Source organism: Mesocricetus auratus, unplaced genomic scaffold (genome assembly GCF_017639785.1).
Source record: "Mesocricetus auratus isolate SY011 unplaced genomic scaffold, BCM_Maur_2.0 Super-Scaffold_100004, whole genome shotgun sequence".
In the NCBI taxonomy this organism is placed as follows: domain Eukaryota; kingdom Metazoa; phylum Chordata; class Mammalia; order Rodentia; family Cricetidae; genus Mesocricetus; species Mesocricetus auratus.
The window spans coordinates 26,713,453-26,785,541 of NW_024429189.1; the positions used below are offsets into that span (position 1 = coordinate 26,713,453).

General features: G+C 38.0%; 2 long non-coding RNA genes and 1 pseudogene across 2 annotated transcripts; all 3 read right to left on the reverse strand.

Moving 5' to 3' along the window:
• Positions 1 to 5,019: 5,019 nt before the first annotated feature.
• LOC121140351 lies at positions 5,020 to 7,287 on the reverse strand (annotated as a pseudogene).
• Positions 7,288 to 8,126: 839 nt separating this feature from the next.
• Positions 8,127 to 43,742, reverse strand: LOC121140352. Its single transcript, XR_005877141.1, has 3 exons — positions 36,363 to 43,742; positions 35,143 to 35,218; positions 8,127 to 9,317 (listed from the first exon to the last, which is right to left on the reverse strand). It is a non-coding gene; the product is annotated as an uncharacterized LOC121140352 (long non-coding RNA).
• Positions 43,743 to 45,046: 1,304 nt separating this feature from the next.
• LOC121140172 lies at positions 45,047 to 46,191 on the reverse strand. The gene is made up of 3 exons (XR_005876978.1): positions 46,063 to 46,191; positions 45,436 to 45,579; positions 45,047 to 45,115 (listed from the first exon to the last, which is right to left on the reverse strand). It is a non-coding gene; the product is annotated as an uncharacterized LOC121140172 (long non-coding RNA).
• Positions 46,192 to 72,089: the final 25,898 nt, after the last annotated feature.

Consider the following 72,089-nt stretch of genomic DNA (forward strand, 5'->3'; position numbering starts at 1 on the left):
GGTATGTGCTTGGTGTTATTATAGCTCGTTATACCATGTTTGGTTGATGTCCCTAGGAGGCCTGTTCTTTTCAGCAGGGAGGTGGAGGGCATCTGGACTGGGCCAGAGGGGAGGTGGGAGAGGCAGACTGGGGGAAGAGAAGGAGGGAAACCTTTAGTCAGGATGCAATATATGAGAAAAGAATTTAAAAATTTTTATTAAAACTTACTAAGGTATATCCAAATATTCCAAAATATTTATTATGTACACATGAAAACAGGGTTAACTTGTTATGATAGAGTAACCAATGCAAGAACACCTGGCCTCCATGACACATCTTTCAATTGAAAATGGGAAAAAGGCAGAGAGAGGATGTTCTATAGAAGACAGTGGCTTCTGAGGGGGCCAGAGTTTGCAGTGACAAGATGGCTTTTCTCTTATATTCTGAAAGAGTAATTTTGACTGGCATATAGCAAATGAATATTTGGGGTATGCAGTAAGAAGGTTAAGAAGGTGACTAACCAGAAGACTATGACAATCATACAGAAGGACCTGGTATTGGCTGACAAAATCCAACAAAGATTCACACAAATTGTTGATTGGTTGCAAAGATTTCATACAAATTGATGATTGCTTAATTGACCTGTTTCTCTTTCTCTGTCTCTCTCTCTGTCTCACCCCTGCCCCCCCCCATGTGTGTGTGTGTGTGTGTGTGTGTGTGTGTGTGTGTAGGGAGAAAGGAATGAAGAGAGATGGAGAGACAGATGAGAGAGAGATTCAAAGGTTAAAAATGCATTGACTATTACAAGTATATATTTGAAATAATTCATCAGTGATGTCTGAGCATATTTTTTCCAAACCAGATGGCAAAAATAAGTGGGTAAGAAATGCTTGTTTGTAACAGTTGATTAGTAGAACACATTAAGAAAAACAAGTTTAGGAAATTGCTTCATATGGTTTCTTGGAATACAACTGTCCTGAAAAAAGAATCGTAGCAAGATCATTAGAAAATGGGTCCTCGGCAATCAGAACTTTCAGAGTAAGTGGACAGACATACTCTTTTTCAAGAGATACTTATATTACATTCAATTTCAATTCCTGGTTAGCCTTAATAATGTAACAATTTATTATATGATAAAACTCAATTTATTAAAACTGACATCTCATACTATGATTTAATTAATAGCTTTATTTTATATTTATTAATTTATGTGTGTGTGCAATGTATGTGCATGGTAAATATGTCTTTGTATGCAAAAGTGAATTTGCTTATGGAGACAAGAAGTCAAGTTTGGATATCCTCCACAATTGTTCTCCACCTTAACTGAAACCTTAATTATTTTTAGTAGCAAAGATTGTTAGAGCTGGGCATTGGTGTCACAAGCCTTTAATCCCAGCTCACAGAAGGCAGAGGCAGGTGGATCTCTGTGAGTTCGAGGCCAGCCTGGTCTACAGAGAGAGTTCCAGGACAGCTTCCAAAGCAATACAGAGAAACCAAAAACAAAACCAAAACCAAAAAACAAAAAGATTTTAGGTGGAGTGTAAGCATGTACTATTATTGCTATTATTATTTCTTTTTATATTTTACCTTAAATTACTTATATTGTTTTGCACTGATTTATTTTCATGGTTATTTTGACTCATGACAAGTGACACGGGTCACATTGTTTCTGAAGCACGTAAGTCAGATCAAAGAAACATTTTCAGTTAATATTTCTATATATTCTAAAATTAGTCACAAAACTCTTAAGTCACATGGTTGTTTGGGGGTATGCTGTGCTTCAAACGTGCTGATGTCTCCTGTGAGGCCTACTAGGGTACCTCCTGAGCCAGCAGGGCCTAACTGACTGTTTTCATCTGTGGAGTACATATTTTCTGTGCCAGTGTGACATTATTCTAGGTACTTTGCATAGTGGGTTGGGATTATGTTCTTACTTTTGAGAAGTGCTTAACACAGGAACATCTGACTTACTGAAGGGAAAGAAGGTGCAACAAAATGTGATTATCAAGTAAATCAGAAATTACCTTGCAGAGATCCACACTCTGAAATCCATGCAGGTTTCAAACATTGCAAATTTCCCTCCATTGCAAACATGCTTCCTCTCTGCCACCTGTTTGGAGCCCTGTTTTGAGAACATGCCTCCACTGTGCACACTCAAATAGACTGCAGGATTTCATTATCACTTTATTACTATCTAACAATTATGAGAAAAAGTTTTACTCTATTATTTTCTTACCCAATCTCAGAGATGACATTTTATATTGAGATGTAACTAACAGTTCCCATGTTTTCATTGACAAACACCTTTGGGCAAAGCATTAAGCTTATGATATTTGCTAATCTCACGTTATATCTACCACATAACTGTATCTCAGATAAAGCCAATGTCTTGTCTTCATTGTTCTTGTTGACTACATTTTCAGTTCCTTTATTTACTGACCTGTAATACACACAGGGTTTCATTGTGATGTTGGCAATGTGTTTGCTCATCTTCACCTTCTCTATCATTCTTTCTTACCCATGTTCCTTCTCTTCATCCCTCTTCCCCATCCCAAGAAATTCCCTTCTCATAGCTAATTATCACTGAGAACTTCCTAAGTAAGTCATATGCCCAAACCTCTATGGCTTGTTGCTTTCTGGGTTTAGCTCATGATAGCACCAACGGCAGTCTATTACTCACGTGCTGTGCAGAACACAGGAGCAGGGAAAGGACAGGGCATCATAAGGTCAGCATTAATACTGGTCAAAGAGCCCTGCACTAAAGCCTGGTCATGACCTGTGCCAGGAGACCATGCCCAATTAAACACTATTGTCCTATTAAGGAAGGAAATCTTCCTATAAGAAAATGTTAAAAGAACGATGTAAACTTCAAAGCTAGACTCACTTTCGGTTTATGTCAAAAGACATATTTTCCTACAAATATACTTCAAAAAACTAGCCAAGGTCTTGGAAATTTCAAAAGGCATGATGAGTCCCTGGCTCATTTGCCTTTTTCTATACACTTTAACTCTGAACTATTAGCCTCTAATCCTGTTTATCTTCGCCATTGATGTTTTCAGCTTTAATGATTTCCCACTCAGAGAACATGCTCACTAGAGAATCTGACTGAAGTCCCCTCCACTTCTCAGCAACTGGAGAACAACAAATAGCCTAAAAACAAAGGATGCAGCAATTCTCAGAGCCCTCACCATCCCTACAGACGGCCATGTGCCAGCGAATGAGGGCTTGCAAAATTTTACCCTCATAATTCAGGGGAAGGAGATTAAAGCAAAACCATTTTATTAAAAGGGCTTGTGGAAAACCTGCTTTTCATTACAGTTTATCTCCTGAGGTTGTGAGTTGGTTCAATGTCATTTACAGAGAGCAAGTGTTCATGCTCCTGAATAGAATTTTCTGGAGATTTTCTTGTTAATTTTCTATTTCAATTCAATATAAGGCAAGTGTTCACTTTGAGTCTTTTCCTTTAAAGTAGGACAACCTTAAAGTGATTTCGTGAGACAAATTCATGAGCATGAAGTCTTGGGCAGAGAATTCTATGTCCATGGTGAAGGACTGGAGAATATTTAGGCCTCTCAAAATGTAGTGACTGTTAACTCGGAAGGTTTTCTTTTAAAATGCTAAGTTTAGTGAAGACATAGATCAAAACGATGGATCTAGATGTGGGATTTGCTGTCTTAATCAGGACACCTAATTAAAGAAAAGCCTGAGATGAGAATATTGATTGCTGTGATGCAAGTGCATACAAGAATGAATTTTTTACCTCTACAACGACATTAAAAAACATTGGGAAGTACAAACAAGTATCATTTTGTTTACATTTATTTATTAATTTTGTTGGAGAGCATACATGTATCAGTGTATTGTGTGGCAGTCAGAGGACAAATCACAAGAGCCAATTCTCTTCTACCAAGTGGATTTCTGGGATCAAACTCAGGTCATCAGGTTTGGCATCAGTTATTTTTACCCACTAAGTTATATCACTGCTCCTAGAAGTAAGTCCAACAATGCATTTGTGACAAGCTGAGCAAATATGAGTAGCTTGTTTCTATGAGTGTATGCCAAACACTCGTGTCTACCACAGTCATAAAATGCCTTTGGTAGGGAACAAACCATGAACCCTAAAGACTAGGCACCATGACATGTGTCCCAAAATATTCATGGACCATCAAAGAAAAGTAAAGACTAAAGTGAATAAGTGTTTTGATGAATCAACCAGGAAGGAAGGAATAAATTGAATCCTTTTTAATCTACTTTTTTAACTTAATAATTTACAATCTTTTTACATAGCATTCCTCCTGTTTCCTCTCCCTTCCATCCTCCCATGCCCTCTACCTACCCTCCCAACCCACCCCTACCCACTCCCCAAGGACAGTGAGCCCTTCCATGGGGTTGCAGTAAAGTCTGTTACATCATTTGGGGAGGGTGTAGGTCCTCCTCCATGTATCTGGGATGAAATAGTATCACTCCATAGTGAATTGGCTCCCAAAGTCCATTTGTGCACTAGGGATAAATACTGGTTCCAGTGTTAAAGGACCCATAGTCTGCCCAGGCCTCCTAACTGGCTCCCACATTCAGAGGGTTTGGTTTGGTCCAACGCTGGTTCCCAAGCTTTACAACTGGGGTCCATGTACTCTCACTAGTTCGGGTCAGCTGGTTCCGTAGGTTTCTCCAGCATGGTCTTGACTCCTTTGCTCATTACTCCTCCCTGTCTACAACTAGATTCCAGGAGTATGGCTCAGTGTTTAGTTGTGGGTATTTGCTTTTGCTTCCATCAGCTACTGGATGAAGACTCTAGGATGATAATTAAAGTAGTCATCAATCTCATTATAGGGGAAGGGCATCAAAGGCGGCCTCTCCACTACTGCCTAGATTCTTAGTTGGGGTCATCTTTGTGGATCTCTGAACATTTCACTAGTTTCTCTTTAAACCTATACTGGCTCCCTGTATTGAGCTATCTCTTTTCTTGCCCTCCTTTATTCCTCCCCTGACTCAGTCTTTCTGATGCCTCATGTCCTCCTCCCCCCTCCTCTTCTCCCTTCTCTTTTTCCTACTTCCCTCCCCAAAATCTTAACGTTGCTTAGTTTCATAGTGTCTGTGTCTAGTTTTACCTGAATCTTCCTAGCCATGGAAAATACGTGTTATACATGCCAGTGTCTGGCCTTACTCAAAACATAATGCATCAAAATATTCTAGGATTCATGTTCAGACTGGGAATATTTTTAGAAAACACTACATTAATTCTTTGAGAGCTTCATACAATGCACTTTCAACATATTACCCTTTCTCCCCACGTCTTCTCAGATCCAATGTTACCTCACCTTTACTCATCCACCCAGCTTCCAGTTTCCTTTTTTTTTTAAAATCCAGTTCAATTTGTGTTGCCTAACTACTCTGGGGAGTGGGGACTGCACTGGAGTATGGTTGACCTACCAGGGGTCATTTCATTAAAGAAAACCAATTCTTTTTTCCCAGAAGATATCAAATGCCAATGTCTTCTCAGCTAAGTGGTGGGATTTCATGACTGTCCTCTGACTTCATGGTGAGATTTTGTTTAACTTGAGTTTGTACAGGTTTCTGTGTGCTGCAATAACAATTGTGAGTTCCTATGTACAACCCCCCCTAGTGTGCCAATAAACACATTTTCATTGAAGTTATCTACCTCTTTTGGCTCTTACAACCTTTGTATCCCCTCTTCTACAAAGATCCTGGTGTTTTGGAGGAAAGTATGTGATATGTATGTCCTAGTTGAGCACACCATAGTTTCTTATTCTCTATGTGTTTATCACCAGATTGGGGTATCTATTGCAAGAAGAAAGCTTCTATAATGAGGGTTGAGATAAGTACATTTTATGAGTATATTGATATAATATTAGCAATTATTTTAATACTATATCTATTTAAGAGAATAATAGTTTTAGGTTTTCCAAGTAGGTCCCAAGATCTATCCAGCCTCAGGTTTTTGATCCTATTAAAAGGGTTTGGTATGAGTTCCATCTCATGGACAGTGACTTATGTCCAATTAGAAATTAGCTTCCAAAACATCCATGCCACATAACTAGTGGGCATATGAAATCAGGTGTTATTATTCACAGCTGGGTGAGATTAATAATTACTTTTCTCCTCTATTAGCTTGCATAGAACCTTCCAACATTGTGAAAGCTAGCCAATAGGAATGAACCTTCCAGTTCAGAACTATACTGATTTCTTCATATTCTATGATAAAACCGCATGGTATTTTCAGCAATAGGGCATGACCACCAAGTTCTGGAGAGCAAGACTAAGAACATTGGCAATAGCTTGTAATGTTTGTGGGTCTATGGACCACATTGACTAACAACTCAAATACAACCCATTCTAGTACTAGAATTTTATTAGTTAGCATATGGTATCTAGTCAGGTTATTGTTCTCCTCTTACAGTTTAATGCCATTCAAATAATGTGTATATGTGTGTTTTACAAGGGTTCTACAGTACTAAGTTCCCACATGGCTTTAAAAAATATTTAGGATTAGTTATTTTTCCCTACACATGTTCTACCTGTTGTCCCACTTCATTGAATCTTTCCTGTTCTTTCTATCTGTCTGTCTGTCTGTCTGTCTATCCATCTATCTATCATCTATCTTTTTAGAACATGTGAATTTTTAAATCCTTCTTTACAGGTTGCCTAGACCTCTTTTGATTAAGAAAACTGTAGAAAGTCAGTAACCACCACAAGTGGACGTCAGGTGGTGGCACGTGTCAATTTTCCACAGAGTTCTGCTTTGTTGGATATCTGGGTGCAGTGCTCGGGGCTCTGCTCAAACTTGCTGGAATCACTAATGGCAGATTTTAATCCACAGGTTGCTTTTCCCCACATTTATTTGTAAACTCTTCAGCATTCTTACATAATTTTTATGGTCCTTAGAGTATTCTTCAGCTAGGTCAGCTCAGAGTGAGTACTCAGGCTGGGGGTCATTCTCCAGTGCTGTAAGGGACTGGATTACTTGGTCAATCTTGGTGGCTGGCTTCCAGTTTTCAGCACTAATTACCGACAGGCAGATCTGTCACTTCTCATCAATGCTAGGGAGGTAGATCTTTGTTTTAAATGTGATCTTGGGTAGTTTGAACAGACACTCTGCTGGGAAGTTGATTTCAATTCTGAAGGCCCCCTTGTCATATGGAGGGTTGTCGAGAACAATAAGCCCTTGCCAAGTCAATAAATTAGGTTCATCAACCTGGATGTTACAGAAGTTTTTCATTCTACATTTGCAGATCTTTTCAAGCTCCTTCATCACCTCCTGCTTGCTGCCATCTCAGATCTGGTCATCTAATGGTTTTTCAAGACAGGGTTTCTCTGTGTAACAGCCCTGGCTGTCCTGGAACTCACTCTGTAGACCAGGCTGGCCTTGAACTCACCGAGATCTTCCAGCCTCTGCCTCCTAAGCGCTAGGATTAAAGACATGGTATATCACCACTGCCCGACTTCCTGTTCCATATTTTTTACCCTTTCCTCCTTTATTTTAATGGTATTTTATTTTTCCCACCTTGGGATGTACTTTACTAGTATTCCAAGTGAAATACACATATGTAAAGATGCAAAGTTAACATCTGTACATGAGAGAAAAAAAAACATGCTATATTTATCTTTCTGGATCTGAGTAGGATAATTATTTCCAATTCTATTCATTTATCTGAAGATTTCATAATTTAATTTCTTAGGAGTTAAATAACATTCCATTCTGTAAATGTACCACATTTCTATTATCAGTTGACCAGTTGATGGATATCTACATTGTTTTCATTTCCTGTTTAGTATGAATAAAGCAGCAATGAACATAGAAGAGCAAGTATCTCTCTAGTAAAATATAAAGACCTTTGGATCTAGGCCCAAGAAAGTTATAGCTAAATCATATGGTAGATTTCCAGCCTTTTGAGGACTCTCTAACTGATTTACGTAGGGGTAACATTGTGAATATGTAAATGGACTCTCAGATTGTATCAGAAAACAGGATTCATTTTTTTTACTTCCTACAAGAAACAGACTTCACCATCAATAATTGACACCACCTTAAGATAAACAAATAGAAAAAGCTATTCCAAGCAAGTGAAACAAATAAACAAGCAGACACAGCTATTTTAATATCTGACAAAAGAGACCAAACCAAAACTAGCCAGAAGAAATGGGTAAGTTCATTTAAACTCATTAAAGAACAAAAAAATCCACAAAAAGAATATTATAATCCTGAGCATTTATGTACCAAAACACAGGACATTCAATTTCATAAAACAAACACTGTTAGATCTAAAAATCACAGACTGACAGAATGACCCCAACACAGTGATAGTATGTGATTTCCACATCATATTCTCACCGCTGCATCAATCATCCAAACAAAAACTAAATACAACTCTAGTGATAACTGACACCAGAAATCAAACGACTTATGGAGAATATTACATCCAAACACTAAAAAGTACATCATTTCTCAGCAGACTGTAGAATGTTCTATGAAACTGTCCACATATTAGGACACAAAGCAAATTTCAACAAATTTTAGAAAATGGAAATGATACCTCACATTCTGTTTGACCACAAAGAATAAATCTGGATATCAAGAAGAGAAATGGCCTGAGTACAGAAAAGCATGGAAACCAAACATGGAAAATTGGTGAGGTGAGAAATCAAGAAGAAAAATTTAAAATATCTTGAAATGAATGCAAATAAAAACACAATATACCCAGATATATGAATCACAATGAAAAGACAGTCCTGTGATGAAAGTTCATAGCCCCAATTTCCTACATCAAAAAATTAGACAGATATCATATGAGTATTTTACTGCTGTACCAAAGTATAATTTTTACCTGAGTAAAAAGTGTTTTGAGTACACTTTTGGGAAAAAGTATAGAAGCCAGCGATACTAAAAAACAGTAGAATAGAAGAGATAATTAAATTTGGTGCTAAAATTAATGACCCCACCTCACCTCCCTATCCAGCCAACTTCATCTCGTCCCCCTCTCTTTTCATTGAGTCCAGTTTGTGTTGACCAACTACTTCTGGTTGTGGGGCCCACCCAGGAGGGTGTTGGCACAGAAGTGTGTCATACCATTAAAGAAACCAGATTTTCCCTTTCCCAGAGACATACAAATAGTAGTAGCTCCTTAGCTAGGAATGGAATTTCCTGGCTTTCTCCACTCCTGCATCTGTGATCTTGTGTGGCTTGAGGTTGCACAAGCTTGTTCAGGCTCTTACATGATGCCTCATACTTGAAGCACAGAACATGGAAAAATCAAGCTTGTTCTGAACTGCAAATTTCATCCTTACTGGCTGACTCTCATAATGCTGGAGGGTTACATACCTGAAATGGATGAGAAAAGCAATCATCAGTCTTACTCAGATGTGAAACCTCCTAGAATAACTATAATTCCTGGAAAGATATGCCATGGTATAATAGTTGCACAAATGTTATTGGAGTAACCAACCACACTTTGCTTGGATTTAAGGCCCACTACATGAGATAGAACCTATACCTATACCTTACACAGAGTGATGAATATACTGTACATAGCATAGCAAAAAAAAATTGATTTATTTCTTTAAAATGTTATTTGTACTTAAGAGTTAGTTTCCTTATAAATAACTAGTAAAATGAACAAATCTGAAATTTAATAGGACAAATATATAAATATCTCCATAAATAAAAACAGTGAACAATAGGAATCTTCACTCAAATATGCTTGAAACTGAGACATGACAATGATGACTTACCAGCAAATCACAAGTGAATGAAATTAACTGGGTCGTTATCCAAGTTAGTAAATACAAGACAATAGAAAGAACTGTAAGTGTCCCAGATAGCACAGTCTTTACACCGGATTTGAATTTCTTACTGAGTCAGGCATAATAATGGCATGATAGCAAAGTTTTTAAAATTAACTCGATTGATATATTTCTATGTTTATACATGACATTAAATAATATTGAGGGTCTATAAAACATTTTTTGAATATTTGACTTTAGAATTGTTATTAGTCCTTATCAATTATTCATAAGGATGTTTTTAGGCACGTAGGTCGTGTGGTTTGAAGGCATTTTTTTCTCTTAGTTGGCCTGCCTCCTGTCCCCATCCCCTCCCCATACCCCTTTCATTTTCATGTTCTCTTTTATTTTCTTCATCTCTACATGTGAGAGAACCTATTCAGTATGATTCCCCCATTTGCTTATCTCACTTTGTAATAATTGGCAGTTCCAGTCACTTTCCTATAAATGGGACACTTTCAGCGTTCTTTAAGTCTTTGGTGTGTTTTTATGCCAGTTTCCACAGTCTCTCCGTACACTGATGAACACTGGGACGCTGCTATAATCGGATGTTGCTACCAGCACTGTGGTGAGCAGGAGTCAACAGCGGCTATCTTCGGTGCTGCCTCCACTGAGTAGTAAGTAGCACACACTCATCTGTGCCAGAGGAAGCATAGAAAGCCATACAGTAGTCCTGGCTTTTACTTTTATTTAATTTTTTAAATAAATGCCATCCTGATTTCCATTGTGCACTAAATTATCTTCCCATCCCAGGGAAAGCATCCTCTATCCAATTTTCACCAGCAATTGCTGCTTTATTTTCCTGAAGACTGACTTCATTTTCTTCTCAGTAAGTCTAACTGTGAATGCATCGATTCTATTACTGTTGTCAAACAGCCAATTCTAAAATCTTCCTAAAGCTGTCATAATAAATTCACACAAACTGCCTTAAAAGAACCAGAATTGAAAAAAAAAACAAAAAAAACAAAACAAAACAAAAAAAAGAACCAGAATTGACCACTTCAGACTTCTGGTTTCTAAGGGTCAGAATTCAAGGTGCTGAGAGAGCCAGTGCCCCTTGTCTTTGACTATGCTCTTTTCCTGGTGTGGGTCAGCTTAAGGGAAGAAGGTTTATTTTGGCTCATGGTGTCAGGGGACATCAGTCCATCATGGCATATGAGACTGTGGTGGCAACTGATTAAATGCAGTGTATCAGGAAGTGGGCATTTTGAGTCTTAACCAGATGTGGAGGTCTACTAGACCCATTTCTGCTTGCTAGTCTGCATGACCTAAAGATCCCATAACTTCTCTAGACAAACCTATCAGCTAGGGACCAAGCTACCAAACAAATTAGCCCATGGGGACATTTTGCATTCAACCTATAACCAACAAACAAAATGCTTCAATTTTAAATCATGGTCAAAAATTCTGTGTGCTCTATGATTGAACAGTTTTGATGCCTCCCGGCTTTAAAACCTCATCATTCTACAGATGGATTGTTTGACAAATGTTCATTCTTCATGACAGCTGTGGTATACTCCCCTCAGCAGTGAATACACGAAACAAGACAGCAACAGCTTACAAGTCCTGAAGCTGCAGACCTATTTGTGTGCCCAGTCTTTCTTTATATACAGTTTTCTCAGATAATAATCAAACATCCTACTAAAATAATAGTTTATAATCCCAATAATTAAATTAATCAGTAAAAATTATTGTAATAAAACAAACCAGTTTTTTGACAAGCCATTAAAATTTTGATTAAAGACCCACATATACTCAATTTTAAAGGGTCTGTGTCTCCCCCATGCCACCCTCCACCCCACACCCCACCCCACCAGCTCACCCTTTATTTTTACGTAAAAGCTCATTCTGCTACTGTGGGATACATCGTGTATTTACAAGTAGGCTATGTTTGAAGATGTTTAGGTCTTGCTATTGCTCTGTATATTTTTCTGTGCTCTGTCATGTGATATTAGGAGTCATTTGGTAAAATATCATGACGTGATTGCTATATAAGCCCATTTCCCTCTTTTGTTCTGTCAAATTTGCTCTGTATGCTTTGAAACTTAGTGATTGTATAAAAAATTAGGATTGTTTGATCTCATTGGGTGACTGCCACAGTTTTATCAAACTCAGAACCTTGTGATAGATGACAAGTCTTCCAACAATGAGCCATTCCCCCAGCTTTGCATGACTGCTCTTATCACTAAAAAATGACTTAGTTTGTGCTTACATCTGCTTTTATTTTTGCCTTTGCTCCTCATATGTGTAAGTAAATATAAAACTATGTTTTCTTGTTTTAACTTGTTCTGAAGGTTTTTTGCTTTACTATTTCACCATTTTCTCTTCAGCCATTAGTTTGCCAGTCTCATCCATAAGGTACCACACACACACACACACACACACACACACACACACATACACACACACACACACACACACGATTCATCCTTTCATGCATTCATTGAGTTATTTCTAACTTCCCTATGGGACCTAACATGGCCCTTCACCCAGTAAATTTCTTTTTCATTGTGATTTTTGTAGTATTTCTGTTCTTTCTCCTATGATTATATTCCTCAGTATTTGTAAATAGGTAAGATTAATGCTTGTATTTGCTTACAGGCCATAGTTTGATGAAGGGGAGGCCAATTGACTTTTTTCTCATAATAAATATTTACAGTAATATACATTAAGATGTAAATATTATTATAATGAAATTTTAAGTTTTATCACAGTAAAAGTTGAGTAACATAATAAAACTTAATGAAAGGCTTAACCCATTTCACTTATTTGGATGTACACACCACCTCACTGAGGGTGAGGACCAGCTCAAGCCTGACCTGTCCTATTCCAGTAGTGCCCAGCTGTTTTGCCTGCAGTTTCCAGTAACAGTGGGCTTATTCCACAGAACAGGTCACTGAGAGAATTCTATCTTTTGCACACCCACACCGGAGACAAATAGAACTGACCAAATCCTGGTGCATTTCAAATATTTTCCAAATCATTTGATGCAAATTCCTTTCCTACAATATCCCATTGTCATGTTTAAGTGAAAGAGGCAAACAAAACTCAGGCCTCTGACTCATGAATGTTCACTTTCTTCCTGGACTAAGTAGGCAGGGACAGGCAAAAATGTCCAAAGACTCAAAGTTCCTGTGAGTATATTTGAGTTTTTTTTCCCCTTTTAGAAGTGATTCTGCATACAACTGGGAGAAATAATGACCTGAAGTGTGTCCTCCAGTCTTCTTGGTCCAGCACTGAGATCTCCAGGACTTCTGGGTTTCCGGATATTCTGACTTTTCCAGGTTTTCTCATCTATTCATTTATTCTGAGAAAACAGTCCTGTCTTTCCACTCACTTGCTCTTAGAAATTTTTACAGTGAGCAACTGAGATTAAGAAGAATAAATATCATGGAGTCTAGAGGTTTGAACCGTCCTTAGATTGAATTGAACAGGACCATGATTCAGTACGTGTGATTTTCTGCGCATAGCTATACCTTATATCAGCATCGCCTACTCTATCCACTAATACAAAGAACAAATCTTAGTGTATTTTCAGTGCACAAAGGCTTAAAGTCTGTAAGATAAATGTTTAAAAAAGAATTTTAATATCTATCTTCTTAAAAATAAACACCTCTACCCCTTTCTTCCTTGAAAATGATGTTTATCTTTAATTCAAATAACTTCCAGATGGATTCTCCCCCACCCCGTTTTTAACTCACACTATGGGCTGAACGTTGATATTTCCCTAACACTTAGAAGTTGAAACTTAACTCCTACTGTGATAGTGTTAGGAGTGAGGTCTTTAGGAAAGGATTGGTTCCTCAAGTACAGAGTTAATATTCTTAATTTGTAAGAACAGCCAAAGATCTTCACTACTTCTCTGGTACATGCTGAAAATAGCCAGATGTTAAGGGGCACCCTCACAAGACATCTATAGCACTGACAATAACGTTTAGAATGATAGCATTTGACTTTACACACATATATATATGTGTATATATATATGCACATACATATATACACACATATATATTCCCATATAATGACATATGCATATATATCCATAAACACAAAAACAAACCTCATATATAGCAAGTTGAAGAATGATTATATCACAGGTGTTGAACTATCATATTGTCTAGTGATTCTAAATCAGTTTTCATACAAAAACCTGATAAAGGGGACCAGAAACATTAACAGTGGCAATAAAATAACAAACAGATGAGTAGAACAAAAGTCATGAAAAAGAATAATAAATCTCCAAAATAAACTATAAGGTTGATAAATTGCAACATGATTAATCAAGAAAAGAGACAAAGACACAAAGCAGAAGTCATCAATGTCAGGAATCAAGAATGGACTGCTACAGATTTTAGAAACTCTATATTTTCTAAGATAACACTGTGAAATGTTTAGACAAGTTCAGCAAATTCTATGAAATCACCATTATCAGTGAAGTAAGCACTGATAATAAATTCATAGCCAAATTTTTACCAAAAAAATCTCAAGGTCCCAATGCTTTAAGCAGTAAATATTTCTCTTATTTAAGAACTTAAATAAATAGAAAAAGTGTGATTATTTCCAACTTAATTTTCAAGGTCAAAAGCCGTTATAAGAAGAACACAATAAGGACCAATATCTCCAATTCATGTGTGTACAGCATCCTAGTATATTATCTTATTGAAAATGGAAATATGTATTATTCATGACCAAGTATGGATCTTTTGAAATTATAAAATTGTATTAATTTTAAAATTCAAGTCAGAATTTCACAAAATTGGTAAATTAATACAAACCCAATTATCTTTTTAAAATCAATTTACTTTTGGTTACATTTTAAGCATATGACTTATTGTTAGTTTTGCACATTTTTCTACTTTTGTTTATTTTCTGCATATAAATAAACTTTTAAACATATTTTAGATTTATTTATTCTATTATTTTATGTTTATGAGTGCTTTTCCATGCCTTCATGTATGTGCAACACACGTGCGCCTGATGCCTGAGAGCGTCAGATGAGGGCTTCAGATCACCTAGGAGGGAGTTACATATGGCTGTGAGCCACTGCATGGGTGCTTGAAATCAAAGCTGGGCCTTCTTCAAGAACAAGATTTTTTTTTTACCCTGAGCCCACTCCAGCCCTTAAATATGGTTTTAATTGAAATAGAATTACATCACTCTCAGCCGGGCGGTGGTGGCGCACGCCTTTAATCCCAGCACTCGGGAGGCAGAGGCAGGCGGATCTTTGTGCGTTCGAGGCCAGGCTGGACCGATAGCCTCCGAAACAATACAGAGAAACCCTGTCTCGTAAAAACCAAAAAAAAAAAAAAAAAAAGAATTACATCACTTATCTTTTTTTTTCTTTCTCCATCCCCTCCCAATTATCCTATCTTGATCCTCTATGGCTTTCTAGTCCTTTCCTTAGATTATCATCATATGTATATGTATATCTATGCTTATATAAACACATTCACATACTTAACATGATGTATCTGCTTTTGTTGTTTGTGTGTATATAGCTTCAATAATGACCATTCTGTAGTGGACAGTCAATTAGGAGGCTCATCCCCTTCTCCCAGCAGGCATCTGTTGCCTGTAATTCTTGGTATAGTGGTATGACACCATGAAAATTTCCCTCTTCCAAGTTAACATGTGAATTATAATAATAAATGAAGGAACAGAATTTTAGAAATTGAGATGTAATTATGACATTTCTGTAAGTGCATGTATGAAACACCCACAGCTAGCATGCTTCTTAGTGAAAGGTCATTCAGGATTAGGGAGACATAAGGACGTCAGCCTTCACCACTTCTAATTTAACATTTCCCAGCACATGTTGGCCCCAGCATAATTTTAGCCAATTCAAAATTCACAGTGTTCTGCTATCTACATAAAGCTTTGAGTTACTTACTATGACTACAGGGAAATAAACTGGAGTCCTATATACAATAAAAGCTATTTAAATATGACTACAAGAACATGTTATTTTAAAATATTAATTAGTTTGGTATTGCATTTCAGATATTTATGTTCCCAAATATCATAGAATATCTAGGGTTAATTTTAAGAAATTACTAATACAATGAAAAGTATAAAATACAGCAGAAAAAATAGAAGCCAACAAATTGTTTGTGTACTGAAATTTCAGTATTGCCACCATTTCAGATAAGATGGCTCAATGAATAAAGGTGCTTGCCCCACACAGGCCTGGTGACCTGAGTTCTATCTCTGGAACTCACATGGATAAAAGGAAAAATCTAAATTCACATGTTGACCTCTGATCTTCATGTGTGCACTGTGGCATTCACATATATACACACATGCATGGCTTGAGTACACACATGCGCATGCGCACGCACGCACGCACACACACACACACACACACACACAAATAAAATAAGTGTAAGCAGTTTTTAAATTTTTCAATTGGTCACAATTAAAATCTGTAATTTCTTTGTAAAAATTGTCGCGATGACTTAAAAAGTATATGAAAACACAAAGAGCTATTAGAATTGATGTTTAAATTCGAATCGCTTTGTGTTTTCATACAATTTTTCATTGTAGTTCAGAGTGGGCTCGTATACTTACATAGGGACAGAGCACTGTCATTTCCACCCACTATGCCAATAATCATAATGCAAGCTAGGAGTCTGGGTGTTTCCTCCTCTTTTAAAGTAGTTCACACTCAGCAGAAAGGTTTAAACCTGTAGGCTCTTTCCAGATTTGAATGACGAAAATAAAGAAACAATTTTCTATTGAATCAGTTGCTATTTCAGCAACTGAAATTTTGGACAAAAAGGAATTTGATATAGGGAATGAGCATGAGCCCCTGTGCTGGTGTGGGGATGTTCCATAAATGCCACTGCTGGCTTGCAGGAAATTCTCAAAAGGAGGGATGGAGGCATATGCCATTGAGAATCACAAACTGGAGGATATCAAGCAGGGTTTTCGTTAGTTTTCACATCTGCCTGCAGCCACAAGAACAATGGAGGGTCTCTTGGCATCTTGCATTGGTGGAGTTACTGGAGGAGCATGCTGACAGAGGCAGGTAGGTGTTCATAGAACTTGCTCTAAACAGAAACACAGCTCCAAAGCCTCCAGATGCTGTGGTAGAGGAATGCTTAGTCACCCCACCACTGAGATATGCAAACTGTAAGTCATTTTGTTCAACAAATAAATCATTGAGTATATACACTATGCAAGGCATGACCCTGGGTTGTGAGGTGTGAATAAATTAGTATCTGTCATCAAGAAAAGAGCAAAAGATAAAATTTGTACCCAAATGCTACAGTTTAGGGAGTAGAAGGCAAGACTCGAGATTAGAAAGTGAGTAATGTGGAAAGATAATAGAATGAGCATATATGAAACTTTAAAGTTTATGTTGCCTAGTTAGTTGTCTAATATTTTAAATGTGTAATACTTTTTGTACCTGTGTTTGCAACAAACATTTGCCCAGAAGTTAAAAAAAAAGATCAATTCAGAAAAATCCATTGCAAGTTAAATGCTTTCCTTGATAGTTGTGTCATTGCTGGATCTTGAGTTTTCAGACACTAATACAGTGAAGCTCCCAAATGTCAGAGTCTAGGAATCCCTCATGCACATGTACTAGTGTCTTGGACCCAACCGAGCACTAGCTAACATGACATTTCTTTCAGTGAGTCATATGTTTATCAAACAGATAAGAATGCAAGTCTTCATCTTTGAAGGAGTGTGTTATATTGAATAGTGAAAAGTTTTACTTAGAAATACACTTTCTTTGCATGCACATAACACACTATTGGGGTTTGTGATAGTTGTTAAGCCTAGAGTATATAGTGTTTGTTTTTCACTTGCTGTAATAAAACCCCATGACTATGGCAATTTGCATATGGAAGGATTTATTTGGATTTACAGTTACAGAGGAGTAAAATTCCATCATGGCAGCTACCTGCAGGCATGGTGACAAACACAGAAGCTGCAAGTTCACATATTCAACTGCAAGTACAAAGCACAGACAGTGGACAGAATGTTTGGAAAGGCTTTAAGTACTTAGCGCCCACCCACAGTGACATACTTTCTCTCCTAAACATCTCCAAACAATGCCACTAACTGGGAACCTAGTGTTCAAACACCAGACACCTGAGCCTATGGGAAACATTCTCAACAAGGGACTACAGAACAAAGAAAAGGATTTGGATTTTGTACTTTAGCTTTATTTTTTTTGACTGACACCTATCTGGTGATGTTTGTTGACACCATGATTTGTATATGAATAATCTTGTATTGTATATTAGCTTTGTAGATGCCTTACTGTATTAATTCTGGGGAGTCTCCCTAGCTACTGGAATCCAGATGTTAGAAGTATGCCTCCTTAGTCATTTAGAGAAACTGATAAATTAAGTGCTTAAGTGCAGTTAAAACCAGCCGTCAGTAGTAATAATGAGAACTATAAGAGGATTTTGTATACTTTGGGATTATTTGTAGTAAGGATTAGGAAATGTTTCAAAGCTACTTTATATTATCTTACAGATAGGACACACATTATTTTGTGTTAGTCATACAGATGTGGAAATTCACACTCATTACTCAGAAGTGACACCATATTGTAAAATGTTATTTTTATCTCAGCAAAGGCTTAAAAACAGCTTCATCCTAATACCAAGCCTCTTATTCTACTTAGACTCTTCTTTCATATGTAATGATGTAGATTGCTATTTTAAGTTACTAACAGTTTGTGATTTTTGTCCTGTTCTCTATTTGCAATGATAATTGGCTAATTAGTGAGCTGATCATTCACAAAAACACAGCCCTGTAGAGAAGCAGGCTTTGGATATGCAAATGTTCTCATATATCAAAAGAAATTATTTTGAATATTTTCCCCAAACTCAAGTGGTACTGCATGTCTTCACTGCTTGTCTTCAATACCAAAAGGTCATCAATGACATTTTTAAAAACAAACCACACAATAAACTGTGATTAATCTGTTTTATGAACCTTGTGCTTCAATGGTTATACACAGATTCGCATTGTGCTACTATCACTTATGCACAAAATCTTGTCTCAACTAACTTTATAGCATGGAGATTTAGTTTTGTCTTTATGTGTGGTCATTACCACATTAATTTTAAGAAGATTATATAAGATATCCTTTAGAAACAGTTATGGTAAAGGTAACTACTCAAGGAACACTGATTAAAATTAAGTAGGATTCTGTGTTCCTCACCATTCTACTCCTAGAATGAAATAATTGAAATCATTAACTTACAAAAAAAAGGTTTATTTCAGCCCTATGTTTTGCAGGTTTTTGCCTATGACTGATTTTTATTTTGTTGATCAGTGGTGAGGTGACCTATCCTGGTTGGAGCCTTTGAAGAAGAAATCCACTTAACTTATGGCCAGAAAGCAAAAGTGGAGGACACAGGAGTCAAGGTCACACAATCCACTTTGTGGACTCCCTCCTTCAACATTCTGTAGCAGTGCTAAGTAGAGGGCTTGCCCTTTATGGGCTTTTTGGAGAAATTCAGCAGACAAACTTTATTAGTTACTGAATAGCAATATGCCTTTCTCTTAGCTCATGATTCTATGATTGGATAAAAATGAAGACATTTTGTTTAATTTTTTCTTGTAAAGAAAAATCCACAGCAAACCCAAAGTTTTTTAATAGAATTACTTTACGTATAATTCCTTCTGTTTAATTCTCTTGTATGTGGGCATCTATTCATCTTAATGCATTATCAAATTATTTTAAGACCAATATATCATTTATTATATAATTACATTTTCCAAATATTGTTTAATTTGATCTTTACATAAGCATTATTAAATATTGAAAGCAATTCTACAGATGAAGAAAAAGAGGCATAGAAAATTTGAATAATTTATTAAAGTCCTATAGATAACTAGTGGCCAAGGTAGGAACTGAGCCCATGACTGCCCAATTCTTAAGTTTATGTTTTCAATCACTGTTCTAATCAAACACAACCATGGATAGTTCTTGAACTAAAAAGCCAAAACAAAAACAAAATGATACATATAATAGCACTTTGTTTAGACAATGTACCTCATACTTTCATAAGGTAAAACATTTTTCAGGTTTTCATTGAATGAGTCGAGATCAATATATCATTGATTTCAGCGCTCAAATCTGTAATGTCTTTTAACTTTTTCTTCTTAGATGTAGAAATGGAGTCTCTTGTCAAATACTGAAGAAGTCATTACTCAAATAAGAACTCAATCATCTATACACCACAGCTTTTGGATCAAGGTGTGCATTCTATAGATCTCACCCCAAAGTTTCATTTCAAAGCAGTGGTGACAATGATGAACCAAACCCATGTTTTCTTTTAGGGAGCTTACACACACACACACACACACACACACACACACACACACACACGAAGACTGTCAGTTAGTATTCTGATCAGGAACACCTTATTATAAGAGCAGAGACTAAGAGGTAACTAGGGAGCAGCAGAGAGGCCGTGTAACTAACTTGAACTTACTGAAAACATTAACAAGTTCCTGCAGCTGACAGTTCTTGAATCATAATGTGTGGCCTAGTAAACCATGGTGTGATATATACCATGGCCAAAATAATTTGGGAAGGAAAGGCTTCATTTCACTTTACAGTTCATCAATGAGAGAAATTAAGGCAATAACATGAAGCCAAAACCATAGAAGAAGCCTCATTACTGGCTTGCTTCCCCTTGCTCAGCTACCTTTCCCACAAAGTGCCGACCTGGCTGCCTTGGGATGGCGTAGCTCACAGTGGGCTGGGTCCCCTTAAATCAGTTCTCAGTTAAGAAGATGCTTCACAGTTATGGCTGTAGGTCAGCTCAGAGGAAGCAATTCCTTGATTGGAGTTTCCTCTTCCCAGATGGCTCTTGATTGCACCAAGTTGACTTGAACTACTGAGCACAATGTGCTGTCTACATATGTCTGCGGGGAAGATTGCAGAAGGCAGAGTATGGCAACAAAGTAACATGACAGGAAGTATGGCAACACATGCCCATGTCCAGTTTTAATTTTCTTAGCAGTATTTTCTTGTTTTCTTTATCCAGAACAGCTGGTTCATTCCCTTGCTGACCTAGTTACTAGATCTGACATCTTGAATAACTCTTCCACTCCTAAAGACAACTTATTCACGCATGGAATTCAAAGGGCAGGTGCCTTGTGGTAGTTTCTGGGAAATGGTGGGACCTCTAGAAAAAAATGCTAGAATTTGTGTGGAGAATAAGCTGTTCTTCAGTGCTGTCGCTCTTCTCTGTGGGTTCTGTTTCGGCTTATTAGACTCTCCTTCCTCCTCCATCATCTCTTCCCTTATTTCCCTTTGTGACAAGGATAGAGAGGATCTCAGTCTAGTCACCTTCTGAGCTTCCCTGGTGAACTTCCATATTTTCATTCTAGATGATTCCTTTTCTAATGAAGTCTACATAGGACACCACCAGTGAATACAGTTTGTTCTACATTCTTCATGTCACATCCAATTCATCTTTTTGATTCATTTGCAAGGAGCACTTTTTTGAAGAATACCATCAGGTTTATTAACAATATCCTCAAGGTCCTTGATACCACAATTATAGGTGAGACCTTCTTGTCACTTCATCAGTATGACACTCTTTTTGACAGCAGAGACAATATATTACATATTTTGCTTCACGCACAGCACCCAGCACATGGAAGCTATTCACTGAATACTTGAATTGAAACTCAATGTGCTGAGCCATGGGGAAAGCTGCCTGAACAGAAGCACTTACCAATTCAAAAGGTCAGGGAAGCTCTTGAGCTGGTTTTGCTGATATCAGGCCTCCTGTCCTTTCCGCATGTGGGAAATGCACACTTATTGTGCATGTGTGGCTGCCTTTCCCCCACCCAGAAGTACAGGTGCAGAGATTAGCATCGAGCAGATTTGCACAGGCAAGAACTCTACCATTTGTCATGAGAGCTGGGATTCCAAGAAAGGAGGTGATAAGTTGAAAAATTAGGGGGAAATATGTTTTAAGAAGAATCTGGCAACCCCTTCCCCACCTCCACATTAATGAAATGGAAAGGGTGGGGGAAGGAAATGTTACGCTGTACATTGGCAGGAAAATTGTGCATGTCCTGTGAGCAGATGAACATGGAACTGTGAACAGGAAGCTGATTATTCCAACACATTATATTTCTCACTGGAAATATCATCCTGGAGGAAAAGTCCAACATCTCTGCTTTTGGAGCACCTACTCCTCCAGCTGTCTACTCCATTTTGGCTGGAAGATAATAATGAAGGTCAGTTAAAAGTATGGTCGATGATATGTGTTACATGAATGAATTCAGCCCAGCTCTGACCCCACCACCAATTGATGGAAACTGAGGCTCTCTCTCTCTCTCTCTCTCTCTCTCTCTCTCTCTCTCTCTCTCTCTCTCTCTCTCTCTCTCTCTCCCTCTCCCTCTCTCTCTTCCTTTTCTTCACTGATAGTTGGTGTAATGGATTTTTATTCTTATCTGTCCCTTCTTCCTGCAACAACCTGAGGCCCACCTCTAGCCACATTTTGACTGTCCCAGATTAACAAGAAAGTAGAAACAGAAACAGCGTAGATCATGAACATCTCTTTTTGTTACACTTGGGGCTGAGGAGGAAAAGGACTTTGTGTGACATAAAAACTGAGGGTTTTCAGCATCTAATTTTCCATCTACTAGAGTAGAGATAATCTGGAGTCTGAAGTATTAATGACTCAGAATGAAGCAATTATTAAAGGAAGAGGTGGAGGCACCCAGAGACATGATTTTAGAACTTGTGTTTCCAAATGATTTCGGAGGGACGTTTGTTTCCATTATTTCCTTTGGGTGACAGAACCATACTCATAAGTACTGCTTTTTTCTTTCCTTCAAAGAGAGCTACAATTCTTTTCCATTAGAAACAAGTGAAGTTAAGCATTTCCATTTCAAATCATACCAATAGTAGCCTACCTGTGTTAGTGTATGTTTTTCTGTGAATGACTCTGGTAACCCTCTCCTCTCTGTCTCTAAATGGAACAGTTTCATATTGACCCACACCTAAAAACATAATCCGCATAAGCATTAAATGCAACTCTGAAAAGATTATTGGCTCAGAGCCACTAAAAAAATGTCAAAGGTAACAGTTGCAAAGATTTTTCAAACAACAATGCTTAATAAATCACAGAAGCAAAAAACAAAAATCACACAGTAAGTAAAAACAGCTGCCTTCATCAATCAGTGAAACAGGCTTGCTGTTAAATTCCACTACAGTAGCTTAAAAATACGACTTGTGTTTAAAGCAGTAGACTGCAGTGCTGTAGTCCACCCAGATCCCACATGGAGGGTGGTATTTTTGAAGGAGGAAGGACACAGGTGTGCTTCATTTGAAATGGAATTCATTAACAGGCTCTATGATTTTATTCTGCCCTCACAATGTCAGAACGGACTGATAAGCTACCACACTTCAGGCAGAGGGAGGCACACACACACACACACACACACACACACACACACACACACACACACACACACAAGAGTTTTAAAATGAAAAGGCTGCAGAGCTAGGACTACACACAATACACCCCAGGCCTGCTGATTTATTCAGAAGGACAAGGGTAAAGATGATCTTGTCTTAATTTCAGTGCATTTTCAGTGTGACAGAGCACTGGATCTCGTCACTAACCCCATTAAATTACTTGCCAAGGGCTGGACCCTATTTTTCTTTGGAAAAAACGGTGCCAGGGCAATAAGATAATTTGTAGTTCTGGGTTTCTAATATACAATAATTCTGACCATTTAAAACAGTTTTTGTAGGAAATATTTTATAGTTAGAGAAATAGTTTCTGACATTTTGGGGGGAAAAGAACAATGGGCCGTTTACAGGTCTACACAGCAGATTAATGAATCTAATTGAGTCTGTAGGGAAATGTTTCAGTTTAACTACTGGAACTAATTTATACATTCACTACATCGTAATAAGTCAATTTAAGTTTCTGGAAATAAAACTGGATATCCTGGGTATAGATTTGAACTATAAATTTCTGCAAGAAAGGAGTCTGTGTGTTCATTATACATTGTAAAATTACCATATGGACCTGTCAACACTTCTTAGCACAGCTTTGTAATAATGTCATTTAGTTTAACATTGTAATGTGCCAACTGAATTAATGTGTATGACACAAAGCATGCCTCCCTCCCAACCTCTGCTTCTGGGGAACTGTGCAACTTTTAAAGATTTTTCTCAAGGCAAGAGCCTCCTACATTTGCATAGGGAACTTCAAGATGAAGATTGAGTGTTATCGCATTTGCTAGGAGCCTCTGAGAAACAAGCTATGGGGCTCTGATGCCGAGATTTTTGCAGACAGATGAGCTCTGTAAAAACAGGGATAAATCTTTACCTGAGAAACCTCACTTCACAACCAGCATGAATCTGCATTAGATGAAAAATAACCTGCTCTAATGATTTCTTTTCTAACCATTTGACACTGAAGATGAAGAGGTAAGAACATATTCTCTCTATACATATTAACACTTGGTGCTACTATAGTACTCAAAATACTTTTCTCAGTCTGAGAATTGTTTGATACAAATGTAGCACATGCCATTTATATGTCATTAGATTATGACCGAACATAGTATGATGAAGAAGTCATCTAGCTAAGAGGGAACTCAGGGAAAAACTTCACTAACATTTACCTAAGTAAAGTCATTTAAATATAAAAATTAATTGTCACAACACATTTCATAAGTGAGGCATCTGAGATGTAGAGAGATTGCATAGTGTTTCTGAACTGTATACAAGGTCAAGCACAGACTTGAATATAGATGTCTAATGCCAGAGCCAGGGTCTTTCATCTATATGATCTACCTGTAATAATACTAAAACTGTCATGTTCCCAAATATGAAAATGATCTCACTCAGTCTATCCTCTCAGCAACCATGGAAGTCAACTACTATTATACTAATTTTATGGGTATAGACATGAGAGGTTGGACATATAAGAGCTAAAAATCATGGCACTAGTAAGTAGGAGAACCTAGTTGAACAAGGAAAACTAACTTGAGGACTCCATTTCCTCAGAAACACCATGGAGCTATCCAGTCCCTTCATGCTGCATTCTAGTAACAGAACAGGTTTTAGCTTTACCATAAGTGTTTCATAAGGTCTTGTCTAAGATACAATACATCCCCGATTAAGGAATTAACTTTTATAAACCCCCTGTTCCCTTGGAAGCAATATATTATGATACATGTCTTTTTGAACAAGCTAGCATGGATGAGCTTCTAGGTGAGCATCTGTGATTAGTTGGCTGTTGTTAGGCAGGGATAAGCTTCAAATGAGAAACTTGTCATTAAGTCCTTTGCAGAGATAAGAGTTTTAGGAAAGTCTAAGCACTCCATGAAATATTTACAGGTATGGAGTAGACCTGGGAAATCTCAAATACAGATGTACCACTGTATCATGGGAACAAAGCTCATCCTAAAAAAAGGGAAGCTCTGCCTAAGGCTTGGACAGTTATACCAGCATGACTCACACAAACACAAGACACAATATCTAACTAAGGAAATTGAGCTTCCTTTTGAAAAATTATTTACTCATTTGTTATTTAGATAGTATATACATGCAGGCATAATGTACATATGTAGGCACGTAAGTGCATGGAAATCAGGGGAAAATTTCATGGAGCTGGCTTTCTTCTTCCATCTTGATTCTTTGTATGGGCTCAGGGCTTGAACTCAGATCTCGGGATTATATGGTATATCTTTTACCTGCTGAGAACATCACTGACTTTTCTTTTCAAGACTTGCTTATTAATTTGGGACTTGATTTTAATTTTAGTTAACTAGGAATTTAACCCAGAACTTCATCCATGTGAGGCAAACGCTTTACCATTGAGCTTATATCAACATGCCTCCAAAAGAACCCTGGAGTTTGGTTTTGTGCTGTCAGATATGCCAAGCAAACCCACTCCCAGTGACCTACAGCCCAGCCTATACTCCTGATGCAAAACTCAGGCATTGCCTTGTTTGAGGGTGACAGAACTTTCCGTTTGCTACTTCCTTTTCTACAGTTTTTCTTATCTATAGTAGACTTTTGAACTACTCAGTTGTCTTAAGATTGCTTTCCTCAATTGTTCTATTCTTCTTTTCCTCTCCCTCCTTCCCCCCCCCTCTCTCTCTCTCTCTCATGTGTGTGTGTATGTGTATATGTGTGTGCATGTGTGTGTGTGTGTATGTGTGTGTGTGTGTGTATGTGCCTGTGTGTGTGTATGGAGAGAGGAAGGGAGGGAGGGAGGGAGAGGGAGAGAGGAAATCAGCCTACCCCATGCTGCATGTATGGAATTTAGGGAACAAACTTGGGTGTCGGTCCTCTGAAGGCAGGCATTTAAATGAGCTCACCATACCCAAGAGAAATGATAAATGCGTGTTTTATTAGGGGAGAACTTACACAGATAAGAGTAAATAACTGCTGCGGCCTTCCTGCGCCAGGAACTGTAGAGCGAGCACCTGCCCGCAGCTCCTCTACCTTAAAAGGGTCACTTCTGTACATGAAACCATGCCCAAAGTGTGTGGCCACTACTGCAAGTTCACTGGCAAGGCAAGATGCCCACTACAGCCCTCTTTGTCTATTGTTGTTTGAGACAGGAGCTCTTGTTTACTATTTCCTAAGCCGGCCTAATCAACTGGGAGTTTCTGAGATTACCTAATCAGCTGGGAGTTTCTGAGATTACTCTATCTTGGACCTCAGAGCAGGCATCCTGGGATTGCAGACTCGTGTGACTACTCCAGTTTTATCTGGGTTATGGGTATAGAAACTCAAGTCCTCACTTTGTCCACTGATCCATTTTTCCCAGCTTCCCACTTGTTCTTTCAGTTTATGTCCTACTTGTAGACCCCACAGCCTAAATAATACTATGACTGAAGACAAGAATCTGGAAACCAAGCATCTCAGGCCTTGTGAAGAAAGCCTAGAGGCCTTGAGAAGTCATATATATGCTACGGTAATTTGAAGTCTTGGACAAAATTCTTGAACTTGGCTGTGGAGAAGATGGAAAGATTAGCCCAGAAATAGCCTGTTCAGATTTGATGAGACAGTCATCTAGAGGTGACGGCCAGTTGTTTTCTTATACAAAGAGATGGAGCATGCAGAGTGAAACTTTTTGGCATTGTCAAAAATCTGCTAGTGCTTCATAGGACAAACCTTTTCATTCCCAAAACTCTGTAAGTAAATAACTGTTCAGAAGCTTTATCTAATTGATGCTTTCCATTCACGACGGAGACTATAAAGAAAATCTACCTTTGGTGTTCTGAGATGAGACAGGAATGTTGGACAGTGACAGAGAAGAAAGTATGAATGTTTGAGAAGCCATTGTTTATGCCCCAAGCAGAGAAGGAAGGGCATATAGCAATTCTGAGTAATCACATGGCGAACCCATTCAGTGTATCTGGCCACATTCTCCAACATTCACAAGAGAAACCACACCAGCAATCTTTTCTGAACACAGAAATAAATGCTTATGAGTGAAAAAATAGTGCCTAAGTAACTCTCTGAGCATGGCAGCTGGTTCCATCTTTTGCCACAGGTGTCTAATTGGCTTTAAAAGCAAGAGGAGCAGGGGAAGGTGCCAATAACTCCCCAAACAGAAAAATATGTAATCAGATGTCCCAAGACATCATGTATCTGGGTATCTACAAGTTAGTAGATCAGAAAACTCAGCTATAATCACATGTTAAGGGTTGGTTTTTTTACACTGAATAGTGCAGGACATTGGCCTTACTGTCTGTCTTCCAGGCACAGCACAGAGTTGGGCCATGCACACAATGGCAAAGGAAGTAGTTGATAATTATCTTACAATTGTGGACTGTGCAGTTGTAGAAAAAGATACCAAAATGGATGTTTTGGCCATGAACTTCTCAAGAACATTATAAAATTACACATATTTTGGAAAGTACTAAGTTAATTATTTTTTCAATTTTTAAGTGAGAAATTACAATATTATTCTACTTTTATAAATCTGTACTCTGATTATAGCTCTTATGTAAGAATGTATATACACATTCTGTTTTCTGATGATGGGAGATGGACAACATGTATAAGATCAGTAACCTTTGATCACAGTTACACTTTTCCATTGAACTTCTGCTGTTGCACACCCCCTACCACCAATATATGCCTAGCTTTCTCATTGAGATGAAATTTAATTTGCTAAATTGTCCTTTTCAAACCCTAAGAAGAAAGCTTACCCAGTATACGAGGCAAAATATGACTTTAAAATGCTTAGCATTTTATGCAATTGCACTTTACAAATATTAGCTAATTAATTAATTAGTTCCTGATTACAAGAGGGTAGTTCAAGTTCAAGACAAAACCTGGCAAATGTTTCTACATCATTATAAAGAAAAGCTTGCTTATATCAGAGAAGATTATTTCTCTTTTTGAGTAATATGTACTATCATAAAAATGTTATAGATGCCCTTTTCTGGGACTAGGTATAATAATCATTAAAAATGAAGAATTGTTGTAATAATACTAGTACAAACACAGCAATATTGTAAAGTGGGTACATATTTGTTAGACTTCGATGCTTGAGAGCAGAAGCTGTGTCTTGTTCTATTGTGTTCTAGCACCTAGCACAGTCCCAGGCATGGAAAAGTAAAACACACAAATTTATCGGTAGTAACATCTAATTTATAAACTTTCCTTCCTGTAACAATAAATAGAGTGGAAACACATGAAAGAATCTATAGAAAAATAAAGCAAGGCATTCAACAGTGTATTTAATTTTCTGGTCACAAAATTTCATCTGTGTCACAGATAAAAAAAGAGTAGAAATACTAAATAGGAGCAAAAAATAGATTTAGTATTTGATGCTATCTCATACAAAGAATAATCTAATTCACTGGAAGATTCTCTCAAATATATTTTCTAGCATGCTTACCCTGGAATTATGACAGTCAAATTGACTAAGAGTGTAATTTCTCCTTATCCATTTAATGTCAAACTGCTACATGTTTCAAACTGACCTTTTAATCTTACACATGAGTTCCCAGTTTAAGATAGGCACAAAGCTAGCCTGTCCATGCATATAAAATGATAATTTTGATAGTCAAATTACAGAGTTGGCAATAGACACAAACTGATTGACATATTTTTGTTAACTTTAGAAATAACATCATGTAGTTGCACACTAGATGATGATCTTGGATTGTACTTCCCATCTGGGCAGGAAAGTTTTGGTTATTTCTTTATGAGAGGGAAAAAAACAGTCTTACAAACCTCATATAAAATCATTAAGAAATATAGTAAAATTACAGTAAAAATCAGTTCAACACTTTAGATTTATACGCTTTCTATAAACTATATTTCAACTTTTGTCAAAACACACACACACACAAAATCCAGTGGTCATGTGGATATGTAGAGTCTAGTTTCCCCAATAGTTGGTCGTGGAAAAATAGAAGTTGAGACAGCAAAAGGAAAATGTTGGGGAGAGGAGATTGGTTCACAGTTGAAAATCAGAGTAAGAAAGTGGGCCTTATAGCTTCCTTTTAAATCATATATTTGAAAATCATGGTCAAAGCCATGAGAGTCAGCATAGTAAATCAGGACAGAGGAAAGTATGAACAGGTAAAATCAATAAAGGTAAAGATAGTGTGGTGCCAGGTTGTAAGGACCTCAAGATAGGTAATAATTGCAAGTGAATTTGGAAGACCAAAATCTCTGACAGTGATGGAAAAAAAGCCATTGGGAAAGACCTTGGGCTGCAAGAAACATGAGGGTAGGGGGGAGTGTGACTGGGGTAAGGTAAAAGATCTTGAATTAAAAAATAATTGTATGATCGTTTATAAAAACATCTAGAAGTTTTATTAACTCACGATCAAGGATTAGGCATAAAACACCCATTTCAGTAAGGTCATGAGCATAGTCATCAAGCAGCAAACCAACATGCAAAGAACTTAAGACTGAGAAAACTGGGCTCTGTCTTCCAGTTTAAGTCACTATGCTGTTCCCTTCTTTTAGTCCTTACCTATAAACTGAGTTGCTGCACCATGCAACTTCAAACAGAGACTATATCCTGTTTTGCAAGCAAAGCAGGATAGCAAAGATGTCATCATAGACCTCCATGTGCAATTCCACTTGTTCCTTCTGTCTTTTTCTGGCTGTGCTCTTGAGAAAGTTTTGCATCTTAATCTCAGTTTCCTCCTCTGCATAGTGCTGGAATGATAACCCTAGGGAATGTTCAAATTCAATTCTTAGCTAGTAAATATTTATTTAGGTGGTTATATGGACTTGGAACTCGCGAATCCCAAATAGTTTGACACAATGTTTCATTATGACTTGGAATCTCTACGGAGTTCAGTTGGTGCTTAGGGCTTTAAGGTGATGGCAGTTACACATATATACACTTAATGACTCCAAGGGTCCCTTTTGGAAATAGCTAAGTCATCAGTTTACTGTAATCTATATTTCTGTAAAGTCTTGTGTTCTTGGAGATGAGAAAAATTAGTGCATTTAAAGTATGTGTTACATAATTGGGAATAGGTGTTTAGTGAACCTGTAGACAGGCTGCCTAGGTATTTCTTCTTAGAAGAAACTTTGTTTTCTTCTAGGTTCTGAGCTGATATCTGTCAGATAGGACAACAAATAATTGAAGACTCAGAAAAGGAGATAAAAGTCTGCCTCAAACATAAACCCTCTAAGAATTCTATGTCAAAGCCGTGTGGAAGGGAGCTCTAACAAACTCTGCATCACATAGGTCATTTCTGAAGATTTCCACTCTATTTTGAATGAGAAAAAATGTGAGAAAAACAGTATGAGAAGGGAGTCGAACATAGGAAAGATCTTATTTTGCACAAATGGTGTTTGGTTCATATCCTTATGTATAAAAACTACATTGGCCTAGCCAGTGATGAACTCTGAGGTTCATTTGGTTTCAAACAAATCTTGGTAGTGTCCTTGAAAATAAGGCAAATAGAAGCTTAAATCATGGATTCTGTTAGTCATTTTAAAACTGAGTTCAGAGGATGATGGAGAACAGCAGGTAGCTAGTAGACTGTCTAGCCTCCTGTCCTCTCTAGTCCTATCAGATTGCTGTCTCTTACCTGTTCGCATGCTGAGTGTGATATTGACATGCTAATATTCATAGAAAAGAGTGTTTAGTGAGCTAATGGCTTCTTTTATATGGAAAGATACAAGTCTGTACTATTTATCTTATTAAGACTATGGATAGCTTGGAATAACTCAACCAAAAAAAAAAAAAGCAAAAAACAAAAACTAAAAGTGAGTCTTTCTACCAGCGACAGAAGAACAGCTAGGGTCAGTATAGTCTTTACTTGCTGAACTGAATCTGAATGATGTGTGCATACTGATAATGTTTATGGGCTGATGAGATGCTGTGGGATTTCCCTGCGGATACAGTCTTGAGTAAAGGACTAGTGAAATTATTACACCCCTTCCTCTCTGAATTAGTTGAGTAGGCTAATCCCCACAAATGGATAGGATTTAAAATATGATTGTGAGATTTTTACCAATTGCATAAATCTATGTATACAGAGATGTAGGTTCAGATTTATAGACCCTGGATACAACAGAAAAGACAGGGACATTTTCAGCTAGCAACTTTTATGAACATTTTAAATCATTGTTTAGTGTGGATTTCTCTCAATAAAAGTAGCATCCCGAGATGGGGGAGTTTGCTGTGCTAAAATATAAAACCAATCTATTATATTACTAGCTTAATAGCATAGTGTCTTAAATATTTAAAATCATGCGGCGAGTTGTATATAAACTACCAGAGACAGTTAGCTATATAAAACTCCTCATCATGTGCATTTGGGACATCAGTTAAGTATGGACAAAATCAAAAACAAAACTTGAAAAATTTTTACAAAATATGCACATAAGAATCATCAAAGTCTTAAGTATTACATTTTATAATAATGTCAAAGGTGTGTGACAAATATGAAAATGCTTAGTCTCCTTTGTTTTTATTTTTTTTCATTTTTTTGTCTGTATTGCTGGAGGCTAGCATCAAACTCAAGCCAATTCTCCTGGCTCAGGCTCTTGAATGCTGGGATTTCAAACATATAACAGCACACCTAGCATAAATCTCTTAGTATTTTGGAAAAATCCTTTAATAACTTTAATTACCCCCCCCACATAACCATAAAATTTGCTATTTCCCTAAAGTCAAAGAGGATTGTTTTAGAATGCACACCCTTAGGCCAGCATCAGAGCACTGAAGAGCTATGTGCCGACTTTAAGGGTGTCTAGAATGTCTCCAGGCTCAAGGTATCAGACAGATTTGAGACAAACTCATAGAAGAAAGGACCTTGTCTCCATTCTACAATGTACAAAGCCAGCTTGAACTGTGACACTCAGTTTTATGTCAATCAGCTTCCTCTCACAGCGCCCTTCCTCTCACAGCGCCCTCTATGTTTCATATCAGAACATCCTCTTTCAATGTCTAGCCTTTGGGCTTGGTGTTAAACTGATGTGCACTTCTTTCTCCGTGCCTCTATAGAGGGTCAAGTGATTTCTTGTACTCTCTCCAAGCAACAAATACGCTAAATACACGAGTCCACTTCATGGTGTCACTCGAAGCCTTGCTTCATGAGCTGATTCTCTTCTCAGATGGAGATAATTTAATTGGTTTCAGAATAATGTGGCTTTAAAACAAACAAAAGAAGCTCCCACGATTACTTGTACTCCACCTGTGTGTTACATTTCTGATGGATCCATAAAATAACCCAAAATGACATACTGGGCACTGACTTTGAGGTTTGGACAAAGTTTCTCATCTGAGGCATTATCAATCACACTGTTGCAAGCATTCAGAATGTCTGGCAGACTACATATCCAGTGACTTGTTCTTAATGTACTCTGTGTCTTCCAGAACCTTTTGGCAGCCTATGCAAGATGTTTCTGCAGTGCAGAGGCCAGAACTACTGAACCTCATCAGTCATACTCAGCTTAAGGAGGCGATCTGAACAAGGTATCCTTCATGAAACTTCAGGGTAAATATTGAAATAAACCACTCAATTTCATAGTCCTAATTTGTCTTTGCCTGTGAAAAAAGAAATTGGAAGCTGAGAGATCCAAGATCTTAATCTGAGGTAGAAACACAAACCCTATTAGTACAGCCATATCCTTTATACTTCCACAGGACTTTCAAATACGTGACTGCATTTAGAATAAATGAAGTATATGGCCACATATCCTCCTAATTAAGAAGTGTAGAAACTGAGGCTTCCATAGGTTTTTAATAGTTATGAATACTTTAAAAATTCTGCTATTTTATTCTGGGCTACTGTTTTCAGTCTCAAATCATAAAATACTATACCTTACTGGCATGATCTAACCTTCATGGAGGTGTCCGTCATTAGGTACAATTATTGCCAAAAGGAATGACATACACACTTTTTAAATTATGAAATGACATAGCTCATGAGAGTGCTTAGTCATGGCCTCTCTCACACATCAGCAGCCTTTCTCCTAGTCGCCCTCAGGAGCAAGTACTCAAATGCTTACTATGGCTTCCATGGTCTCAAGATTCCATTTACTGAATGACTTATAGGATCAAGTGAGAACATTTTATGTGACTAAGTCTTGAAGAAAATTCCATTTACCTTATTTAAGGTAAGATCTTCCTCCCCCATGCCATCCAGGCTAGTTCAAACTAAAGATTTGATAGATCTGTCCAGGCCCAACCAAATGCAGTAGTTTTGTTTTCCTGTCCTGGTTATTAAGTTCTCACATAGCCACAGAGGGTATTAATTTCCTCCTTCCTCCAAGGAAAGGGAAGGAAATGGCTTTTACCCTAGCTTGTGCTTCTATGAGAGAGATACTAAGGAGTGACATATGCCTCTGTGCTGGGAGCTACACGTAATCTACAAGTTCTGTAGCGGGATTCTCACATTTGAGTGAACATGTTGCCTAACTTCCTGACCTGGAACTTAAACCATTTCAATTTAAACATGGCTCATCAATTATTCTGCACATTTCTCACCTAGGTTGGGTTTCCCCTACTTCAAAACAAGAAATGCTACAAATCTGGAGATAGTTTTTAAATTTAATCACTTTCTATTTTAATGCCTTTGTTATATAATGTGATTTATTAATGCTTTCAAGAGTTGAGTGTTGTGTTAGTCCATTTTTATAATGAAGTAAAATCATTCACAAATTTCTGTAATATAACGCTGGGATGATTTTAAGGTATAGGAAGTACAAATAAAAAATTTACATTATTTAGCAACACAGTCTTTTGCTTCTTCTTTATCCTATTCCTGGGGCATTTCCACATGAAACTCTAATAGTAACTAATGATTCTAAAAATACCATCACGATTTAAACAATTCTGGAGCTGTGACAAGAATTCGTAATATCTGTCAAAGCCCAAATCAAACAAATCTGTCAGCGATTTCATAAGAAATAACATGAGTCTATTTTAATCATCTCTTCTCTTAAAAGTCATACTATTTCAAACCAGTATCTAAATATTCACTCTCAAGGTACCAGTTTCCAGACATATCACAGGGTCGTTTCTTGATTCGTCTATTCATTGTTTGCTTGCCTGTGACTCAGTATCCTCCAAGGGAATATCACCTAGGCTAAATGAATAAATATAAAATGTTAGATACAAAGGTTTAAGGCATTTTACTTATGTAACAATTTTATTTGTGTTTTCAAAATCTGTAGTTTTTTAAAACTTGATTTTATGGTGTGATTTTATTTCTTGATGCTCAAAAATTATTTAAAGGATTTTAAATCTCTGTGTACTTAAACCTACAATAAATTTAATGTCTATGACTGATGTAAAATTCAAATGAAATTTACTGTGAATAGTATTTGGAAAGAGTTCTTGTTTTTGCCATTCTTTTATTAGGTAGCTGATTTTTAGGCTATAATAGAAGTTTGTTAAATGAAATAAGCCTCGGTTAATAGTTTAGAGGTCAGATTATTGTCATGGTTATTGATTCCTTCTTAATCTTAGATAGAAGCAAGTTATATATGCTCAAAATCCCCATTTTAAATTTCAAGATGATGCTTATGTAATTAAGTGTATTTCTGTGTAAATGCAATAGCGCCCTCTGGAGGTCTGGAACACGTGTAGCTGTTCAATTTCCTCTTTTGTTAACACTACAGATTTTGTTGACTTGAACATTTAATACTTTATATCCTGATAATTGCAGTTGTTTCTTAAGATAATTAAGCGTGTATTGAACATTTATTATGATATGTGTGCAGTGTCTCTGATAATGCCCATTGTTACTACACAATACACAGTTCAGTTGATCTTAGTGATGTCTCTAACTTTCCAATTTTCTGACCTGTCAAAATATTTTTTAAAGAAGAAATTACAACTTTCATTTCTAAAATTCCATTAATATCTGGTTATACGAAGGCAACAGGGAACTATTTTTACCTCTTTTGAAGACTGGATGGAAACAGTGACTCTCATTCTTCATTCCTGGTTAACAGACACAGCTGTGGTTTGGAAGCTAAGTTAATTGAGATGGGAGAATATGGAAAGGATCAGAGGTCAAACAGATTGGAAAAAATACCCATGAGTCACAGGAACACATTCAAGAACCAAAGTGACTTACTTCCATTGTACCATAGTAACATAAATAAATGCTCCCACAGTCATGGGCCTCTTTGTAACAGTTCTGCATACAAAGATCCTTTTGAAGTTCAGAGAGATGCAAACAAAGATGTCCACCCACTATAAAGACAGGGATAAACATGTGACTAACGCTAGGCCCATGAAAGTATGCAGGATCTTCTACTCTGAGTGAGGTCCAGATAGTCTTTTCTTAGATGATTATTCAAGGGCCTGCATCTGAGCTTCTCAAGGGATGCAGGTCTAGGAAACAACTCCTGGTGAAGCATGGCTTTCACGCAGGATGCTCTCTGGGAAGGCTAAAGTTTGTTGGCGATTGTCAGCAATGACCAACAGTGACTTTGCCATTTTTATATTAAATTTCTTTTTTTTTTCTTTTTTTGGTTTTTACGAGACAGGGTTTCTCTGTATTGTTTTGGAGGCTGTTGGTCCAGCCCAGCCTCGAACTCACAGCGATCTGCCTGTCTCTGCCTCCCGAGTGCTGGGATTAAAGGCGTGCGCCACCACCGCCCAGCTTATATTAAATTTCTGAATTTGTCAAATTACTCCATGTGGAGGTTAAAGGTAACAACACAAACCCTACAGATCCAAATGGAATTATACTTGTAAGTACGTGAACGTAAACATGGATGCTTATGTTGATATACACCCAACCACACTAAACGGAGTAGGAAAACATTAAGACCCAAGTGATTCTACAGGCAAATGTAGAGAGAGGAACTAAAATGGCTTCATTCTATCCTATCCTGCTTTATCCCTTATAATTCTGTTTCCTTACTCTAATCATATAATAATCTAGAAAAATAAGGCCAGATCTCTGCAAGCAAACAAAAACTGCAGTATTATTTGGTTTTACTGACTTCATATAATTTGATTTTTATAAACTGCTGAGAAAGTTGAATTATGAGATGTGTGTGGAACAATTGATGGTATCTAGCACATAGAAATAAAGGCTTATCCTAACATAATTTAAACTATCGAATAAACACTTGCTTAGCATTTGTAAGGACTAGGTAGTTTACCTTATAAATATTGAGCCATTTACTCTTCCTAAGAAGCTCATCAGGCAGAAATCTTTCTCTGTACTCCTCCTCCTCTCCATCCTCCTCCTCCTCCTCCTTCTCCTCCTCCTCTTCAGCAGCAGCAGCAACATTATGGGGATACCTCAAACACAGATTAAATACCTTTCTCAGTGTCACACAACTAGTAGGTGCTGGAGTTATAATTCAAACCGAAGAAATCTAGAGAAAGTCTGTGTAGTTAGCTATAGAATGGCTCTGCTGAGGGGTTAGTTCTGTTACCATTGTCATTGGACAGACTTCATTTCATATTGAATTTCTAAATTTGACAAATAAGCCTGTAACATTAAAATAGTTATGTAATTTTATCTATGTAAGTGCAAAAGCAAAAGCATGATTCACAGTTTCCCATAATAAGTAGAAGTTGTCAAAGAAATGATGACTTTGACAGTCATAAAAATATATTTTAGAGTTTTCAAATTGTCATCAATGTATGTGTATTTGTGTTCATCTTCTCAGCCCTGGGTGGCCATTGCTTCTGGAATGATCATCCTCTCCATTTCCAGGTTTACAATAGGAACGGGGAATGAAATAAGGAAAAACAAACAAACAACCCACAAGGGCCATTGACCTTTTCTGTAGGCTTCAGCCCAGCCCTTTGATTTTAGATAAGCCTCGGCTGCACACAAATCACAGTGCTGAGATTTCCCCATTACTGCCCTTCCCCAGAGACTGTAGAGAATACTTGCAATTGCAGAAAGTTCCATTTTTTAGAGTAGTGGACTTATGGCCAGTAACATGTGTGCTCTTTGCTTACAAAAGAACAGTGGCAAATATGCAGAAGAATCCTGACGGATTACAATGGGTTTCCCATGAAAAGGACTCAGCTCAGCTGAGTGCTAATGTTGTGAAGGGATATCTGGTCACATTTCTCTGATTTAATAGCTCTCAGGCTTCAGTGCACACCAAAATTATACTGGAGATAGATTCCATACATATATATTGGAACCCAGGAACTGGATTTTCAAGTGATTCCGATGCAGGTACCCAAGAATGCACTTAGAAAAACACTCATGGACTAGGAGTAAGGGATGAGCCCATGTCTCTTAGGAAGACCTGTTTCAAATCTATGTTCCTAATGTCTCTCCAGATTTGCACCATTGAAATCTCCATGGAAGAGACAGAACGTTCCCCTCCAACACAGGTGAAGGTCTCTCACCTTCCTCTGTTCTGTAATTGTGGGTTAGGGCTGTGTGGATGGAGCCTCGGGAAGTCAGGAAATATTTCAAGACCTTTTGACTATCACAAATAGCAGTCGCTTCTCTTCAGCCTTTTTCCTAAAGTTCTCTATTTGTGTTATTCCTTCATCTGCTTATTTATTTTTAATGTTGGGTTGCCTCTCAATGTCCCCTTTCCCTCTTTTTAACATTGGAGTTGTTTATGTGGGAGAGGGGACTATTTCAATCTGTAGAATTAATACTAGGGTGCCACTAAGCCATGTACCTATCCTTCATTGTGTTAACACAATTTTCTACCCAGTTTCACACTTCCTTTCTCCAACAAATGGACTGCTGTTGTGGGGAATATCTCTGAACCTATGTGCCACCACAAGTGCCCAGAACATAAGGGGAACAAGGCATCCTATTCTTTTCATTATTACCTAACGATAACTCTACGGAGATGTTCACAGAAGCAATAAATTGACAGGTGAATCCATAAGTTAGTCAGAACTGATTTCCTGCCAGCCTTGACTTTCTACTCAGTCATTAGCATGAAGAAAAGGTTTGATTTATTCTCTCTGGGGTTCATAATGAGCACATGGGCTGAATTGAGTGTTCTATTTACTCTTGGTTACAATCTGATGACAAGGTTGCCATTGGACCAAGAAAAATGTTTCTAGTGTTATTATTAATATCTGTTAAGAATCTAGGGTCTAGACTGTGACCACAAAATTTATAATATTAAATTTATAGTCTGTCAAACAACTGAAAGCCAAAACTAGAAACAAGAAACTACATATGAACACAAAGATGGACCAAAGAACTAGAGTTAACTGCTCTTACACAAGCCATTGTTTGCTTTGTGAAAACATTTTGGTCATACTAAAACCACCTTTAGACTTAAGATCAGCTAATGATAATATTTTAATAACTCAAAAATTGAAAACACTATTTCTTCTGATACAAAAACAGTAATTAGATAGGGATGGAACTGAATTTGGCTGCTGCTCAGTCAGCTCTGTCCCCTTAAGAAGAATGCCAGTCAATACAAAGTGGGCAACCATAAACACACCACCAAAACCAGACTCAGCAGAGAGTATATATTTTTGCACAGATACATATAACAATAACGAGGGAAAATTGTAAAGAAAAGCATGTTATTAATTTCAGATAAAGGGGCATGGGAGGAGTTGGAGAGGAAAGAGAAGGGAGAAAGTGACATAATTCTATTTTAATTGAAAATGTAAAAATAAAAAATCTTAAAGAGTAATCATGTTGAAAATAGGGTCCATACACTCTTGATTCTTGTCTTTCCCGACAGCCAAAAAAATAGAGATATTTCTAAATTATGGCCAAAATAGACAAGAAAGAGACAATTGCAGTGGATGGCACATGATTAACTATTACAGGGATGTGAGCAACAGGCTGCCTCTTAAGAGGAATGCCAGTCCTGATCCAGCTCTTGCCACCGTGCTCCTCTCTGCTCCTAGAAACGGTCTTTAAATCCCAGAAGCCAATGCTGACAAGGACTGAGGCTCTGCATGGCACGGGCTATTCATTTTAAAGGGAAGAATGACCATATTGGATGTATTATCAAAACAGTAAGAAAGTTACATTCCTTGGCTTTGTCACACCAACACAAAGGTGCTTATAAACGTCATCTCCTTATATTACAACAACAAGAAAGCATCCTTAGAACACATCCCAAACCGTCATCTGAATGCCAGAGTTGTTTTCTCCCCCAGAGGAATACATGTAACTATTTGAAAAATGCAAAAACAAGCCTGTAAATTTGGGTTTTCCTAGAGTAGGAAGCTGTGACCTGAACACATGCTCAGCTGCTTAGGAAGGACTTTCAGTGCATCATTCCACTTACCATTATTGGTAACCACTCTTAGGGGGAAAGATCCTGCAATGTTATGTTTCTTTGGCTTTGATGTGAAACAGAGTCTCAGGCACCCCAACCTGGCTTCCAGTTGGCTGAGATGACCTTGAACTTTTGATCCTCCTGCCTCCACTTCTGTGTGTTGGGATTACAGCTTGAGCAATATGCAGGGCTTCGTGCCTGCCAGATAAACACCATGCCAACTGAGCCATATCCCCAGTTCTAATGATCCTTTAAACATTTTTTTTGTCTTTTTATTTCTGCCATCTTAAAAACTTGAATACACTGTGGCCAGATATTGCCACTTGTTATAATATGCAAAACTCCAAATGCAGCAATGTGGATTCCCTGTTTCTTGGTAGAAAGAGCCCTATGATAGATCCACACATTGTGGACTCAGAGATGTAGTTCTGAGAAAGCAGACAGCATTGACTGAGAATGTGAGGCCGGATGCAAGTTTTAGTCCTTCTCCAGATTACAGGTGGATGATGAGTCTTCCTTCTTCCTTGGAGTTTGTTCACCCATGAAATAAATAACATCTCTGCTCTAATAAATGGTAAAGAACCCATCCAGACCCATAGTCACTGACTTTATGAAAAGTTTATAAAATGAGGCAGAAAGTGGAGAGGAGGTTAAAAGCCCCACTATTCTGAAGATTGGGTACATCTGAATAGAAAACAGAGGTCACAAGCAACTCAGTCCAAGCACTGTCCTCAGCAACCCGGGTGGACTAGATGGGCAGTGGCAGGTACTAGGATGTCTGTTTCTAAATTGGTTTGTTGTGCTTGATGCTAAGAACATTGGAATGGTTTCTCTCACTCACCTTAAGGTGCAGCTTTTCACTCCACAAGACTATCCTGAGAAGGACTTGTAACTCTTAGGAATCTACTATTCTGTAAAGAGATGGGGAATGCAGACTAAGGAAAAATGTCTTCTCTATATTTTCCATAAGTAAAATTTCTTAAATTTTAAAAACCTTTACACTTGGTAAAGAGGGATTGTCTTTGTTTAAATCCATGCATAGCCTTCTTATTTTTCTTTACCAAAATTTTATACTGCACATCTAGTAATAAACTGCAATTGTATTTGTCAAGGGTCTCCCAGGGAGTAAATCTGCTCTGGTTGAAATACAAAACTAAGTTTCTCTGTTGAAACAGTGTGAATTTATGAAAGTTTACCTTTTTTCTATGTTTTCAGTTGTGGAAAAATCTATGTAAAATAGAAGTTAAGAGAGGAAGCAAGAAATGACCAGAAAATTGTTTGTAAGAAGTAATTCTTAGTAAGTTCTCCATGAGAGTTCTCCTATATGAGGATGACTGCAGCTGGAGGGGAGTAGAGACAGTCCTGTGCCAATTATTTTATAGTAATTTAGTGACAGAATCCAAAAATTGTTTTTACATGTTTCTCATCCTTTAATTCAGAGGGATAGCACCACTGTGAATTTAAAGCAGCCTTGTTGACTTTTCTTGCTTTGGTTCAGGGAGAAGAATATTCTGATACTGGCAAGATGAGGCTGTCTTTCTTGAGTCTACATGGCAAAAGGCGGGTGAATGGGATGAACTGACTTCAAGTTATCTTATGTTGGTATGGTACTTATTACTGGCTTCAGGATCAAATATGAGATGCTACAAACAGTGCATATGCATTCAATGTATTTTGTTATTATTCATATGTTGAGAAGGACTATCTGTTCACTATTCTGTAGTTACTTGGTATAAGTTTCATGTGTAAGATCTAAGTTTAAAGGAGTTTTTTCCTGATAATCTTGACTTTACCAATATTGTCAGCCACTAGCATCATTTAAAAAGCACCCATAGCTAGTCACTTCAGTTTTAGTCAATGACTTTTAAAGCATTTGCAAACCTGTGCCTGTGACCACCCAGACCCTGAAATCTTAGAGAATCGTTCCTGACTGTCTACCATTCTCTGGCTTCTAAAAGTACTCCTTCTGTCTTATGAAATATAATTCAATGTCAAAGGGGCTTATGCAATATTTAGAATGGTATTAAATGAAATTAATCTTAACATGAAAAATCTTTTGATTACAGAGTGTGCCTTGTCAGTGATTGATTGACTAACTCATTTATTCATGCAATAATGCTGCCATTTACTTCCATTTATATTCCTGGGCTTTAACAGAAAGTTTCTATTTGTGCCATGCTCATAGGTGGATTGCCTGGTTATAAAAAGACTTTCTACCTATTTTATCAGACTCTTTGTAAACAACAACTTTCTTTCTTAATGGTTCTCTCTCAAAATCACTTTCTTCACAAAAAGTCAAAGTTTGGGATAACAAGGATAATGATAGACCATCTATAGGGAATTTTGCTCTTCCCCCATTCTCCACCTCAGCTCTCATCTTATTGGCATGTAATAACAGAAAGTCATCCATTTCTTAAGCCTTCTTCATGATTGTTTACTGTTGGAAGAGAAGGGGCACAAGTTACCTTGACCACACACATCTGCTAGTGAATATCTGTGCCCATCCTCTTGCTCATTAGGAATGTGGGACAATGAATAGCTTTGTGGCTTTCTACAGCAACTATCCCATGGAGAAGGATCCAGCTGATCTTCAAAACTCATGTTTCTTCCTGCTCATGCTTAATTACATTGTTTTTCCTTTTATTCTCTTTACATGTTTAAAGTGAATTGAGGGAAATAATGATCTTTGTGGTTTTTTTCGATGACAAATATCCCTCTTAACCTTAGAACCTTGAATACCTGGTCCCTAATTGATGGCACTGTTTGGGTATGTTGCCTGAGAAAGCACGTCACGGAGGGAAGGCTTTGAGAGTTCAAAGACTCAGATCATCTCCAGTCTGCTCTCCGCTTACTGACTGTGATTCAAAATGCTCGCTTCTTCATTTAGCACCTTCATCCTAATTTGACAAGAGTTGTTAAGTCTCAATGCCTTCTTCTGACACTTAGGACTTCACTGAACCCAGATGGGAGTGGCTACTTCTCCTCCTGCACCTTGTCTTCTCTCCTCCTCCCTCTCCTCTTCTTCCTCCTTCTCATCCTCTTTTCCTTCTCACTTCTTTGTCTCATTCATTTTTCCTTCTGTACTTGTTCATATTCTCACACCTGAATTGTTCACATCTGAATAGTGCCAGAGTAATCAACATTATAGAAAACTTCTGATAGCATTTCTACAGAATTCTTCTCACCAATGTGATTAAGGAAACAGGTAGGCAATGAGGAAGGGGAGAAAGCAAGATGTACCAAGCAAGAGAGCTTTCCAGAGATGCATTCTGTGTATTTAGCATTTTGTTGCATGTTGGTTTGTGCTCTCTTTGATTTCACCAGAGTGGAACAAACATGGCTGCAAAAGACCCACTAGCAAACACTAAGTTATTTTCGGTCTCTCTTTATATTTCCCTATCCCTTTTATGTAGTTGGTGTGATAGCTTATCACTAATATGTGAAAATAATTCACTTTAGGGATGAACGAAGGAACCAGAAATCCAAAAGAGAAATAAATACTATAAACGTAGAGCAGGTTTTTAATCTTGTTCTTCCTATGTGTGACTTGCCAGTTCAACCGCTGATGCTTTATCAACAGACATTTTGTTGTTATCGGTTGAGATTTGGAAAAAATAAAACCAAAGCTCCTACTACAAATATAACATTCACATACTAAAATATATGTCAGATGCATGTAAAGTATAGCATGAGTACATGCCCAGAAGCCAAGGATATGCAGATTACTGTAGACTGTCTATTACTGTCACCACTTGTCAGCATGTCACCAAAACAGTGGCTGTCTGAGAACATCAATCTCTCTAATGAGTAAATTGGAGGCTTGTGGGATTAGAAGAAGGCATATCTTTAATAGGAACAGTCATAACAAACTTATTAAAAATTATAATAATATGATGCAGTCCCTGGCTCCTGCTTAAAGAAAAAATCGCAAAGGGAATCCACTGAAAGTATAGCTGAGGTTCAAGTCATGGTCACTTAATGTAAAGCTGAAATGTTAAGGAAGACTCACTTATCTTTTCTAACACATTTTGTATCCACCAGGCCTGAGAAATGAGAGCAAAGCCTAGGTGAAGCATTTCTCTCAGTTTGTCCTCATCATATGATGTACTTGAGCTAAATTTTTGTTCATCCAGCTAAGCATTTATCACAGAATCTCAGGAGAAAGCCTCAAATTCCAAGAGCTCTGGGCCCTTGTAGACAACTGGAGTACATGGCAGCTTAGATAAGTTATGGGTGTAAAAGCATGTAATTGTCTTCCTTTGTTATAATGAGTCATGTTGTAGAAGCCCATGAAGATTCGGGCTTTTTAACAGGCCTTTAGCAAGCTTCCTGTCATTCCTAAGTAACTGTTAGGCTCTCGGAAAGAAAGTGGGATAAGCATCAATTTAGTAAATAATTTTCAGCTCTATATTCATTTAAGAGACACCAGTTACTCAAACCTAAAGATTTTTGATTTCTCAATAAGTAACACTGTATCCATTTTCTTGGATAACTAGCCATTTGTCAGAGGAAGAATTTGGGCCAATAATGTGAATAATGGCAATAGTACAAAAAGATTATTTTGGTAAAACTAAATATCCTGAGAAAGTATTGGTCTCAAGTAATGCTGTATGTTGCAGGAAAAAGCCTCTTTTCTTGGTAGATTTTGATATTAGGATTATTATATTGTAAAAATGTTAGAAATATCACAACAAAAATACTCAAGAAAAGAGGGGGTTAGAGAAAAAAATGGTATAGCTATTCTACCAATATTGATGATTGGACCATGACATTAGCACTCATGCATTATGAGTCCATAGAAGACGCAGATATTACACTTAATGTGCTCTTTAGATGATAATTTGAGTAGCTGGGGAAGGAGTTTGTATTTCATCCTCTTCATCCTGTTCAGTAAATACCACCTACAGGGCTTTGAGGTACAGCGTATTCCTGAGCTTTTACTTGTTCAGCTGCCTGGAATACTACTGTGCTCTAAAAGTTTCGAGTTAAGAGTAAAATTACCACAGGAGTTGTTTTGCATCCTTTGTTCAATTTTTCTTCTGTCTTTTTTTTCATCCTTTTATTTGGTAGGTGTGAAATAATGTAGGCAGCCTGAGGGAGTCATTTTAAAAAGTAGTAGGTTTTAGGTAGAATATACTGCATAATACTATATATCTTACGAGGTTAGCTTTTCACAGCTACTTTGGAAGTCTATCTTTTGTTCCCTTAACTTTTAACCCTGTTTGGGGTACTGATTATGCTTTAGGGAGTATAAAAAAGAAAACTATAGAGGTTCTTTATGATGTCACGACCAAGGCTTAAATGCATGGCAGGGTGCCTGGAGGAGCCAGGCCTTTAAGCCTGCTTTGCTGATCTTGAGAAATGTTGTTCATTGTTCCATGCTTACCTCTTTCTTTTATGTTCACCCTTCCTTCCACATCTCCTTTTTACTCCCATCCCCATGCCCATCCTCCTTGCTTTGCTTCCTCGACTTCCCATGTTTACTTCATTTGAATCCATGCTTTTTTTTTTTTTTTTGGTTTTTACGAGACAGGGTTTTTCTGTATTGTTTTGGAGGCTATCGGTCCAGCCCAGCCTCAAACTCACAGAGATCCGCTTACCTCTGCCTCCTGAGTGCTGGGATTAAAGGCGTGCACCACCACCGCCCGGCAAATCCATGCTTTCTTAAACTGTGAGAAGTGGATATAAATAAAATATGCATTGATGGGTATTTGGGTTGTTTCCACTCTTGGATTGTCAGGAGAAAAACTACGTCCACATTAGCAAACACATTTGTGCAGACATAGGAGAGCAATAGGAAATGGTAGGACACTCAGAAACTAGCAGTGCTGTTTAAACAGCCATCACTCGCAGGTTTGGAGGATAACGAGTAAGATGCCTATCTCTTCCCAAACCACTAAAAGTTATAGTAGTAGGAAGGAGACACTTAAAAAGAGCGAGAGAAACCATGATCCTGCATAAGTAAGTGCAAACAATCTTGAAGACATACCTCAGAATGGAGGAAGGAAAAGTGAGAATGGTTTTCCCTTTCCACTTCCTGCTCTCTCATTGCTGCCTCCCGTTGATCAAGTCCAACACGATGAGGCAAGGATCTTAGCAGAAATAACTAGTGCACACCCGTATTCCAAAGTATCTAGCATGACAATGAAGAAAAGGTGCTGGATCCAGAGTGACAATCAGATAAGTCACCCAGTCATGAAAAGGAGCAATTGTTTTAAACATTCTGAGTAGTAATATAGACAACATAGAAAAACTTGCTTAGTCTGTCCACATTTGTTCGTTTGGCCTATTTTCTTAAAATTTCTTTTGGCGGAGAAAACAGCTAATTGACAGAGCTCAACTCCATGTGCATAGTGAGCTAAGCACTGAAAAGTGATAGATGGACTGTCTAAGGGGATCCTCCGGGAGCATACTCTCCACCCCTGGAAAGCTGAAGACTGACTGTGTGTACTGTTTGGTTTCAGCAGAGTCAGAAAGCACAAGGGAACAACTCGTTTCAGGGAAAACACTTTCAAGGTGCAGAGGAAGATTTTTTTCTACCATAAGTGTGACTGGGCTGTGAAATAGAGGCAATCTTTGTCCATGGTGATATGACAAAGTCCTGGAAGTTTCTAACCTCATCAGATGAAAGGGAATCCATAGTAGAGAGACTGTGAGTTCACGTCATCTGGGGATGATGGCATCTCCAGTCACGTACAGAGACACTACAAAGAAACTGTCATTAATATTCCAAGCTAGAAGAATGCAACCTCTGCTGTTTCTCTCTTTTACACACACACACACACACACACACACACACACACACACACACACACACACTCACACACTCTCTCAGTTGTTAATTTTGGAGGTGCCCATATTGGCTACCATATTGGGGTCACCTTCCCAGGCTTTTTAGACTCATTAATAAATTAATTTAAGAATAAATTTAGAATGAGTCTCAAGAACAGATTTTATTAGAGTTTAAGAGAAAAACCCCAAGGCAGGCAAGTTGTCAATCTCAGTAGCTGCCTGCAGGAGGAGAGAAAGGTGTGTCCCTATTATTAACATCCCAACTTCAGTTTCCTGCCTTCCACTCCTCCCATCTCCCCCTGTTTCCCCTATCTCCCAGATCCACTCCTCCTGTTTCCCTTTAGGAAGAAGCAGGCTTCCCAGGAATATCAACTGACCATGACCTAATAAATTACAGTAAGACTAGGTACAAACCCTCATATCAAGGATGGACAAGGCAACCCAGTAGGAGTAAAAGGGTCCTAAGAGCAGACGAAAGAGTCAGAAACACCCCCCACTCCTACTGTCAGGAGTCCCACAAGAACACCAAGCCACACAAGCTTAACACATATGTAGAGACCTAGCTCTGACTCATATGATTGCTGTTTCAGTCTCTGTGAGCTCTTATGAGTTCCGCTTAGTTGGTTCTGGAGCCTAATGTTTGGCTGTGGGTGCATCTACTCCCATCAATTGCTGAATGAAGCTTCTCAGATGATGATTGTGCTAGGTGCTGATCTAACAGTATAGCAGAATATCTTTAGAAATCATTTCATGAACTATTTTTCTTTTTTTTTAACCTGCAGTTGTGTTTGGTTCTATCATAGGTCTTTGGGCTATCCAGCCTCTGGCTCCTGGCCATCCAGGCAATGTCAGATGTGGGCTCCCTCTTGTGTCATGGGCCTCAGATTGGACCAGTTAGTGGTTGGCTACTCACAAGTTCTGCACCACCATTACTCCAGCACATCTTATGGACTGGAAAAATTGTGTGTGGAAGATTTTGTGGTTGGACTGTGCCCTGTTCAGGCTCCTTATCCACCTTCATTGGGAGTCTTTGCAAGGGTCACTTTCATAGATTCTAGGGAGTGTGTTTGCTACACTAGGTTTCTACATCTTGATCCAAATGCCCAACAATTCCAGAATTCAAGTTGTCTTTTTGAGCTCTCTCTCTCTCTCCCTCTCTCTCTTCATTAAAAAAACCAAATATTGAGATTTAGCAAATGGCCACATGACAAAAGGGAGTTAGTTTCATAGAAAGAGTAAAAATTTCCCAAGTATTAGAAAAAATAATGTGATTTTGTGGTTCTGGCCAGTACTTGGAAAAAGCAAGAGAAAGAGAGAAACAGGAGGAGGAAGAGACTGAATATGGTCTTATGACAGTCCCTTGTCAACTGTACAGAGGATGGGTTTCTGGGAAAATTATTTTTCCCATTCATTTAGCATAACTTAAGGTGAGTAAGCCTTCATCTCTGCAGGCAATTTACAAGCTAAGCTGGCTTAAATTTAAATTTTGGGTATCTTAGAATGTTAGATTTCCACCCAGGGCAAGAGGTAAATTTCATCCTTTTGACCCAAAGGAACTGACTTGACTTAAACAGGTCTCAGCAGAACTCTGATTAAGGTTATTGTAGCATAGTGATAGCAAATGCATTTGACTATACCGGTAATCTTAAACTTTATGTCATCTTTTACACTTGGGTTAAATACTAAGTATATTTTCATATAAAAATAACACTGGAAACAGCACCCAAAACCAGATTGTTATTATAAAGTCATAGAAAATCTTGGATATAACAAAAAGAAGCCTTGCCAAGAAGAGGCAAATGTAAGCAACTTGGTAGCTTCCAGGCTAAAGGAAGCATTGTTCTTCACTGAGAAGAATTCATAAGGATGACTTTAGGAAAGATATTAAGTATTACTAATGTTTCAAACAAAATTACAGTACATTTTAATTTATTTATCTCTGTACCATGAGGAATTATTCTGCTTGGAAATTCCTGTTTAAGTCAGTTGACTAACAAGGAGAAATCTTAAATATTGAAACCAAAGTTAACAAAGCTAGGACTCCATAGTATACTCCATACAGTACTAAACTCTGTATTTTATGGTATAGAGAGTTCCTGCTGAACACAAACAGCCTTGCTTTGGTGTGTCTTGTGTTTTCTAGGATATATCCTATTACCTAAACCTCATCCATTCATTTAATCGAAGTTTAAAAGATAAAACACGGGGCTGCCTGTTGTACTTAAAGCCCTCACTCATCCAGTAACTGAATGACTGGCATATTGTGATGTTTGCTTTGGAGGACAAATGTGACAAGATAAAGAATCATTATAATATGGTTCTAGCCTTGACTAACACATTTCTGAATGTGTAGAAGATGTACAGCCTGTTTTGTAAGGCTTCCCATGGTTCCAGAAAAATAAAAACTGCGCTGTTTTCTTTTCACATATAGAAATGATGCTGTTAGTCAATAGCTTCCACAGGCATGTGCACCATTCCTTCATTCTTATGCAAACCCTTTCTGCACCCAGGCTGGTGCACTGTCTGCTTTGTATTCATCATCAAGAAATCCAATAACTTGGCTGTGTACCTACATGTGGTTAGGGTTTGACCCAGTGTGTACTTGAATGCAGATTTCAAATATGTGCAGGTGTTGAGGCTATCAGCACTACCAGCAACTGGAATCTCATTCACCCCTGCAACGGCAACCAATGATTTGGGGGTGGGGAGAAGAAGAATTCTGTGTGTGATGCTTATTCTTCAGTAGGGGTATGGAGGTCAGGGCAGAGATTTGCTTATTGATGCCCGGTGAAATGTATCTGGATACAATTTATGAAATCTGACTTAAACAACGAAAAAGTTGAATTAATTCTCTAACTCAAAGAACCAAAACAACATATGTTTACTGGCCTATTTTTCACATTATTTGCCTACAGACGTGGCCTTCTCAACTGAGCACAGAAGTCAAGAAACAGCTGGACTCTGGGGACAAAACAAGAAGTCATCCATAAAAAATGGCACGGCTGCAGATCTGCCTCCCCTCACCACATCCGCCCCCGCCCCTGACTGGCTGCCCTGAGGACAGTGATGCCAGGCTGCAGAGACAGCTCTTAATCAAAGAGCCCCTTTTGGATCCTCACATGTTGAGAAGATTAGGCCTATTTTTAGTTCTCAGGGAACAGAACCTCGAACACAGAAGGTCACGGCCAGCCGCTCTATGGCAATGATGGTTTATAAGAGAGGAGAAGCAGAAAACAAGAAAGGCCAGAATAGTTTTAAAACTGCCTACTGCCTCGTGGCATGCAAATTGCAGAAAGCCAGGGAGAAAGGAGGGGGGAAAGAATATAATTACTCAGAAAACGCTGAGCAATTTATGCTTCTGTCTATATGTCCTTGATTTCTAAAGCACTGGTTGATTGATTGATTGATTGATTGTTTGATTGACTGATTGACTGATTGAAGGATAGGCATTTGGAAGAAAAAAAGCTAATTTGTACACAAAGCAAGAGGAGAGAAAACATAAGGAAAAGAAGGAAACTGATAGGGCAGTGATGAGGCAAAGGCTTGAAAATGATGTTACTATGATCTCATACGGAACACTAGGAAGGAGGGCTGTGAGTAACAGACAAAGCAGAGAAAAACAGATCTGATGTGTACTTAACAAATGGGAAAGGAGGAGGGGAGAGGAAAAGAAGGGAAGAAGAGGGGGGGAGGAGGAAAAGGGAAGGGGAGAGTGAAGAAATGTAATTTGTTATTTCATAGGAAATGGGGAGTAGGCTCAGTGGGACTTCAGTCTTGTTTGGAAGTGCGGTGGAAGCAAGCAGGCTTCATAGCACGTGGTCACCCTGGGTCAAAGGGATATGCCAGCCAGATAACTGAAGAGTGTTTTTTTCCCTCATGCAAGGCTTTTCTATGCTAAAACAAAGTCCCACCAAACAAACATCAGTGCCAGAATCATGAATTAAAGTGGGGAAGACTTAGAACGAATTAGGGAGAACTGAATGGATTTGTTCTCCCGTCAGTTCACTTCATTTCATCCTTGAATTCAAAAGCTGTGGGAATGTACTCCTGTAAACCCAGAGATCTGCTTGCAAGAGATGAAGGTTAATTTGATTCCCAAGTAACTACCAGAGAAATTTCAAGCCCATGAATACAGCCTAACAGCTAGGCTTAGCAGTTTCTACCCAGAGAGAAGTTGGTTGTAGAACAAGGCACTTGGACCATGAACCTACAGGTAGACTTGATAAATTTTACTTTGTATTAACTGTGGTTTTACTATATAATAAAGTTTATTTCTAAAAACAGTTCTCACAGTTCTGATGGCTCTTAGCAAGCTCATGGACACAAAGTGTTAACGATGCTTTCATTGTTGTCTAAATTGAACCTAGAGGGGATGCTGATTGGGTAGAGTAAAAGTCCTTTCAAATTATTGTCTTTGTTGCTCTGTAGAGCCTCCCAGACATTACACAAGCATTTATGGGAAACCGATTATGTCAACTATTTGCCCAAATATTTGACTAAAGGGAATGTATGGAATAAAAAGTGATCCCTGTGAAGAGCTTGGAACAAGGCAAAGCTAAACGAAGCCCAATCCTAGTTTAATTAACCCATACTGTTTGAATTAAACAAAAACCACTCTCAGCACTATTTCCTGACTTATCCTAGGGGTGAGCTAAATGTTTACGTGTGTTGTAAAAGATCATATTCGCCTTACTAGTTATTTCTTTCACCTGAGTATTCCCATCAGCATTGAAATTGGAAACATATTTAGTGGTTTCTTTAAAATTTCACTGACTTCAGCATGTTAAAAAGAATACCCAAAAGGCAGGTTTGTTTTTCTTCAATGCTACTTCCCAATTCTTTCTTCCCCACCTTCTACATAGGAAAAAAATCTTACAACTATAAATTGGTCTCCTGCTTGGATTAATTTTCTTTGCCAAAACAGTGACCATTGTCAAAAGCCTGCATCTCCATGGAAACTGTTTCCTTGGCCATAGACAAAGGTCTGCCTATAACACAATGCCATGAGAGTGACTGAGTTTGCAGAGCATGTTTAAAATCACAGTTCAAGGGTATAATGTAGATTTTATATTATTTCTGCCTGTCTGCTGCAGCTGGTAGGCCTTCATTCCAAAATGATATTTTTTCAAATGAAGGAGCAGAAAACAGCTTTACATTTTTGTTATCCCTCCGAGCACAAAATAAAAAATGTGTATGCTGCCACTACCTGATTCAATCAAGTGGTGTGCATTTGATACCCACAGGCTAGCAGTGCTGCACAAGCCGACTGGGATTTTAATTAATAACGTGCTACACTTTCTCAACAGCTAGGCCTTTGGCAATCTGATTTGCTTTGTTCATTATTTGCTGTAAACAATTTTCAAACAACATGTGGGCAACTCTATTTCTGAATATCTCTTGCTAATTCATAACATTAGCAAAACTGTAGAGAGTTTTTCCCTCTTCTTTGCCAAAAATGAGAACCTAAGTAAACTTTAAGCATAGTCAATAGGAATTTGGCAATTTGAAAATTGTATAATTATAAAGAATAAAAATAAATACAAAATTCTCTCTCTATGTCTGTATATATATACATGTTTATATTTATAGATATTAATTTAGAAAACTCACTAAAGTACACATACATGGTGTGGCATGGCTATCTGATGGAAACTTGATGGAATACCACGGTTGTTACTTAGTGTGCTTCCAAATACTGAATTGTTTCTTTCCCAAACGTATGTGTTGATTCCTAGGCCACAATGAGTCTGAATATGAAGTAATTAACCAAGATAAATGATTCTATACTGGAGGAAATCTGTCCCAATAGGATCAGTGCCTTTCTAAGAGTCATACTGAGAAAGCTTGCTTGATTGCTCTCCTGAGGTAAGCGCATGGAGGTAGCTGTCTGCCTGGCCTCATCAGAACCTGGCTACACTCTTGTACCAGAACTGTGAGAAATAAAGTTTGCTGTGGTATCCTGAGCTGGAAAATACACAGAGAAGAAACAAAGTGTATTTCTCTGGTAGAGTGCGAGTAACAGATAACTTTGGGAAGGCTTGAGTGCACTTTATCCTTACAAGACAGGTAAGAATAGGCACCTCTGTTTTTATAATGAAGATGCTCATAAAGAGTACACAGAATACAAACAGCAATCCACTATAGTAAACCCTACAAGTGACAAAAAGAACAAAAGCCTAAATCTCACCCTTTGATATCATGAAAGTAAATTAAAATAAACAATACAAGATACCAGCTTTGAGCCCTGCTCTCCAAATATAAACGGACTAAAGGGAAAATTCAAGTTTGAAATAACTTTCTCCTCATTCAAACTAAAGTAATATAGCCTAAAGTAAATCATTTTCCCATTTTATTGATAGCCACTTATAAAAGTCTGTCAAAGGTTTTCAGTACATTTTTAAATGTAAAATTAAAAAAATCTGTCAAATGACACAATGACTACAACCATAGCTGAGATTAATGTGAACTCTTAGAGGTTAAAGAAATTTTAATGCATACATACTTTACTTCAGTTTCATTTAGTGCTGAACATATTGTGGTGAAAACAATGACATAACCACTGCCTTTGAGGAGCTTGTATCTTATAATATTAGTTCTACTATGTCAGTTTCAATATGTATTGAGGATCTGCAAGTGGGAATGTCTGGATATATAAGAAACTAGATACACAAAACAATCATGACCCATCAGCTGCCTAATAAAGGAAAAATGCATGAAGAAAATATTTTAATGGACTTTGATCTAAATATAATGGTGACATAGTCCAGAGATCACAAACTATTCTGTATATATGTGCACAAGGCAAAATAAGGAATAAGACCATGGGAGACTCAGTTTTGCACATTTCAGTTTTTCTTTGTTGGGGCAGAAGAATAGTGAATTATAGTGAGTGAGTAACCGTGAAAGGACATGTGAGTGGAGACTGGGTCATGAAGAGTGTGCAGAGCCATGAGAAGGAAATTTACTTTATTCTGTCAGGAACTTGAATTAACTAAGGAACCGGACACAAATGTGAAGTCTACAGGAATATGAAAGACACAGTAGAGAAGAAGCCACTGAAAACTGACGATACTTAGAATAGTGAAGGTAAGATAAATAAGGAGCTAAATGAAGGCAGCTAAAATGAAAGCCTTCACTGATAGGACCCCTTGTTTTATGAACAAGACTTCAAAGTCAGGGAATAAGTGACTTTTCCAACAGCACACAGAGCCAGGACTGCAGCTTGGATCTCTCCAGCTTCCCACAAGAACTAAAATGCCTCACTTTCATCTTTATCCTATTTCACATAATGACAGAATTATGAAGTACCCCGAGTTCCCATGGAGTCCCCCTCGGTGCCTTTTTTATACACTCCCACTCAAGCCTGGTCACTTGCTGATCGTTTAATCAAGTCACAACAGCTTAGGTGGAGACTCAAAGGATGCCCATGCCACTGAAAGCTGCTTCTGATTTCCTGGTAGTGTGGGTCTTAAAACAGCCTTTCAGTTACTGAGCTCAGCCTTGTGAGGCTGCCCTGTGTGCAGCCAGTCGCATGATGTCACATCTGTCTAGCCACAGCAGTCCAGAAGATCAAGGCCTGTGGAGGAATGATTCCTAAGGGCATTGGTAGCATAAGAAGTCTGCTTTCTTATGTTGCCATTGGTAGAACTCAAATGCTTTGGAGTCAAGGACTGTACCTTCCTTTGTGACAACTAGAAGTCTTAGAAAACAACAGCTTAAATAGTTGAAGCTGTTGTATGAGGGAGGATAGTCTTGTTACTAACTACACATGAGATTCCTAACAAGGGTCTTAGTGATTTAGCTTTAGACCCTTCTTCTTAATTTTAGGTGTTCCTCACAGAGAACAGCAGTATGTCAGACAGTCCTGTGATAGTGTCATGAGAGATGAAAACATTCACTTGCCTGAGCAGAGTTGATCACAGAAATCACACTGCACACTAGAGCTTCATTTGTGCCAGAGAAAAGGTTCTTGTTCACTCCAATTTATGGGGAATAAACTAGTATTTCTAAAATCTTTTCTTTCCAGACAGGGTTTCTCTGTGTAGCCCTGGCTGTCCCAGAACTCACTCTGTAGACCAGACTGGCCTCAAACTAGGAGACCTGCCTGCTGTGCCTCCTGAGTGCTGGGATTAAAGGCATGTGCCACCACTGCCTGGCTCCAAATTCTTGACCAACACCAAACCTTTGGCATATAGAAATTAAAAGTTGGTATGCCGCCAAAACTGCTAGAATAACATACTCAAAAACTGTTATTCTCATTTTTATCATGATGTTTTATATGATGATAGTAGTGTCCATAGCAACAGATAATCTTTATTTTTCCTTCTATGATTGAGTTATGTTGAACATTTCTGTACTTTCCACTCTACAAAAGGCATGACAATATGCAAATGTTTATTATGATTTGAAACATATTTAACCATAAGCCAATTTCCTTTATCTTTTCTTAATATTTTTAACACTCACATTGTTTATTAAATATAAATAATATAATGCAAAAATATAATTTGTTTAATAAAAATCACTAGGTTAATCATCATTTACAAAGATCTCTAACCTATATACTCAAAGCCTTGAAAATTCCAGTGAATTCTGTGCAGTATTTGAACAAAATGTTGCCTTCTAGCAATGATTGTTCAGGGATTTACATATTATATTACGTGGAAACAAAGGTAGAAACTGTCAATTTAGGATTTATTTTGCTTCCAAACTTGTTTTTCTTAGAGCATCAATCATAGGACTCATTTTAAGCATTCCATGTCCAAGAGCTTATCAATATTTATCTTATTGGCAAGAGTGATGAACCAGTAACTCAGACAGGAACACCAGCAGGCGTTTGTAACAGGGCAATCCTACTACAAAGCTAAGCTTACTCATTAGAATTTTGATCATGGCTTTCTTCTTTGTTCCTGCACTGTCTTCCTATCTTCAGGATGAATCCCCTTTGCTCATGCAGTCTGCACTGCCTGCATCTTAATCTGAAATTGTTCAAGCATCTTAAAATTATAATATTTTGCCTGTTTTAAATTTCTGAGGTTTTTTTTTTCAGGATTCAGGATACAAAAAAAAATATGAAACTTTCCCCCATGAAATCCTAAAATAATTAGCCACACAGTAAAGGTAGAACCAATCATCTCTGGCCATTCTGAAGATGAACAGACTCCAGCCACCCCAGCAGCCAACCCTGGGCTTGTGAAGGTAGCAGACTCATATCCAGAGTGGCTCAGGAGTTCAGGAATTTCATTCACATAGCAAACTCTTCATATCAAGTAAAAATAATTTTACCTCAGGAATAGCCACCCGACTAAATAATAATAAAGCAAAAACAGTTGTTGCTTGTTATTATTTATTGTGAAATCAAAGAATAAACAGATATTCATGATATTTATTTGCTTTGAAGTCTGGAGTATAAGATGAATTAAACAAGTCACTAAATGGATGGCATTATAACAAATACTAATTGCATATCTCAGTCTCTCAGAAAAAGAAAATTCTTCGCTTTCTTTGAAACATGAGAGTAAAGAGTAGTTGTAGAGGATGCTCATTGCCCCAAATAAAGAATGTTTAACCTTCTTAAACGGTATAAACACAGCACTGCATCTGTTCTCGTGGACTTATTTTTAGCACTGTTTCTTTAATTCTTGGGCCTTTTTTGTGGATCTTGCTAGGATGCCAGAGACAGACTTAAGACCTAGAGTGAGCTTTGACAGTGTTGTGACATCTGGCTTATGGAGAAATAGGGACACCCCTGTCAAGATCTTTGCTCTCTGATTAATGAGAAAGCATTCATTACAGGCTCAGGAACAGACAGCACCCCCACATACTGGGAACTTAATTTATTAGTCTAAGGGGCAGGGGTTAAGAAACATCAGAGACAGTAGGGAGAGAAGAAGAGGAAGGAACGCAAAATCTCAGCTGTGACAACAGGGAGATGAGGAGTTTCGAGTCTTAACAATGTTAATCATGACTGTTGGAAGTCAGTGCATCTTAGAAATGGGTATGGAATCCTTCACACAATTAAAGGAGTAAATATGTATAGTTCAGCATAGTGGATTATTTTCAATGTACCCATGCCATCATCAATTGATTACTACATAGGAGGGGAAAAGAGGAGTGGGGAGGAAAACATGAGGGATCAGGAAGATTGAGTCGGGGGAAGAATAGAGGAGAGCAAGAAAAGAGATACCTTAATAGAAGGAGCCATTATAAGTTTAAAGGGAAATCTGGCACTAGGGAAATGTCCAGAGATCCACAAGGATGACCCCAACTAAGAATCTAAGCAATAGTGGAGAAGCTACCTTAAATGCCCTTCCCCTATAATGATATTAATGACTACCTTAAATGCCATCCTAGAGCAGAATCAGACATCCACAGCTAAGTACTTAGCCAAACTCCTAGAATCCGGTTGTAGAGAGGGAGGAGGAATGAGTAAAGGGGTCAAGACCATGCTGGAGAAACCTATAGAAACAGCTGACCTGAGCAAGTGCGAGTTCATAGACCCCAGTCTGACAGCTGGGGAAACATTTTTGAACTGAACCAAATCTCCTGAACACAGGTGTCAATTAGGAGGCTTGGGTAGTCTATAGGACCTCTGACAGTGGAACCAGTATTTATCTCTAGTGCATGAGTGGAATTTGGGGGCCCATTCCCTATAGAGGGATACTCTCTCATCCTAGACACACAGGGGAGGGCATAGGCCCTGCTCTAGATGATGTGACAGATTTTGATGATCCCTCATGGATGCCATCACCCTTCCTGGGGAGTGGATGAGGGTGGAATGGGGGACTGGTGGGGGGCATGGGAGAATGGGAGGAAGAGAGAACTGGGATTGATATGTAAAATTAAAATAATATTGTTTCTAAATTAAATAAAAAATCAGATAAAGACATAATTACAAAATAGAAATCCAAAAGAAAAGATTTTAACAATACTTACCACCTCTTGCCTGTAATGATGTTTGTAAGTGATGCCTCTGTCACTGAGTTTTGGAAACATATTTGATAGGATTCCTTGCTTTCAGGAATGACCATGATTGGGTCTGAGTATAAACCAGACGCATCTGGGAAGCAGAGTTTCAACAGAAGGTATCAGTAGAGCAGATTTCTAATCCTGTCACTTCTTCCTGTGATTGTAACAGCACTAGACATAGGCTGGGACCTTTGCCACAGCCCCTTTCAAAAGTGTATACATTTTCTCAGACAGCTCATGCTGCTACCATTCAAAATCCCTTATTTTGGAAGAAATGCGTGTGTTTCTTCAGGGATTTGCTGTGTAAGTCATCACACACCATGGGTTTTGCTGTTGCTGGAACAAACAACAAAACCCAGACCATCTTAAGGAACTAGAGCTGCATCAGAAACTGCCTCCTTGCTTACAAAACCACGCCTTTTCTATTCCCCTCTTTCCTTTGTGATGGGGCATGGCTGCTGAGTTATGCTCAACACTGTTGACTGTTAGTGATGGACCCTCTGTGGCCTTCCTTCTACGAGGTCCTCTGTGCTCCTGCTCTTCCTGCCAAGGAGAAATCAGCTGTGTTTGTTTGGGTGCCAAGCTCAAGAAGGGGAGAACATGAAACCAGTCTGGCTCATTGAATCATCACTTACAGCAAAGCTGTCTGAAAAACACCAAAACTTGCATAACCTACTTGGCATTATAGGATAAAAGTATAGATTCCCAACGTATTGGCACCATTGCACATTGGTCATTTTCTTAAATGAGCAGCTGATGACACCTTAATTAATATGATGGTTATTGCCTCGTAAAGCCATATCTTAATCCAATTGTTCAAAGACCATTTGAAAGGCCAATGAGAATTTTTACCAAAACAAATTGTTCACTGATGTACCTCAAATTATCATTTATAACGACTAACTTTGAGGGTTATGATTAATTATTGCTGATTATTTATTGCTCACTAGTGTATTTCCAGGCCCTTCCCAGCTTTGTTGCCATAATTCTAGAAATAGAGTGAAGCCAATTGAAGTGATGAATGTTGTGTTTTGAGCTTTGTCATTTGACTCTGAGATCAGCTTGGATGCTTCCACATATGTGAAAGGAACCTGGTGATGTTAAATGTCAACTCCGTACCAGATACGTAAGTGAGACATTTGTTGTCCAAAAGAATAGGAGAGGGGATGAGCAAGATCAGCACCTGTCATATACATGCATGAAAATGCTATAGCCAAACTCCTGAACTTGTACAACTAATATATGATGAAAAGGCTGTTTTAAGTTAAAAGAGAAATGAAAACAAAGACCTTTATTTTGGGGTCGAGTAGTGCATGAGTAGCAAGAAGATTTTTAAAATATGAGAAGGCCACTGTAAGTTTTAGCTAGTGAATGAGAAGGATAACCAGGAGCATATTATCAGTGCTGCTGACACTAAAGACAAGAAAGCAGTTGTAGAGAAGCCATTTTAGATTACCGAGCCTCAAAATACAACGCACTGCCTGTATTATTCATTTTGCCATCTCCTTTCTTCATTAAGAGGTTCATTTAAAAAGTTAGAGAAATGCAATGGAAACTGTTTTAACCTTCCCTAAAGAATATCAGGAAATGACATATGTTATAATACATTTGCATTCTTAAACAAATAGAAGTCAGATAAACAATTTAAAAATGATTATTTATGCCCTTGGAGGCTGTGTTGCCCCGGAGTGCCATCAAAAGGTCAACCACTGCCTGAAACTCTGCTGCATACACCCTGACCTGGAAGCACCATTGATAATGACCCCTCAGCCGCAGGACTTGAAGACTTAATCATCTGACATACAAGCAGCCCGGGGCATTCATAGCTGGCATTTTCCTCTGTGAGATGTACACAAACAATATGCATTTTAAACAATTCAGAGCACCAGTGCCTAAAATAGACCTGGCACGGCGCGTGTCCTCGGGCGCTGCTTCTCACCACCTCAGCTCTCACTCCAAGGCACATGCCAAGAATGTGTGACTGGCTGCGGCAGCTGGAACCGGAAGCTGCACAGACTCCTGGCTTTTCTCCCACACTGCAAGGCAAGCTCACCCTCTGGATCATCAGTAACGTAATTGCAGGACGATATAACTCCAGCCCCATTGGGAGGAAAATTTAGGCATTGTTCAGTGAAAGCAAACTCTGCTGAGACCTTACCCTTCTATTTTCTGAGTGAAATCAGAACTGAAGATGCATTTTAACATTATTGTTGACATCGGCAGTGCTGGGAGACCAAAGACAGGTTTCACAAATGCTAGGCAACTACTTTGTACCTTGAGCCACATCCCCAACTCCTGCTTAAAATATCTTGATTGCTATGTTCCTTTAAGATGTGTCAATGTACTTTTAGGGTTACTCTATCTGTGGTTGAGATACCCAAGACCTCTGGAGAAATTTACCAATGATAGAAGCAAGGTCTGGAAAGATCTCCCTCCCTCCCTCCTTCCCTCCCTCTCTCCCTTTCTTGCAGAGACTGGGATTCTTATATAGTTTCCTCCGGTTTGGAACACATTGCGTAAGTTAGGCTGACCTGTAACTTGCAATGAGCCTCCTGCCTCTGTAGTCTGGATGCTAAAATTTTAGGTGGGAACTATCACACCCAGATTCATGCTGTGTTTCTAGTGTCAACATGGAAAGCAGGATGAAATGAATTAATATTCTCTGGAGGAAGAAATCCTAAGGGCCAATAAAAACAATTTCTGGCTTGTCAGTTGAAAGTCTAATTCATTTTCTTTTTCTTTTCAAAGACATGGTTTCACTGAGTAGCCCTAGCTGTCCTAGAACTCACTCTATAACCAAGGCTGGCTGCGAACTCGGAGATCTGCCTGCCTCTGCCTCTCAAGTACTGGGATTAAAGGCGTGAACCAACACTGCCAGGCTATTAAATTTCATTTAGGCATTTATCTTGTGTGTTTGTGTGTACATTCACATATGGCAGAGCATGAAGATGGAAGTTAGAGGACAATTCACAATAGTCCGTTCTCTCCTTCCACTATGGGAGTCTGAGGGATCAAACCTCAGCCTTGGTGGCTAGTGCCTTCACCTACTGAGCCATCTCTCCAGCTCCCAAAGCCTACATTTTAAAACAGAGGACACATTTGGCTGTAATGTGAAAGAAAACTAAACTGATCAGAACTAGTGTGCTACACCTCAATTTTGGACACAGTGGATGGAGGAAATTAATTCTTCAGTATGATCAGCTGGGTGAGTTGTGATGTCTGCCATCTACGGAGTAAAGGGCAGTTTAGTATGCATAACCACTGCAGCCCCGAAAATCAAACCTTGTGATCGAGTTCAAACACAAGATCATACATACTGATCAACATCAGCTATAAGTCCTCTTGGCAGAGTCATTATCAATAGGCAATACTTCAACCACTTATTCATTCAATGTGCCTTTACTGAACTATGTGCTATATTTGATATGAAGATAGTTTGGGGGACAAAGAGTTGCTCAGCTGTGAATATAGGTGTGCAAAGAAAGCAATGCTGCATACAGTGTGAAAACACCCTGATGTTATGAGTCACATGTATTAGGACTCATTTCTAGCAATCCATTAATTTTTCATAATTTATTTCATCCAATGAAGGGTTTAATCTTAATAAAGAGAGAGAAAGAGAAAATAAAACAAGGCAGAGAAAGCACAGCTCATGAAATGTGAGATCTCTTTCCTATTTTTTCTATTCCTTGACACCAAGAAAATGAAACCTTTTTCTTGCCATGTGTTGTGTTTTAATAAACTGTACATTACTTTCATTCAACGGCCCCAGCCTCTGGCTATCCACTTTTCTGTCTATTAGTTTTAAATACACATTGCTTGCAATAACTCTGTAGCTGGGGCTGTGCCTCCAGTTAAGAAATGGTTAGAACTGCCTTACATTTGCAGTCCCATTGAAAACATTTATTCAATCAAAGGGAAAAATAAATGTGGTCCCTCAGCTTTGTCAAGTATAAACTGTTATTGATCCCCTAAATGAAATTTGTTCATGCTGATCGATCAAACACATTATCTTTTTTTCCAGTCTATTACCAGCAATTGGAAACTCTCAGGCGTCAATAGTTGTTTGACCACATGCGGCTGTAAATTTAGACGATAGCTTTCAAACTGAAATTATCTCTCCTCCATCCATCTCTCTTGAAAGTAATGTTGACATTGAGATGATTTCTTTTTGAACGGATGCTTTAAAAATAATTGAGTAACACGTTAGAAATATTTGGCATCCTTACCAATGAGCCATGTAGCGGTGGGAAAGTCAAAGCTACAATGAAACATTGTTGTAGTGACCACAGATCTTTAAGACCCCTCCCTTCTCCTGGTCTCTTTCCACTAGGGTCACCTCGGTGTCTTTAGACATCGTTAAAACACCACATCATTGATTATTCAGCTCTATCACTTAACTAGCTTTCTTATCTTTGGGTAGCATCTTTTTAACCCATTCAAGTTGTTTACACCTTAAGTAGCAAAGTTATCTACTAGGGACATAACAGCTCAATAAAGAATCTTTTCATTTTTATTTACCTTTTTCCCCCAAAGATGGACTCTAAGGGTACTTACAGTTCGACAGGGTTTTCAAAAACAAGCATACCTATGAAGACACCAGATTCAAGTCAATCAGTTAGGCCCTTGCCCCTGTTTGGTCTCTTCTTTGAGTCTCCTGATTTTTGCCTTCTGTTTCTAAACAGCTCTCTACAATGATCTATTGCATCATATGATGTAGTGTACTGAAATCAGTTTACATTTCCTTGTACATACATTAAAATAGATCAATAAATTGATCACTTCATTCTCTTTTGCCCTAATACCAGCCTCTCATTAGGACCTACAGTCCAGCTAGTCTCATGGATCTGAAAAGTGTGACAAGAAACCTACATAGGACACAAGTCTCTGGGTTTAATTATTGATAATTCCCGACAAATTTTGGAGTAGACCTAAGTGTTAAGTAAAATTTGCCAAGTTTGATGAAAAAAGCAGAGGGCAGCATTTTTTCGGAGGTACAACAACTGTTTCACTCCTATTTGGGTACTCAGGAAAAATTTTATTTTTTGTGTTGTTTCTCCATCATTAAATATTTATGACAAAACACCAATGATTGGTACGTGTGTTGGGTTAGTTTAAACACCAAAATTTAAGCATTTCTTTATAGTCCACAGTTTGCTATCTGCCAAAGCAAATCTTTTACCTCTCTGTTCCCCTTCTGCACCTACCTACAAAGGAGTTTAGTGTTAGGCTGGCTATATTTTTTTAAAGTAATTTTCACTATTAATAAACATCATTAGGGACACATTTTCTACTGCTGTCAATATCTCATGTGATTGCCTTCTGTCTTTGTGATAGGTAATAATTTTCCAAGTAAGCTTAGGGAGCAGTGACTCTATTAAAACTCGTAAGAGAGGGAATCACAGGTTTTTAAAGATTACTCTGGAAATTATTGCTGACAAGTCCATCTCGAATTCCTAAGCAGAAAATAAACAGTGAGAAGTAAACGTGCCTTGTCACAAAACAAAGATGGCTCTCTGTTTTATACTTCCCTAGAATAAAAAGGACATTTATAATAAAAAGAACATTTTGGTAGATGCTGTTCTACTGCCGTTACCTTTCATTTCTCACAGGAAAGCAATAAAATGTCCTTTCAAGTAGGAGAAATATCAAATGCATTAACATGCAAAAGCAGGTAACATTGTATTGGTTATTAATAAGTGAAAGTCCTAATAATTCAGATATAAAGAGGGTAAAGCGTGAATGATAAGTCACAGGGTTAAAGGTCATTTTGTAAAAAGGGATTGCTGACTGCTAAGGGCCAGAAGAGGGAGCATATGAACAAAGTCGAAAGTTCATGTTGATACTGGAAATAACAAGTGTTAAGGAGCCGTGTTCTTCTCTCATTAATCTAATTAGGCTGGGTTTTTTCCTGGTATGTCTTACATTTTACATACTCTCAAATGGCACACCCAATGTGATTGCTAGAGAAAAATCTTCAAAACAAATATAAAGTCTCTTTCCTGTCTCATTAGCTATTAAAACTCCAAGACATTGTTCCGTCTACTCTCCAATGAATTTGTGGCAAAACAAACTTCTTGTTATTTCATTGAGATCAATTTCCAACTCAAATGTTTTAGAATTAATTCATACAACATAATGAATTCCTATAATTTAATGATTCCTACTAATTAGGATAGAAGAAATTGATGAGATTGTGGTTTCTTTGTTGAAATGATATCATGCACACACAATATGCTGGGAATAGAGAACTTTAAGATTAATATTGACAAATAGTACTGAGGCTTCCTATAATGTTAAAAAATACACACTACCGAAAGTCAAACATAATTCTCATTTTCTCTTCATAGGAGAATCAATATGATTGAAAGAAAGTTCGAATAGTTGGGGTTGATTTTAATACTGCATTGCTGGATGTGAGAGGATAAAAGACTCTAGAATTCTCTGTTTATTCAATCTTCTTCTTCCTGTATACTTAATATGACCATTTGATTCTGAGTTATAGTTATGTGGATAGGAATCCTTAAAAACAACAAAGAGGCAAATAGTCATAAATCAATAAACTGAGAAAGCTCACTCCATTAGAAGGAAAGCTTGGGGTTTCGTCCTAGTCACCAAAAACTTAGTTTGGATGATAAGCTATTTTAATTTGAATAACAACTGCACAGGACTTGATTGTTAGCAATTTGATATCTAATTGTATATAAGAAGCCGTGTTTGAGCCCTGTTATATCTAAATGGTGTTGGCAGAGTTGCAAAATAATACCAAGATAGGTCACGTGAATAAGCTGTTCTGTCTTTTCATATGACTCAGAGAGCACAATTGGGTTTTATTTTTGTACAAATAATATAATTTTGGCAGCCAAAAGTAAGTTTTTTTCTTCCTTAAATATAAGACAAGTGAGTTGTCAGAGACAGGCATTCCCAATAAACACACATAGTAGCAATCACTGAGAAGATAGAAGCAGAGAGGTGACACAAAGAAGTACTTCCCTTTTTGAAGCAGTAACTTCATGAATTTAGTGTCCGTTTTCTTAAACTGTGGGTCACAACCCCATACATGGTCATGTAACCAAATATAGGGGGTGTATAGCATTTTCAACAGCAGAAGGTGTTTGAACATGCAGTGATCAAATATCAATTCAAAATTAAATATGTAATTAACCCAAAGGGTTTCTGGGAGCTCTTGCTCATTTGGTATTGTGTAAATTCACTGCAGACTTGGTTCTGAATATATAACATGTGTGATTTGCACTATGCATGCCATCACACCATGCAATAGCAACAAACACTGTCTAAAATCCTTGGCTCAGCATTGCCATTATTGTCATGAATTGCAGGGATTTTACTGCACACGCAACGCTTTCTGCTCTTACAAAAAGATAATTGTGTAATTACAGAAATGAAGACTTTGAACATTTTCTACCATTAATCTTCAACATGGAAATATTAAATTAGTGTGCCCATGGACTGTGTTGTTAAAATGTTGGATTTCTACAGTTGTATTGCAGTTGCTGGCTTACATTTCATGAAAAATTGATAAATGAATGTTGGTTTGGGATTAAGACAGAATGTCCATCCACTTATGAAATGGTCCTAAATACACTAAATACACTTACACTGTATTGTAGCATGAGTTTATGTGAAACAACACTGATAATGATAAAATGAAAATGTTTGTCATCTCTGGAGAACATTGACAATGTTCTGCATCCTGAATTATCAAATATCCAGCCAAAACAATTTATGCAAAAACAAATGAGCACATGTATTTCATAAGTGTGTGAATTTGTACTCTTTAATAAACAGTAAAGTTATGGACATACTAAGAATTCTTTAAGATACTTTCTTTATGAAAGTACATATGTACAGAATTTCCTTTTTCTATTTCTCTATTATATAATCCAACTGCTGTTTTCTATTTCCTCTATTCTGCTGTTCAGCCATCCAGTTGTTGTGCTGTAGATTATTGAGTTTCCATATAGCTCTTTTTAGATTTTCTCCTTCTCAACAGAGGTATCTCCAGTTTCATGTGACAGCATAGTCTGCCATCTCTTGGAACACTGTCCATTTTAAGATCTTTCTCTGACAAAAAACATCCAAGCCACATCTCTGCTGTATCCATTAACTGTTTAATTTATTTTGGAATAAGTTTGAATAATTTTAGCTCTAGCAACTTTAATTCCTGCCTTTGGCAATGTAACTCCTAATTTTCATTTTTAGTGGCTTCAGGTAACTGAGCAGTGTTTTTGGTAAGGCAGCCAAAGGTGGCTTGATGATAGTGTCCCCATCAAGTTGTGCCACATTCAGCGAGAGATGGCTGAAGTACAGCGGAACTACACTTCTACTCTCCTCAATAGATCCACTCCCAGATGATTTTGGATTCTGGGAGCTCTTGACTGGATTCTTGAAGTCCTGTGGCCGTATTCTTCTATACAGGTGAAGATCAAAATTAGCATCTCGTCTTGTTAATGTCGTTTCTGATTGATGTCAAATAGTAAACCATCCTTGCATTCCTGACATACATCTAATTCTACATGATGTGTTGAAACCTACATTCATAGTCACATACACACACATTATTGGATTTAATTTGTTAAGACTTTGAGAAGAATATTTGCACTTTTACTGATGAGGCACACTGGCTGATATGTTCTTTCCTTGACATTTATTTGAGTTTTCATATAAGTTCAATGCTGGTCTCATAGATTTTGAATTGAGACCTTACTCTAATTTTCTAGAGAGATTTTATGACACATTTTTGCAAATGCCTGTTTGATAGAATATATTATTCATGGTGTCTGTATTTGGTATTTTCTGCATAGAATGTCACTAACAATATACATTTTCTTTAACTGATATAGATATAGGCTTAGCAATTTTTTAATGTTTGATCAACTTTATTGATATTCTCAAAGTAACACCTTTATGTTTCATTGATTTTTATCTTTTGCTTTTCAGTTTCTGTTTATTTATTTCTGTCTGGTACGTATTAGTTCTATTTGTTATGAGTTTGTTTCAATCTTCTGGATCTAATTCCAATAGGTGAGCATGAACGTACTGAATCAAATGCTATTTTTTTCTAATACATATGATCAATACTATAAATTTGCTGTCATGCTCAACTTAAGCAGCCTCCCACAAATTTTAGTGTATTCTGCCTTTTAAAAGTCTTTAAAGATTTATTTTTTATTTTATTGTGTATAAATGAGTGGGTTTGTGTATGTGATACCCTTAGTGGACTGAAGAGGGCATCAAATCACTCAAGCTAGAGTTCCAAGCAGGAGTGAGTTCCTCTATGTAAGTACTGGGAATTGAGCACACTCCTTGTAAGAGCATCAACTGTACATAAAACTGAGTCATCTCTCCAGCCCCAATCTTCAAATTTATTGAGATTTGTGCTACATTTAATATTTTGTATATTCATTTGATAAAACTAAGTAACCCAATGGCATAAATTGAACATTTTTTACAATTATTACTTTTAAAAAACAAGAATTATGACATGGATTGATAATTTAATGTCTTCTTATATTCATCTTTCTGTCTACCTATTTTACAAATTATTAAAATGAAGGCATTGGAATATCTAACTATAACTGAGGTGTTACCCATTTCTTTTAATTTTATCTTGTAGTCCTGCACATAATTTGAGGTCCTGCTATTATATGCCAAATATTTTTATGATGAATTTGGTAATTAGGTAGCACTATTTTCTCTAAATTCTATTTGTTGGATGTTAATATCGATATTAACATCATTAATGATATAGTATTGACATAGCATGTTTTTTTCTTTTTTTATCATTTTTTATTTTAATTTTAAATAGCTTGTTTTACATGTCAATCCCAGTTCCCTCTTCCTCCCCTCCTCCCGCACTCCCCTTTCCCACCTCCCTCCCACCCTATTGCCAAATCCTTCCACATAGGGGATATCTAGAGCCTGTCATTTTACTCTTGGTAGGGTCCAGGCACTCCCCCTAAGAGTCCAGGCTGAAAGAGCATCTCTCTTTGTGCTATAGGCACACGAAGACAGTTTGTATACCAGGGATAGACACTGATCTACAGCTCAGGGCCCCATAGGTTGCCCAGGCCTCATAGCATGTTTTTTTTATTCTTTAAATTTTAGTATAATTTTGTCATTATATGTCAGTGTTTTTCTTGATGATGACATATTGGCGATATCTTTGAGTAAATATGTATGTCAGACTTTGTGAATTTATACCCTCAAAATGTACAGTTTGGAAGCCCAGTTTTACCTAAGTGAAGCTGTTTAGAAATATGAAATAAGTAAAAATAGATTTTATAATATAGAGTACAAACAGGGTACAGAAGAACAGTGTTTTCTTTATTTTTCACTTGTTATAAAATGTTGGACGTGTAAAGGGGGAATCTTGCTCTACACTCTCATGAGCAAAACAGGAGCCCACTTTCCTCTCCCCCCCCCCCCGCCCCCATTCCTTGCCTACATTCACATCCAGTTCTTCATCCCATCAGGTGATGCAGAGACAGCCTCTAGGTGTGGAAGCTGAAGGACACAGTTGTATTGTGTTGTCTTGTTCCCATTCTGCTTAGATGTGAAAAGTCCCAGGCTCCAGGAAGGCATACAGCTGCCCGCTTTCCTTCAAAGTCTAATTAGAAGCTTTCTTGGTGCAGGTGGCTCATGAGGACCATGGTCAGAGTCATCATCAGTACGGAAAGTCATCTCTGAAATTTCTGCACAGTGCAGTTTCATTCAGGCAAGCACTGAACTATCTCAATTTTTTTAAAGAACATTCCACTAACACAGCAGATCCCACATCATCCAGGTATTGTATTTGCAACTTTCCTTCTTTGCTCACACTGATTTAGATGATTTTTGAAAGTTGTAACTACACCACCAGAGAGTTTCCCATACTCTGACAAGTGGAAGAATACACATTCACTCCAGACAAAATGTGGGTGGTGTCATTTCTTTTCTCCCTTTGGATTTTATACTGTGAAAAACTATGAGACACTAATGCAAACACCCCTAAGTCACTGAATCGCTTGTGTCACAAAGCGCCATACAGTTTGTTAGGATGTTATATTATTTTACTTGTTTTATTTCCTGGGTAATGTGAGGACCGAAAACTGTAAGCTCTCTATCCTAATTATTGTTTCTCTTGAAGACGGTATCAGTTTACCTCTTTCTAAAATTCTAGGCTTTATAAGAGTCACCCAATCAGAAGAAGTTGTTATTTCTGCTTTGAGATGTATTGATTCTAGTTTCTGCTCTCATGTTAAATTCTTATTATTTGATTGACATGTGTCTGTGGGCAGAGCAAGAATGACAAACAAAGTAAGACACAGGCACTCCTGATGAACCAATTCATTTTCCAGTTGATGTGAAAAACTAGACTACAAAATGAGGGGTTGGAAGGATTTTTGTTTTAACTACTTAGCTTGTAGCGGTGCTACACTTTTAACATCTGTTCATATATCTATTCAGCATTCTTGGATGATTGTTATTTGGGAGTAAATATGATCAAAATACATTGCATAGATATATAAAATTTTCTGAGGATAAGCTAAATGTATTTTGTTAAAAGAAACTGGTGTGAAGAAATTAAGATTATTTTGGAAAAAATTATGAGTAATGAGTACAACAAAGATTAGAACCCAGGAGGTGTGACTCAGAATTCTCCTTTCAGCCATGAAGCTATGCTAATATTTATTGGAAACACATGTTAGGTATGGAGACACACACCTTAATCCCAGATGCTCAGGGGGTAAAGGTAGGAGTACCATGAGTTCAAAGTCAACCTGGTCTATATAGCAAGTTTCAGCTGATGCTATATAGGAAGACCTTGTCCCCAAAGTAAGAAAAACCAAATGGGGAGAGAGAGAGAGAGAGAGAGAGAGAGAGAGAGAGAGAGAGAGAGAGAGAGAGAGAGAGAGAGAGAGAGAGAGGAAGGAAGGGAGGAAGGAAGAGGAGGAGGAGGAGGAATTATTCTAAGACCTTTACACTTATCCCTCAGTTTAACCTCACATAGCATTACAATGGTCTGTGCTCTAGGTACTCTCTCTATTTTCCCAATGTGTCTTGTGATATGATGGAATCAGAAAGATTAACTTGTTCAAGGTTTACAGCGATGGACATAATAGGGGCTTGAGTAATGACCACCTAAAGTCAAAGCTGATGCTTCTCCCCAGATATTAAGGAAAATGCCTTTGGCCAGATCCTAGTGCCCACTACTAAAGTGTCATAGCAAAAGTCTGTTGAAAATCAGTAAAGAGCATGGTTAAGGAATCAGGCAAGCTAGGAAGCCTCACCCTGATCCCACACTCCCCTTTCACTCATCTTCTTACTCTTTGATGTTTCCATTCTTCTTTCTATTGTAATATATTTTTGTGTACAGAAACACGATGAAATTTATACTAGATTCATCTGTTGCTACAAAATGAGTAACTGAAGAGATAAAGGAGTCAGAAAAGTATTATCAGGATGTTTTAAAGCCCATATTTATAGAGCCTGGGTTTAAACAAGGTGAAAACTGCCATATCTCTCAAATCTAGAGCCACATCTCTAAGAAGTCCATGAACCATTACTCAACAAGAGCTTCCACATAGCATAACTTACTGTGGAAGTGAGCTTGGACATGGGAAATGTTGTCTGTGGAACATAAAGACACACAGACAAGATAATTTTGCTTGAGAGGATCTTTCCATAACAGAACAGTGGAACATCTGGTCAGTAGGAGTACAGAGCAGCAAGAGAGGAAACTAAGACAACAAAATTTTAAAGATTTTTTTATTATAACAGCTAACATTCTGATTCCAATTAAAACAGAAATTCTGACCAGAAATAGGGATCTTCTGTAACAACAAATATAAAATATTTGGCATTCATTTTGAAGCCATATGTGGGAGTCAAGAAAATAGACACAGCAGGTTGAGTAACTGGAAATTACTATTATCCTATGTGAAATAACAAAACTAAATGTGGGAGACAGGATATGTGCCTCCCAATATTACAGATTTTTTAAAAAATAAAAATTGCCAGAGTACATCTTACTGTTTACCACTATGTGTTATACGAGTAAGTGTAGGGTCTTAGCCCAACCAGGGAAGGTTGAACTTGGTCTGAGGAGGAGTAAGTGTGCTGCTCACCCAATCTCAGCCTCCCAAATCTTGAAGACAATCAGATGGAGCAGGGAGTCTAGTCAAGCAGGAACTCATTTACTACCACACAGCAAGCATCTTTTAAAGGAAAATAATACAGGGGTAGGAAAACAGCCAGCCAATGGTTTTAAAGGTCAGCCTATCACTCGCCTAGGTACCCCACCCTTTACCTTGTAACCATAAGCTGTTCATACAGTGACCTCATCTGGTTCAATCTAGGCAACCAATCATCTTTTCTTTTGTAAACAACTCAGGACTCACCCATCTGACTTCCCCTCAGCATCATCTTTTTTTTTTCAATTTTTTTTTATTTTAAATAGCTTGTTTTACATGTCAATCCCAGTTCCCTCTCCCTCCCCTCCTCCCGCACTCCCCTTTCCCCTCACCCTCCCACCCTATTGCCAAATCCTTCCACATAGGGGATATCAGAGTCTGTCAGTTTACTCTGGGTAGGGTCCAGGCACTCCCCTAAGAGTCCAGGCTGAGAGAGCATCCCTCTTTGTGCTATAGGCACACGAAGACCGTTTGTATATCAGGGATAGACACTGATCCACAGCTCAGGGCCCCATAGGTTGCCCAGGCCTTCTGGCTGACACTCACATTTGGGGGGGTCCAGATCAGTCCCATACTGGCCTCCTCACTGTCAGTCTGGGATCCAAGAGCTCTCCCCTGTTCAGATCAGCTGTCTCTGCTGGTTTTGCCAGCCCATTCTTTGCCAATTTGCTCATCACTCCTCTCTCTCTGTCACTGGGTTCCTTGGGTTCAGTTCAGTGATTAATTGTGTGTTTGCCTCTGCTTCCATCAGTCACAGGATGAAGGCTCCCGGATGGTTATAGACATCAAGTTCATTATCAGAAATGGGCATTCGAGGTGGTCTCTCCACTATTGCTTAGCTTGCCAATTGATGTTATCCCTTTACATCAATCGAGGTCGCTCTGGTGCCTGATCTGTATTCGATCCTATGATTCCCTCTTCCCCCTATTCTACCCCCACCCCCTCAACTTCCTTTTCCCCCATGACCAACTCTCTTCCTTTTCACCCCCTCTCTTCTTCCCAGGTCCCACTCCCCCCCACTCCTTGCCGTGACTGGCTAATGTGCCTTACAATTAGGCACAAGGTATGGAAAGAAAGTTTAAGGAATAACAACCTGTGCTTTAAGTGATTATGGAAGAAAGTAGTTATGAACCCTAAACAACTAAACCTCACGCTTACTTACAGACCCCTGACTGGAAACACAAAAATTAAAGCAAAGCTCTGAGCATCAAAGCCCTGGTGAGGCCTCAGAGTTAAGTGTCTAAGCATTGCAAGACTGGCCATCAAATTTCCCCACCAGTCAGCAAGTGGAGAGGAAGAGGACAGGAAAGAATATGGAAGGGGGTGAGAGAGGAGACAGATATGAACAAGCAAAGTAATATGCAAGTAAGGAAAGCAAGGGGCTTTCAGTGTGATCTAAGACACATAGAACTGAGTGAAAACAGTCAAAAATCTCAGTAAGTGACGGGGAACGTGAATTAACAAAAATGAAATAAAATGAAAGACAACTTAAACAGCAATACAAACCACTGGGTTTTGTCTTTTAGGTGGTAAGAAAAACCACCAAACTTGAACAATAAGACAGACTAATGTATCACCAACACACCAAGACTACACAACATGCAACATCTGCTTTTATTATATTTTTATTAGTTTTTATTTATATTTTCTTAATTTCATTAATAAATACAGTCATTTTCATTCTTCA